At 35.5% G+C, this 72,089-nt stretch overlaps 2 protein-coding genes across 3 annotated transcripts; both read left to right on the top strand.

Annotated features, from left to right (window-relative positions):
* Nucleotides 1–34,595: 34,595 nt before the first annotated feature.
* Nucleotides 34,596–38,541, top strand: LOC145946846 (phenylalanine--tRNA ligase beta subunit-like). 2 transcript variants are annotated; one of them, XM_083056594.1, is made up of 13 exons: nucleotides 34,596–34,734; nucleotides 34,812–35,004; nucleotides 35,370–35,425; nucleotides 35,515–35,669; nucleotides 35,872–35,941; nucleotides 36,011–36,277; nucleotides 36,389–36,568; nucleotides 36,735–36,910; nucleotides 37,057–37,258; nucleotides 37,412–37,492; nucleotides 37,571–37,663; nucleotides 37,948–38,227; nucleotides 38,345–38,541. In XM_083056594.1, exons 2-13 carry the CDS (start codon nucleotides 34,947–34,949, stop codon nucleotides 38,494–38,496), a joined length of 1,770 nt encoding a protein of 589 aa, XP_082912720.1. In that variant the 5' UTR covers nucleotides 34,596–34,734; nucleotides 34,812–34,946; the 3' UTR covers nucleotides 38,497–38,541. The 2 variants fall into 2 exon arrangements, with proteins under 2 accessions (XP_082912720.1, XP_082912721.1); XM_083056595.1 differs by lacking the exon at nucleotides 34,596–34,734 and adding an exon at nucleotides 34,740–34,755.
* A 1,278-nt stretch (nucleotides 38,542–39,819) lies between these two features.
* Nucleotides 39,820–72,078, top strand: LOC145946847 (ankyrin repeat and KH domain-containing protein 1-like). Its single transcript, XM_083056597.1, has 26 exons — nucleotides 39,820–40,317; nucleotides 48,630–49,070; nucleotides 50,339–50,486; nucleotides 51,271–51,551; nucleotides 53,848–54,133; nucleotides 54,785–55,086; nucleotides 55,216–55,431; nucleotides 55,603–56,208; nucleotides 56,301–56,463; nucleotides 56,551–57,155; nucleotides 59,062–59,223; nucleotides 59,311–59,521; nucleotides 59,601–60,029; nucleotides 60,697–61,038; nucleotides 62,063–62,224; nucleotides 62,454–62,819; nucleotides 64,034–64,188; nucleotides 64,267–64,442; nucleotides 64,566–64,698; nucleotides 64,807–65,543; nucleotides 65,626–65,934; nucleotides 66,375–66,569; nucleotides 68,026–68,173; nucleotides 68,292–68,499; nucleotides 68,799–69,673; nucleotides 71,437–72,078. The coding sequence occupies exons 1-26, from the start codon at nucleotides 40,057–40,059 to the stop codon at nucleotides 72,076–72,078; spliced, it is 8,559 nt and encodes a 2,852-aa protein (XP_082912723.1). The 5' UTR covers nucleotides 39,820–40,056.
* Nucleotides 72,079–72,089: the final 11 nt, after the last annotated feature.

The raw sequence follows: 72,089 nt of genomic DNA, 5'->3' as shown, positions 1-72,089 counted from the left end.
GTGGACAATTGTGCTTACGATTTCTTCAAACATTGATATAAAACCTGAAAATCTGCCATCGCGATTCAGTTTGACAGCATGTCGCTAACATTAACGTTGACTGGTAAAAGTAGCGTTCTCGCTGTAAGCTACTTTCCAGCTATAGATTTATCTGATGGTGATTACAAGCTCGGTTTAACAGACTTTGAAACTCATCATACGATACCGAATGTGAATTCTGAGAATAATAAATTTTACTTTGATAATGATGATAAGGAAATTACGATACCAGAGGGATCATATGAATTACAAGCTATAGATGAGTATCTGAGACGTGCAATTTTACAATATCATTCCAATAAAGAAAACTTCATGAAGATTCAATAGTGCTTCGCGCCAATCATAATACGTTAAAGAGCGAAATCAAATGCGTTTATAGAATAAACTTTAATAAACCTGGTAGCATAGGATCGCTATTGGGATTCTTGTCGAATCGTATATTGCAGGCTCAAAAATGGCATGATTCGGATTTACCTATAACTATTATTAGTGTGAATATAATCCGTGTAGAATGTAGCGTCACCACTGGTGCATACAGTAACGACAAGCGCGTACACACAATACATGAATTTTCATCGAGCGTGCCGCCAGGATATAAGATATCAAAAACGCCAGCACAGATCATTTATCTCCCGATCATCGTACGGAGCATTACTGATTTAACGATACGTATTGTTGATCAAGAAGGACGATTGCTGGATTTTCGAGGAGAGGAAATTATCGTCAGATTGGATGTACGACGTCGACAATATTAGCGTGTGATGCTTGTGCTAAATGAAACGGAGCACGTGAGAGACAATATTTTTACGAGGGGCATTAGGAGGGACAATACTTTTGCGAGAGCAGCTGCGGCGGTATCTGGTGACACTAATCAGAGATCTCGTTACACTAAAAAGAAACTCAGCGCGTTGAATCGCGAATTTTTAAAATCATTGGGATTCATCGTACGAAAAGATGATTGATATGTTGAATATTGGCGGTGAGCCAAAATTTGATGATCGTATTGTCAAGATTGAGACACATACAATCCATATGCCAACACATCGGTTGGGCATAGCGACGAGATACGAATACCTATACATCACCAGGATTTATACACGTTACTATGTGAAAGCTTTTTGTATGTTGAGGGAAAGTTGATGATATCTAAAATAGATGCAAATGAAATGCCGATATTAACAAATAATTGTTTTGCGTTCATGTTTGATGAAATTCGATATGAACTCGATGGTGTGAAGATTGATCGCAACAGAAACGTTGGAATAATTTCCACGATGAAAAATTATGTCTCTTTAACAACCGAGAGAAGTAAAATCTTGAAGAATGCTGGATGGGATATGACACATAATGGATCATGTAACGAAAGTTGTATGTTCAACTTTTGCGTGCCGCTCAACATGCTGTTGGGATTTTGCGAAGATTACAAGCGAGTTGTGATTAATGCCCGCCACGAATTAATTTTGATACTTTCGCGTAATGACAACAATTGTCTGTATGGACCTGCGGAAGCTGCTATTGAATTACTCAAGATACAATGGCGTATGCCCCATGTACTATTGAACGAGATTAATAAACTGTCCTTGCTACCATGGTGTAAGAATACCAGGTGTAACATTTCCGAGGATGCGCAGTCGTTCAAAATAATGGCCGCTCTTGAACCAATCAGAAATTTGCCCCAAATTCTAAAAACTAATATGGGCACCGCTATAAGGTTAGTGGAACCCATGATTTATTACATATTTGTTTTTCTTTGCAGACATAATGCCCTCGTGCTGCATACAAAATTGCAAGAGTCGTACATATTTACAGATAAAAAAGGAATAACATTTTTTAGATTCCCAAATGAAGATAATATTCGTCAGGCATGGATAAATGCTTGTCAAAGGAGCGAAGAAAATATAAAAATTGATTCTGGTAAGTCGATATAATAGATATTTTTTTATATTGTAAAATATAGCAAATATGACTCACAATGTTATAATTATATCTATATTATGTTTTCTATTTTATTAATATTGTATTAATGACTCAGCGACTTTCAGTAATTTGACAAAAGTTTTCAAACATTATAAAATTGGAAAGTACTCCATAACTTGCAATATATTATTTATAATATGTATCAATTATAGAAATAATGAGACTATATATAGAATAAAATGAGTATAATATTTTCTAGCAAGGATATACAGTCTTCATTTCGATGATGATTGTTTTATAACAAAATGGACACAGTCAACGAATAAAGCACCAAAACAATTGCGGCGACTAAAAGTAGGTTCCATTCCTACTAAAATGTTAATTTTGGAAAAAACAAGGAAAAGAAAAATGACCGACAGTGATATGACAATTACAAGCAAGAGAATTAAAGTACCGTGAGTTTCTTTTTCTTTTTATAAGTATATAATTATTTTTAAATATACATATATATATATACATATACATATATGAACTTGAAATACACATAAATATACATAAATATACTTAAATTTTATATATACACATGTATTACAGAGAAGACAAAATAGCTTTTGTAAGAAATGAAAACGAAGGAGAAAGAGAAGAAACAGAAGTTTTTGAAAGAAGTTTTGATGAAGAAAAAAGAGAAGTAGAAGGAGAAAGAGAAAATAAAGGGCCTTATCGAATAAATGTAGAAGACGACAATTATACAATAAAACAAAACATGTATGTAAACGTCTAAGGGCCACTTCGACCAACTCCGATTAACTTTAACCTCCGTTATTTATATTTTTGTCTCTTTTTAAGAACGAACGTATCTGAAAAGAGACAGATATAGTTTAATCAGAGGTTAAAGTTAATCGGAGTTGGTCGAAGTGGCCCTAAGTTATGCTTATATTTAGTAATAATACTGTACTGTTATGTAATGAAAATAATATATTATTTCGTTTTTTAGAAATCAAGAAGTTGATGACGAAAGTGTTCTCACAAAAACATTACTGGAACTGCTAATACAATCCGGAAAAAAAATAAGGAATTAGTAAAAGTTAATCAGTAGCTAAATTTAAAAATAAAAGAATTACAAACAAGTGTAACGCAAAATGCTATCACTCAAAAATTGGAAAAAGATACACAAAAGAAAACTGAAGATATTGCCATCAATGCTTTACGAAAAATATTTACTCCAGGACAAATAAAATCTTTAATGTCATCGCATAACATCCGTATTAAGTGGTCCTCGGAAGATATAATATCAGCCATTGCTTTGCGATCAGTGAGTCCGAAAGCTTACACATATCTCAGAAGTGTAAAAAAGATTCCATTACCTTGTCTGCAACATTACACAATTGGGTTGCATCCTTCAACGTACCACCTCTTTTAACAGATGTTATTAAAATAATGTTTTATAAAGGAAATAACCTTTCTACAATAGAAAAATTAACAGTCATAACCTTTGATGAAATATACATATCTAATAAGTTGGACTTAGAAAGAAGAGAACAACAAATTTATGAACCGTGCAAACATGTCAGTTTGTAATGGCTCGAGGATTGTTAAAAAAATGGAAGCAACCTGTGTATTACAATTACGATGAGCCATTACATGTGACATGAGTCCGACTAATATAAAATTATGGAGAGATTTAAACATTGGTAGCAATACTAGTAATTGCAGCGATAATAACATAATGATTACAGAGAAGCAATGTTTTATTACACATCCTCTGGACAAATCGTTGAAAATATATTTCTATGCAGATGTACCGCATCTGTTAAAATTAGCGAGGAACAATTTATTTGATTCAGGATTTTGTCTAAAAGGTAATATTGTGAATAAAAAATGCTTGGAAGAATTAGTAAAACTAAATGCAAATGATTTGAAAATTGCTCATAAATTAAGCAGAACACACCTTGATGCCAAAGGGACGCGACGTCAAAATGTTAAATTAGCAGCTCAAATATTTTCTAATACAAATTCATCAGCTATTCGATGGTGTGGAAGTAATGGTTTTTTACATTCCGACAATTGGGAATATACTGCAGATGTTTTGAAATTGTTTAACGACTGGTTTGATATTTATAATAGCTCAATGAAATATGGTCATCATGGGTCGCACGCTTATGGAATAAATTTAGAGGAGCAAAATAAAACAATTATTAAAATGAATACATTTATTGAGGAAATGCGTGTTGAATAAAAGACAGCTCTGTTGCAATTTCAAAAAGGAATCTTAGTATGCAACAAATCTTTACAAGAAATGTTTACATATATTAAAAATAAGTACTCGTCCGAAGCGTTTGAGATAAAATACATACTTACCAGGCGATTAAATCAAGATATTATTGAAAATTTCTTCTCGTACTTAAGATCCATGGGTGCAGAATACACTCACCCGACACCTATGGAGATACGGAATCGTTTAAAATGGTACATATTAGGTAAACATTCAGGACATGTTTTTTCGCCAGAAGCTCATACCGAAGGAGATTGCAGCTCTTCAATGCTTATTGACATTGAAGACGTACATTCTAATAACACTATTGAAACTTCTTTAAATCTGTGGGAAGATGAAGATATCTTTGAAGAGGAAATATTAATGGATACTTCAGTAAATGAAATGTCTATAACTCAAAGAAAGGAAGAAATAGAAGAATATGGTATACTAGAAGAAAGTGGAGAAGGTATTTTATATTAAATTAGGCAATTTGCGACATGGCCAATTGAGTCACACTCTGAGTGTTCTGTGTTAATACATTTTTTACCAAAGCAGCAACATAATTTCTCATAATAGACTTTTTTTACTGACAATCAATGAACAGTATACTGTTATACAATATATTGTTATATAGTATACAGTATATGGTTAATATTACATAGCGATCATTTGTTAAATCACATCTTTCATCTTTCTAGTGTTAAATTTAAGCACTTATGAGCCTAGCCCACAAGAACTGAAGTTAGTTGATGATTTGGAGCAAATTATAGCTACTGAGAGAGAGAGAAAGAGAGAGAGAGAGAGAGAGAGAGAGAGAGAGAGGTTATAGAAAAAATGCACTATTATACATTGCGGGATATGCTGCTCATAGATTTCGCAATGAGTTTAGTGAATTAGGAATTCCTACTAAAGATCTTCCCAATCCACAACCTAATGATTGGCTTTGCATGCTTTCCCGAGGAAATTGTATATACCCCTCTGCAAGTTTTCAAGAAGCAGCTGCTATAATGGAAAACGAATTTCATAAATTAAGAATTAAGAAGGCTATAGGAGCCGTACGCGGTTTTCATTGGAATCAACGCACCGAAAACCGCGTATGGCTCCTATAGCCTTCTTAATTCTTAATTTATATTTATTATAGAAGGAGCCTTTATATTCTTAATATTTGAATATAATAAATTTCATGGCAATTTTTTTAATAAACAATCAAAAATTTTTGACAAGTTAACAGATATTGTATGCATGAAAACTAATAATAACTTCCCTAAACAAGTCATTGCCTGTCTAGTGCGTACTAGGACATACATTAGATTAAGAAAAATAAACAAAGATATAACACAAAACAATTTAATGAGAAAAAAAACAAAAAGTTATATAAGTTATGTAATAAAGAAAATCAAGCGATTAATAAATATTGATAAAAAATATACATAACATGTTTTAATTTATTTTAGTTTATATACCTACCTTTCCTTTCGTTATATTACAATTATAAAGCAGTAATTTTTATATAACAAATATATATTTTCCTATATCTATATGTATACCCTATATGTATACTTACCTTTGTTACCTTGTAAAAAACATAATGTAGCACTTATTAATTGATATAGTTTATTATTTATTACTTATTATTTTCATTTTTTAATTATATCATAATTTTTTATTAGCTTTCACTTTTTAGTATTATACTTTTTCATATTTTCATTTATTGTATTTGTACTATATTTATTTTTATAATTCTTAATAATATAAAAAAATTAATAAAAATTAATAAAAAATATTAATAAAACATTAATAAAAATTTTAACAGTAATTAAAATTTTTTATTCTTAATATAATATTTTAATATAATATGTAATACAACAGACAGCACGTAAAAATGTCTAAAAAATGTTGTAAAGACGTGTTTAAGATATTTTTAAGACATATGTTGTTTGGGTATATATTTTCATCAATATTATGTTTGAATTCCGCGCCAATTTTTGGGGCAAATTTCTTATTGGCCTTTCCTGTATTCAGCCGCCATTATGCGCAATGTTACACCTGGTATTCTTACACCATGCTTGCTACGAGCATTGGAAAGCGGGCGATTCTTAAACATGAGTTTTCGCTCTTGGGATCTATACGAATTTCCTCTGTTAAATAACACGACCAAGCATTCATGGACTGTGAAAACTGCTTCTCAGCTGGAAAAACCGCGATATGTGATATGTGATTTGCACTGCAGACTGGTAGAAAAAATATTATGACAAAAGATAATACCTTATTCGATCATTGTAAATTAACCAACGTTAAGCTCTATCTAAATTCGGAATCTTATCCCTACGATGATTTAAATTTAAATTTTGAAAAAAATAGATTTGCCCTCTTGTTTGACATGTATTCTCGTTTTCGCAAATCTTATTATGGGTGTGATATTGAGAATGTGTTAACTGTCGCAAAATTTCTACATTGCGGTCCTCTAGCAGTTATTGATTACTTGCGACAAAATGAATCTGTTAAAAATTCTACCGTGGACGTGAGAATAGAGTTTGAATGTAAGGAAGATGTAACGGCAAATATTACAGCCTATTGTCTCATCTTGTACGATCGTGTTGTCGAATATTGTCCGTTGACCAACGTAGTTCGTAAAATTACTTAATCAGCAATTATCCCCTCCTCCGATGTAATATAAATAATTGAGATTTTTAACAATCGACGTCAGTGGTCCAACATTCTTGCAACAAAATGGTTGTACCGACGTTTGTGGATCTGCAAGGATTTATTCTCAATAAACGATTTATCGTGAAGGAAGCGGCGATTCTGACAATGAGAAGAGGATTCATTGTTTCACATTATTTTTTCGCATGCCCCGTACCATGGGGTGTACTCACGCAATCTGAAAGACGTCAAGCCTCATAGCTGATCAGAAATCACCATGGATTGCAATGGGAAGATGGAAACGTTCCATATAGCATGGCTCAGCTTTGATTACATCAGCTATCGCTGGCGCGATACAAGAAGAAGAAGAGTCATCCTCTCTCGTGTACGTAAAAGGACTTGAAAAGCGAGAATGGTTGGCCGATATATTGGACGACGCGAGAAACGGTTTCACTATTGAGACCTTGGATGCAAACGATGAAGATATTCCTGCCTTGAGCGAATTAGATCCTACATATAGCTTACATTGTGAAAAGCATGTAACAAATTGTGCTTTGCAAAATGTATTTAAAACATTTAATTGGTAGTCGAATCATCGCAATGAATCACCACACCCTTTTATTCAATAAATTTTTATTATTAAAATAATATTCTCTTTGTTCTCTCATCTTTTCCTCTACCATATACGCATGCAAGTATTATATTTCCACACGTGCACATATTATTTTCAGTATGTGACAGCATTTTTATAATTTTTGAATGTTGATCGAGGTTCGAACGTGGTTGATTGAGGTTCGAAGGTGATTGATTGTGGTTCGAACATGGTTGATCGAGGTTCGAAGGTGGTTGATTGAGGTTCGAATGTGGTTCGATCGAGGTTCGAAGGTGGTTGATTGATGTTCGATCGAGGTTTGCATATTATAATTCGTTATATAAACAGACGTTGACTTTAATTTTATGCTAACTTTTGTCTTTTTTATCAAAAGTAACTTTATATTTTATCATAAGTAACATTGTATTTTATCCCCTACTTTTCCTGTCGAGAGCGGGTCTGTCTCCGCGATGTTCGTCATAAATTTTTTAGCGTTTGACGTGTCAAAGTGTGGTGATTGAACGAAATTAACTTAATACAAAAGTAAATTTCGAAAACATTGAGCGTCATGATGATCGGCCCAGTTGGGTCGATATGATATTTCGCGATGATCGACCCAAGTATCACGACTTGTGGTATGAGTCGGAGCGAGAAATGAATAATAGGTGGGTGCGGATAGTGCGGTATTATGATCGGAATAATGAGCAGCTGTGGGACGACATGGAGGAAGAGGTCCCTTACGGTGACGATATCTTCTGCCTACGCAGATTATTCGGGGAGGAACCTTATCCTCCCGAACCTGTCCCGGAGCCATTATGGGTCTAGTAAGTATTTCTTTTTAATTTTAAAAATTATTAAAATAATAAAATGATTGATAAAAAATTTCTGTCATGCAGGAGTTCCGCCCTGCCGCCTTGCAGCCATCACCATCACCACCGTCCGATGAACTTTTCGGACTCGTTCCCGAAGATTTTAATGATTGGTAATATTGTAAGTATATTTAATCTATTTTTATAATATATTAAAATTAATAATGAATTTTTACTTTTGTTTCAGTAGACTGGTAGATAGAGACCATCGTATAATGGTTACCGTAACAAGATGGAGCCGCCGCCCTCCCCTAACATATTATATATTTTAATCTTAATCTTATATTTCATTATTAATATATCTCTTTTTATATCTTTTTATATTATATTCTTATATTTCTATATTCTGTATTATATATTCATATATTATATTTTTCTTTTATGTTTTTCTTATATTTTATATTATATAATCTTACACACGCACACACACACACACACACACACACACACGCAAAAATGTATCATACACATTATACTTATTAAAGATTACTGTGTAACAGCCGCTTTTTGCGAGCGTCGGACGGCTCAGTCGGGATCAGGGCTCGAAAAGAGGTCGACACAGAACGCGGTTAATTTTATGTTAATAAAACTATTTAATAAAAGAAATAAACAAACAGAAAAATGATACACATGCAGGTACAGCGATTAAACACCGCACGGAAAATAATATGCAGTATCGTAATAACTCGCGAGATACTCAGAGGACACGCAGTAAACGTACTACGGGTAATAACATTTAAACTATCGTTCGTTAAATAACATATAAAATAACATTCGACATTTACACGTATCGCGGTAGATAATAGGCAACAAAATAATATTCGGTATTTACACGTATCGCGGTAAAGAATATATAAAATAAGATTCGGGATTTAAACGTATCGCGGTGAAGAATATACGAAATAATATTCGGTATCTACACGTATCGCGGTAAAGATTATACAACATAAGACTCGGTATTTAAACGTATCGCGGTGAAGAATATACAAGATAATATTCGGTATCTAAACGCATCGCGGTAAATAATATACATATATCGGTCGCGCACGCCATTAGTGCGCCCGGAGCGTATCGGTAGGTAGGCGCGAGTCGGGATTACGCTAATGATGGCCGCGGGGCCACTTTCGGGGGAAAGCGCGATTTCTTATATTAAAGAAATTCGACGCGCGTGGTCGGGGGCGCGGTGCGTTACGTGTGTGCGTATCCCCACACGGGGGTGAGCGCTGTGTACGGCGCGAGAGAGTGGGCGGCGCGTTAAGAGAGCCGCGAAGGATCCTCTCTCGCAAGAATGCGACCGGGACTGCGTTTATTGTAGCGGGGTGAGGAAGCGGAAACGAGCGGATCGGAAGTCGGTTCTCGCGGATAACTCGAGAGAGGCCAGAGCACACTCTACCCCTTTGACCGACTGTTTCGGGTTACCCGGTCGAATCGGAAGACTCCTTACGGACAGCTGCGAGACCTCTCAGCCGAGACGGAGTACACTCTATCTCAATAGTCCGAGTCGTTGTCTAGTGATCTGACGGGAATCGGATCGGGAGATGGAATGCCAATCCTAGGATCTAGGGCTCCTTTTATACCCGCTCGGAGCTAGATCTGCGGCAGCTTGATAATGGTACTTGCCGCGGCGGTAGGCTTCGGCCGGATTCGGCAGCCATCGGGCGCGCTCGGCGCGGCGGTATACGTGCCGTATATCGCCGTATACGACGGGTATATACCATACGCATATTCGTATGCCGTTCGACGGCATTGTAATTGCGCAAGATTAGGGGGCGCAATGCGCCTGCTGCATTACCCGGCTGGTGTTCGCCGGGCGCAGCCTTCCGACAGAGAGTCGGGAACGATGGGGGGATGCATCGTTACAACTGATAATATTAAATCATGTGTATTTATTTTAGGATAAGTCCCCTCTTTTTTCCTCCTATTATAATATTATTAAAATTATTATTATTTAAAAATATTATTAATAGAAAAAATTCTCTCACGCTATCTCTCTTTCGCGTACTCCTCGCGCTATCTCGCCTCGCGACATCTCTCTCTTTCTCGCGACCGCTATCTCTCTCGCTCTTGCATATACGCCTCTCTTGCGATATCTCGCTCGCGTGTGCCTCGCGCTCTCCTTCGCGTCATCTGCTCGCTGTGCTACCTCTCCATCTCGCACTATCTCGCGACCGCTATCTCTCTCCTTCACGTGCGTCATCTCTCTCTCGCGTTCGCCTCGCGCTCTCCTTCGCGTTCCTCTCTCCTCGTGGACCCCTCACCCATCAAGCTCCACGCGGTCTTTCGCGGTTCCCTCTCCCCGCGGACCCCTCGCTCGCAAAGCTTCACGCGGACCCCTCGCGGACCATAACCTCGCAGACGCCTCCCCCTCCCCGCGAATCCCACGCGGTACCTAGCGAACGCTTCCCCCTCCCCGTCATCTTTGTCGGGAAACACGCTCAAGCAGTACGACTCATCGTTAAAAAAGTGGTGGGAATTCTGCGTAGAGAAAAACAAGTTTCTTAAGATCACGGTAAACAATTTATTAGAATTTTTAACAACCTTATACAAGAAAGGGGCTTCTTATGGAACTCTAAACACACACCGGTGTGCAATCTCATTAATATCACTCAATAAGATCGGGGAAGATCCGATTATCGGTCGTTTTTTAAAAGGTGTAACAAATCTAAGACCAGTAAACACACGTTATGCGGCTACGTGGGACACAAACATAGTATTAGATAAAGTCAAGACATGGTTCCCTTTAGGTAAACTTAATTTACAAGAGTTAACAGAAAAAACAGTTATATTGTTGCGCCCCCTCGGATCTGCATCCTCATCCTCGGGATCACCCCGTATACGTTTCCGGGGGATCGTCGTCAAGGGGGTTGTTGATAAACAACCTCGGACTTTCGTTTGTTTTCCGGCACCATCTTTAGTCTTGGTCTAGCTGTCATACCGTTTTGACGTTACGAGACCTCAGACTACTTTCCCAATATTAATTGTACTTCTTCTATTTGTATCTCAAAGGGTCGTCACTCCATTAAACACCAATCTGTTCACAATCGTGTCTTGATTTATTTCGCGCGCGAGTGAGAGAGTGCTTGTGTGAATAAGATATCTCGAGAGGATTGGAAGAGGCGTCCGGAGGACGCAACATTTTGGGGGCTCGTCCGGGATAAACCGAGAAGACTAACGAGGATATTAACAACAACGAAATGACAGCGCAGCATTCTCCAAGAACGACACGATCTCGAACGACTGTCAACGAGACTTCCGAAACGGATGCGTTGCAGGCCGCATTACGAGAACTACAAAAAATGCGTGCAGAGCGAGAACCACAACAGGCTCGCTTCGAGGCTCTTCTTCGAGAGAAGGACGATCACTGCACCGATTAGAGCAGAGAATTTCAGCGCGACAGAATGAACAGCTAAGTCTTCTAGTAATAGCCTTCTAGTAATAGAGCTTGCGGAGACACGCAAAACAATCCTAGAGCTTGCGCGAGTACCGCGAGTGCCGTGATTATCGCGGGTGATCCGAATTACGATTTCCGCGCAAAAACGGGCTTTAAATTAAAGCCCGATGTATACGACGGAAAAGTTCCGCTGCGGGAGTTCCTCTCTCAATTTATTTTGATAGCGATCGCAAATAACTGGGACGATAAAACGAAAACGATTACTCTCGCCGCGAATTTAAGGGGAAAGGCGCGAACCGTATTAGAAAATGTCGAGAATTTTGAAGAAATAACCTTCGCGGAATTAAGATCAAAATTAGAGTTGCTTTTTGGGGAAGGGAATTTGACACAAAATTATTATTCTCTCTTCACAAGCAGGAAACAAAGATTCAGGGAAGAGTTCGCTTCATATGGGACCGAACTCGAAAGATTATCGCGACTCGCCTATCCTGAATGTCCTTTCGCGGTCCGCGATAAAATTGCTTGCGCTCAATTTGTTTCTGCTTTATTAGACGGTTTTGTAAAAAGAACTCTTCAATTGGAGGGGATAACCTCCTTAAATTTGGCTATTGAAAGAGCAAAGACTATTAAAATTATTCAAGGAGAAAATTACGATCGGAAAAGAGAAAATTTCGGAAATAACGGGAGGTTTAATAAGAATTTTGAACGGCAAAATTATCAAAAGGCGGAGAGGAACAACGCGCGAACTTACGCGGAGAAAAAGGACGAATTCTCGAAAAATTCGAAAGAGAAAGCAAATAATTTTTCCTCTAAACAGAAGGAATGTTGGTCTTGCGGAAAGACCGGACATCTTCGTTTTCAGTGTCCTGACGAAAAGGAAAACTCGAATTAGTCGAACTTTTCGGGGAAAGTTTGACTTTTGCGGATAACACGACTTTTGATTTTGTAGAATGTAGTGTTAAGAGAATCCAACAGAAAAATTATTTCTCGTATTATGGAAAATTAAATGGAAAAAGTTGTTTGTTTAAGATAGATACGGGCTCTGACGTTTCCATATTAAATAGTAAATTGGTAGGAGAAAATCTTAGGAAAATTCGAGTCGAAAATATTAATTTGAAATATCCGACGGAAGAGAAAATTTTAATTGAATTTTCAGTAAAAAAATTTTTCAAAGAAAATCCCGTCTATTTTAAATGAACTTTTTGAAAAGAGCTTTATTCATTTACAAGAAATTCAAAAAGAAACTCTTATTAACTTTTTACACGAGTTTCAAGATTTATTCTCTTGTGATATTATTGCTGGGAATTGTGATGTTATTGAACATGTCATAAATGTCAAAGACTCTCTCCCCATTAAACAGGCACCCCGTAGGATTCCTTTACAGATGAGGGAGGAAGTTGATAAAATTATGGAGATGAAAACCGAAGGAATTATCGAGGAATCACAAAGTCCTTGGGTTTCTCCAGCTGTTATGATTAAAAAGAAAGATGGAACTCTTAGATTTTGCATCGACTATCGGAAACTCAACGCTATCACGGTTTTTCTTCGATACCTCGTTCTGAATTGGCGACCCATGATATTTCCGCTCAAATTTATTGGACTTATTGGGATGCATTAGTTCTTCAGAATGGAATCCTTTACAAAAAGTGGGAAGCCCCAAATTTGAAATCTAGCTTTCTTCAATTAATTGTTCCTCGAAAACGAGTGAAAGAGATCCTTGAAGAAGTACATGATTCTCCTTCGGGAGGTCATTTCGGAATAAATAAAACCTTAGAGAAGGTTCGGAAGCGTTTCTATTGGACGACTTACAAATAAGATGTTGAAGATTGGTGTAAGTCTTGCAAAATTTGTGTTTCTAAGAAGGGCCTCACAGGAAAGGGAAAATCTCCTATGCAAGTTTATGATGTTGGAAATCCTTTCGAGAGAGTTCAAATGGATATTCTAGATCCACTTCCAACAACTTTATCTGGGAATAGATATTTGATTGTCATCGTAGATTGCTTCACCAAATGGGTAGAAGCTTTTCCTCTGAAGAATATTAGGGCAAAAACGGTGGCAGAAATTTTCATCAATCAATTTGTCTCAAGACATGGAGTACCTTTGGAGGTACACACCGATCAAGGGAAGAATTTTGAGTCAAAACTCTTCGCAGAATTAATGGAACTTCTGGGAATTAGAAAAACTCGGACTACTGCCTTACATCCTCAGTCTGATGGACAAGTCGAGCGACAACATCAGACTATAATCAATTATTTAGCGAAATATATTTCTGAAAATCAAAAAGATTGGGATCGATGGATTCCCATGTTCCTTCTTGCTTACAGATCTTCAAAACACGAAACCACAGGGATGACTCCTGCAGAGTTATACTTTGGTCGAGATTTAATACTTCCTGTGGATTTATTACGGGGAAACCCTCCTAAACCGGAGGGAGAAGAATCGTCTTCGTTAGGAAATTTCGCTAGAACTTTGAAAGAAAAATTAGATAAAATACATTATGAAGTTAGAGAGAAGATGATTATTAAATCTTCTCGGGTGAAAAATTGGTACGATAAGGGAGTTAGAAAGATTCTTTTTCAGGAGGGAGAGAGAGTTTGGTTTTATAACCCCCGAAGAGTCAAAGGTAAAGCTCCTGAGTTACAGAGTAATTGGGAAGGACCTTTCTCTATAGTGAAAAAGTTCAACGATGTGGTGTATTGTATCCAAAATACGCCCAGACATAGGAAGAAAGTGGTTCACGCGGATAGATTAGCTTCATTTTTAGAAAGAAATATTGTTAATTGTTAGTTAGATTGGAGCCCATAAAGATTATTGGGAAATGGGGGCGTATGGTGTGTGTGCGTGTATGAGCGTATTTCTATTATTGAATTTGTACTGCGTAAGGAATATTTTTCTTTTGCAGTTGAAGTCTTCGAGAGGTTTGTCTGAGTCTTCGGTTAGAGAAGGATCTCCTGAGAAAGTTCCTGTGGCCGAAGCTCAGGAACAGCTGACACCTTCCAGAAGGACCTCTTGGAAGCTGGCAGGACCAAATCGGCAGAATCAAATCGGACCTATTGGAATATTTAGTACTTATTTTGTACTAATTTGTACCAATAAAAATAATTTTGTACTCTGTGCCATTTAAAAAAAAATCGTGGCGCTGCTAGGTCTTGTTAAGCTGGCAGGACCAAATTAAAACAAAAAGAAAAGAGAAAAATAAGGACATAAATCGAAAGGGCTGAATTTGTACTAATTTGTACCGTCAAAAAAAATTTAATATTTTCATCCCTTATGCAATAAAACAACCCCCAAAATCAAAACAAAACAAACAAAAAATAATTTTACCAGAAATCGAAAGAGCTGAATTTGTACTAATTTGTACCGTCAAAAAAATTTTATATTTTCATCCCTTCAGCAATAAAACAACCCCCAATTGAACTCAGCCTTCCTTCGGAAACTACCCCCGAACCCCATTAGGCTCAAGAGTAAAGTACTCTTTCTTATTAGCAGAATCAATCGCTACTTGTACACGCGACGCGGAATAATATGTACCGTCAAAATATAAAGTTTTAGATTTTGAAGCCCCGCCGTTCCTTCGGAAACTACCCCCGAACCCCATTAGGCTCAAGAGTAAAGTACTCTTTCTTATTAGCAGAATCAATCGCTACTTGTATACGTGATGCGGCATAATATGTACCGTCAAAATACAAAGTTTTAGATTTTGAAGCCCCGCCGTTCCTTCGGAAACTACCCCCGAACCCCATTAGACTCAAGAGTAAAGTACTCTTTCTTATTAGCAGAATCAATCGCTACTTGTACACGCGACACGGAATAATATGTACCGTCAAAATATAAAGTTTTAAAAAATTATTATTAATGGTACAAATTAGTACAAAATGGGTACTAAATAATCTGATAGGTCCCGTTTGATTCTGCCGATTTGGTTCTGCTAGCTTAATAGAGGTATCAAATTGCATTATAATCAAATAGCAAAGTTCTCTTTTAATCGTTTTTTGATGGCTAATAAAGAAAATATTATACACAATAAAATAAAAGTAATAAACTAAATAAATAAATAATTAAATAAACTAAAATACATTCTAACAAAAGCACCATTTTTTGCGTATATCCATGAATTGCACGGGAGAGGGGAGAAACATAACAATGCTCTTATTACCACGCTTAGATATCAACTCAAACCAAAACAAGGAAGGGGAAAGAAAAGTAAACAGAAACTAATTTAAAAATTTGTACATTATAAAAAATTATATTTAATAAAAAAATTTCTTAATATATAAAATACCGGAATAAAAAATTATAAAAAAAATTACTCTTGTTCAGTATTCACTTCTTTAATATAAATTAATAAAGCTGGTGTTATTATAGATGTCTCTTTAACATTCCTTTCTTTTTTTTCAAGATCATTATATTCCATCCATGTGTCTCCCGTTCTTAAACAAATGGCTGTGTAGTGTCCCATCGTTTGCAGATTTCTTGTTAACATAGGTTTTTTATATGCAACAATACCAAATAATTTATATAAATTTCTATTTAACGGATTTGTGCATGATTTGCTAATATTTTTTAGCGTGAGCTCGAGCTGAGAGTTAATGTCCATTGAAAATACTTCGAAAACGATAATATTTCCTGGAAAATAAACAAATAAAAGTGTTGTGTATATAAAATAATTCTATAAAAGTCTGCATTATATTATAATGCTGCAAATATAATCTGAAGTAAAATTATTTTTCCAAACTGTATGAAAAAGGAAGATTAGTCTTTTATATTAAAATACTTTTACAATAAAATGCAGTATAAAATATTGGAAGTAAAAAATAAAATTTGTGATGCTTAATAATAAATAATACTATTATAATGACTTGTTATATATTTAAAATAATTAGTTTTAAAATTTTAAATACCTGTTTCGGACAACGATGTTTTTTCGAATCCATTACAATCTTTTTTACAACAAGGATGTTTACCCTCTAAGGAAACGCATTGTCTGACTACTTCATTAAAATTAGCCTCTGCGAGTTTTGATTCTTCTATTTGAATCACGGGTAAGTTTTTACATCGTGGTAAGCAACCAGAGTTACAATAAGATGTCTCTTGAAAATTTGGAATATCTTTAAAAAGAATACTCGCTAAATAGCCTACATTTGTCTCGCAGTTTATATACTTGCAGCCACCAATATTAGAAATTGGAGTTGGAAATATTTCTAATAGTATCTGCGCGCGCAATTTGTATGAGTACGGACTAATTCCATTCGTTACAGTATGGACAATTAATTTAAAAAAAAGATTTGTTTCCGCTATTTCTTTCATATATAATAAAATGTGATTTGAATCATGTGCCGCTGTAAGCAATATTTGGAAAACACTATCGAATGCACAAGTATTCGCAATATAAGTATAATTATCATCTTGAATTTTTAAAGATTTTAATGAAAGATTATTTCCATTTTTTATAATAGGTATTTTTACTGTTTTTTTTACAAATTAAAGCATCTGTAATTTTATGTGGATGATTACCCAGATATAATGCATTGCTTTTAATTGGTTTTGCTTTTTCTAATCCACGCCAATTTTCAGTTTCGCGGCTTGCTAATATATCTTTTATATTTCGTACATTTTTACATATCATACATATACGAGGTTGACCGTAGCCTTCTTTAATATCTCCGAATGGTAAAGAACATTCAGGTAATGTATGTACGTATGTTTTACATAAATAGCAAACATGCGCACCTGATGACTTATCGTTATTTTGACATGCAGGACATAAATTATTATTAATTGAATCGCATGATAAGTTATTGGAATTAGACTCTTTCAAAGATGTTAACGATACATCTTTTGCGTTAACAGATAATACTGTTGTCTCGTTAATACTTTGTGAATCGACAATTTTTATTATTCCATGCAAATAATTTACGTGCTTCTGTATAAATGAATCAATACGCAACAATGGACAGTTTTTTAAGAGCAAAGATTTCAACTTATTGAATTCGCTTTCGACTGATGCACTGGAAGCAGGTACGCGACCATAACCAAATTGATCTCTACTTATGTTAGTCCACAGAGGTAATAATCGAATATCAATTAACAGCCGTTTAATTATTTCCGGAAAATAATACGGATTAACTCACCTTCACTAGAAGTCATAGAAGATTTGACGTCAGCAAGTATCTGTTTGCCCCATATAGTCCACGAATTTTCAAATGGATTAAAATTACCTGCTTCGTTAATTTCTTCAAATTCGGATATGATGTTATTGTCATTATCGGTTTCAAGATTTTCTACTTGTGCATTATTAGTTATTAAATTTATTAGCTTGGTTTGTTCTTCATCACATTGTGTTGGATTACCATTTTGTAAAGTTCCATTTGTTTCTGATAATGCTATTATAAAAATTGATTTTATTATTTCTTTTGCATTTTCGATATTTCTGCAGAGTATTAGTTGGCCGATTGCACCAAGATAGAAAATCTTTACTCTTTTATTTAAACATTTAAAAACTTTGGAATACATTTTCATAAAATGTGCGACATCAATTCTAACGTAGCATTTTGGCAAATTATTGGCAAAAGAATTTCTAAATGCATCTGCATAATCCTCGATATTCAAATATGTAAAAGCACGAATAATCGCAATTAAAAGTGCTCTTGAAGAATCACAAACTACCTCTTTAGGTACCGATGCACCAGAACGTAACCATTCTGCTAACCAGAAATGTATTGAATTAGCATTGTGACTTTCACTAATCATCTGACAAATAGAAAACTGTCCATTTTTGCAATTAATAACACATTGATACAGAAACATATGTTTGGACATTGATCCATCAGTATTAATAAATTTTTTAATTATACTACCAGTCGTGTCAACAAATACACATGCATCATTTTCAATAGTATATTTTTTGTAAACATGCAGCTGGTGGTTAGTCCAATAATGGACAAAAATTGGATGTAATCCAATATTATGGATTATATTGTTCAACGACGAAGATTTTAAAATAACTAATGCTTTAAGAGCGTCTGAATCTACGTAATCTGCTTTTGCAACTTCTAATTTAGCTTTATGTAAAACAGTTGAATTGTATAAATGAGGGGGTTCTGGATCTCCCTCTTCCATTAATAGGTGTGCATTTTCTGTACGATATACATGAACGGATTTTTTTGCAAGTCTTTTCCAACTATTGTTCTCGATGGATTTCTCAGATAACGTTTCCCGCAATTTCCTTTTATATGTGCAGTGTATGTGCAATTTAGTTTTATACAGTTACTAGATGAATCAATATCTTCTATAATACATTTTAATGTGCTGCCACATTTACAAGAACCTAAAAAAAAAAAATTATTTTCGTTTTATCTACAAGAGTTTAAAACTGTAAATATGTAACTATAAAACTGTAAATATATATATAAAACTCAAATATACATATACATATAATTATTGTAAATATACATACATATATGTATATACATACATACATACATGCATGCACGCACGCACGCACACACAGTATCCCAAAATTAAACTGACTTCATGTTATAAAGAATATTAAAATAATCTTACCATTTATGACACCAGATTTACCATCCGCAGAAATATAATGATTTTTAAATTGAAATCCACATTTCATGCGCGTGGTTTCCCAAATCTTATCTGTTATTAACTCCTGCCATTTACCAGGTTGTAAAATTTTGCGCAAACGATAGTACGTTTTTTTCTTAATTTGTCGCTTGTATATTTTTTCAGTTAAAAGATTTGTAAAAGTTTCTCTTAACAAAGAAATAACAAAATATTTTTTGCTAAAACTGCTATCTGGTGAATCACTTATAGATTCATTTGACTTTAAACTGTCACTCAATACACTTTCAGAAACAGAATCATTGCACGAAGTGTTATTAAAAATCATTTTTTTTATATTATAGCGGTCGCACATCGTGAACACATATAAATTATTACTTGTCACTTTATTTTTTAACTCTTGCGCCATAACATTCCAGATATTGTGAGTCTTTGAAACAATAGTATTATTATTATTTATAATATCTTTATACTTTAATATTGTATCTTTTATTTTATCAGGATTAATTGCTCCCGGTCTGCCGCGTTTATTTTACCGTTCCGATAAATATGAATTAATTTTCGTGCTTGGCTCTTAGGCCGAATTTAAGAATCACATTTAGTTATTAAATACTGAGAGCCGATAAAAATAAAAATATTTCTTAATTTAGATTTGCGTCTCGGCCGAATTCATGGCGCTATTTACTAACATCCACTATAAGGCAAATGAAAAATATAAGATCGAAAGGGTCTCAATAGCTTAGTGGTAAGAGCAGTCGCCCGGCAAGCGAAAGACGCGGGTTCAATTCCCGCTTCAGCGACTTTTCGGACCTATATTTTTCTCGCCTATTTTCCCGTTGTAAAAATTCGAGGATTATTAATTTGATGGAACTTAGTAATCTCAAACCAAGAGATACCGTTCCGATAAATATGAATTAATTTTCGTGCTTGGCTCTTAGGCCGAATTTAAGAATCACATTTAGTTATTAAATACTGAGAGCCGATAAAAATAAAAATATTTCTTAATTTAGATTTGCGTCTCGGCCGAATTCATGGCGCTATTTACTAACATCCACTATAAGGCAAATGAAAAATATAGGATCGAAAGGGTCTGAATAGCTTAGTGGTAAGAGCAGTCGCCCGGCAAGCGAAAGACGCGGGTTCAATTCCCGCTTCAGCGACTTTTCGGACTTATATTTTTCTCGCCTATTTTCCCGTTGTAAAAATTCGAGGATTATTAATTTGATGGAACTTAGTAATCTCAAACCAAGAGATACCGTTCCGATAAATATGAATTAATTTTCGTGCTTGGCTCTTAGGCCGAATTTAAGAATCACATTTAGTTATTAAATACTGAGAGCCGATAAAAATAAAAATATTTCTTAACTAAAACTTTATATTTTGACGGTACATATTATTCCGCGTCGCGTGTACAATTAGCGATTGATTCTGCTAATAAGAAAGAGTACTTTACTCTTGAGCCTAATGGGGATCGGGGGTAGTTTCCGAAGGAACGGCGGAGGTACAAAATCTAAAACTTTGTATTTTGACGGTACATATTATGCCGCATCACGTATACAAGTAGCGATTGATTCTGCTAATAAGAAAGAGTACTTTACTCTTGAGCCTAATGGGGTTCGGGGGTAGTTTCCGAAGGAACGGCGGGGGTTCAAAATCTAAAACTTTATATTTTGACGGTACATATTATTCCGCGTCGCGTGTACAAGTAGCGATTGATTCTGCTAATAAGAAAGAGTACTTTACTCTTGAGCCTAATAGGGCTGAGTTCAATTGGGGATTGTTTTATTGCTGAAGGGATGAAAATATAAAATTTTTTTGACGGTACATATTAGTACAAATTCAGCTCTTTCGATTTCTGGTAAAATTATTTTTTGTTTGTTTTGTTTTGATTTTGGGGGTTGTTTTATTGCATAAGGGATGAAAATATTAAATTTTTTTGACGGTACAAATTAGTACAAATTCAGCCCTTTCGATTTATGTCCTTATTTTTCTCTTTTCGTTTTGTTTTGATTTGGTCCTGCCAGGTTAACAAGAACCTAGCAGCGCCACGGTTTTTTTTTAAATGGCACAGAGTACAAAATTATTTTTATTGGTACAAATTAGTACAAAATAAGTACTAAATATTCCAATAGGTCCGATTTGATTCTGCCGATTTGGTCCTGCCAGCTTCCAAGAGGTTCCAGAAGGAGACTTCCCATTTGTTTCGCTTGGATGGTCGTTTGATTCTTCGATTGAGAAGACTGTCTCGCCCACGGTTTTTGATCCGTGGTTTTCCCGTGGGACGAAGGGCAAATGCCGAGGCAGGGACTTGGGGAGTCCACGAGGGACGATGGGTCCACGGATGATACCCCCCCCCCCCTTGTCTAAAGATTCGACGTTTCTTCTTCGATGTTTCTCCGGAAGACAGTTCAGCGGGAGCAGCAGAACAACAACGAGGACGGCAGGGTTTTCTTTTTTACCTCGGCGGGTGTAGGGAAAAGTCTGGCCAACTTTTCTCAAAAGACACCGTTCGAGTACGGAGAAGAAGAGGGCGAAGCCCGGTAACCTGAAGCAGCAGCTCAGGGAGGGCAGGATTCGTCCGGACAAAGAAGACGCAAGGATTGGGACCAGGCGTTTCGCTCGACCACCCATAGCAGCAGCTTGGGAAGAGCAGGAGAATCGTCGGTGCCCTGGAATTAGCGTCAGTGTCCTGGGTCTTCAGCAGTCTCCGTGTTGGATTGTCGGGACGACAATCTTGAAGAAGGGCGGCAGTGTTGCGCCCCCTCGGATCTGCATCCTCATCCTCGGGATCACCCCGTATACGTTTCCGGGGGATCGTCATCAAGGGGGTTGTTGATAAACAACCTCAGACTTTCGTTTGTTTTCCGGCACCATCTTTAGTCTTGGTCTAGCTGTACCGTTTTGACGTTACGAGACCTCAGACTACTTTCCCAATATTAATTGTACTTCTTCTATTTGTATCTCAAAGGGTCGTCACTCCATTAAACACCAATCTGTTCACAATCGTGTCTTGATTTATTTCGCGAGTGAGAGAGTGCTTGTGTGAGTAAGATATCTCGGGAGGATTACAAGAGGCGTCCGGAGGACGCAACAATATTGTTAGCCTTAGGGACTGCGAGTAGGGCACAAACCTTGACAGCAATTGAGTTAAATAATATTAAAGAAACCAAAGAAGGTTTAGAAATAAGAATTATAGAACGTACGAAAACAGATAGCCCAGGAAAATTTAAACCACTGTTATGTTTACCGTTTTTTAAGGAAAAACCAGAGCTCTGTATTGCGAATACTGTGATCCAATATATAAGAGTAACAGCCAAATTAAGAAAAGACACTAAACATTTATTTATTTCACTAAATAAACCACACAAAAAGTAACAACTCAAACAATTAGCAGATGGATAAAAAAGATTTTACAGAAATGTGGTATTGATATTAGTGTATTTTCATCTCATTCAACAAGACATTCGTCTTCGTCAACAGCCTTCTTAAATGGGCTTGACCTTGAAGCAATCAGGAAAGCTGCAGGTTGGTCAGAAGGATCAACATTTTTCGCAAAATTTTATAATCGACCAATATCAAGGAATTTTTCGTTTGCAAGAGCTGTGGTTAAATAGTTTTTATTTCTTTAAAATGTAGCAATTATGAGATTATGTTAAGTATTATGAGTAATGTATTTTTGGTTTATAACATAATAAAAAAAAAAAAAAAAAAAAGTCCGGGACCAGAAAGAACAGAAGGATTACCTGAGTGCTAAACAACTACATGTTGTAATCTTGAGAACGAGGCCTGAAATATAATTGAAGATCAAACGAACTTACCTGTAAGTGAAGTTCGATCGAAATTATATGAAGGGCCTTGTTCGAAAAGATTACAACCCACCCTATAAAAAAAAAAAAAAAAAAACTATCTTTTCTCCCCAACCCTATATGAAACAGGTGATCCTTTCTTTCTGGCCTAGGATTTATTTACTCTAAAAGAAAATGAAGAAAGGGGGCGCCGCTAAATGGAGCGGGCCTTTCAAAAAATCTAAAAACGTGACTTTTAGCACCTCGAAGAGGTACTACATGTGTAATCTTTTCGAACGAGGCCCTTCATATAATTTCGATCGAACTTCACTTACAGGTAAGTTCGTTTGATCTTCAATTATATACTTATGAAAGAAATAATAAGATAGTGCACCAAGAAATTATTATTAAAAAAGAAATAGTAAAATAGTAGGGAGGGTAACAAGAAAGTAATTATAAATATTATTATTTAAATAAGTACTTATAAAAGAAATAAAGGATTTACATTTTGCAATGATATACTACATACATACATGTGATATGCAATACTACGTATATGTGATGTATTATATTTCTCTCGTAATAATAACTACTTTATTCTTGTATCGCTGTCATTCCACTACGTCTTTTATAAGTAAATAATTGTTGATATAAAATAAAGAAATCAATAAATGTCATTTTTTCTTTTTATATTATTACATTTTATTTACTTCCTTGTTTTGTGTCAACTAAATACTTATGAAAGAAATAGTAGCATATCATACCTATATGTATGTGTAGTATTGAATATCACATATACCTATGTAATGTAAAATGTATAGATCTTGTTATTTCTTTCATAAATATGTATTAATATAATATAATATTTGTAACTAGTTTCTTGTTATGTTATATTACCATTTTGGTATTTTTTTGATAGTAATAACTACTTTTTTGTTACGTTATTCTACTTATTTTTTCATAAATATATAATTGTTGATATAAAAGTGAAGTAATTAAAAGCTAAAATATAACGGAAAGGGAAGTTAGATAGAATGTACATTTTGATAGTTCATAGCGCTCATAGCAATGTTCATTGTCAGTGTTATGAACTATCAAAAATGTATTTTTTATGACTTCTCTTTATTGTTGTGTGCCTCGAACAAGGCACTGGGGTTGCGCCGAATTAAGGATGAGGATCCTCGGGTCGACCGGGACGTCGTAGGAAGATAGGAAGATTATTCTCTCTTCTTTTGATTAAATATATTTTTATTTCGGATTGAATACGGTTTCGCTTTATTTCTCGTCCTTTCTTTAAATATATATTCGCGTAACATTCGATGAGCGTATATTCGTATTCCTCTCAATAATTCAGGTCTTTGTTAGTGAGTCTCGTTCTGATGTTCAGGTTTCTTATTAGCGACCACGTCTTGATGTTTAGGAATTGTATTCGAGACTCCGTCTTGATGTTTAGGAGTTTTATTCGAGACTCCTTCGCGGGCGGGCTCTCCGTCTTATATCTTCTTTTGTTCTTTGATTTTCAACGGGCGAGGCCCTTGGAAACAAGTCCCCGATTGGTTAATAATATTCACGCGTTTTTGGTCTAAATGCATAAATGCAAGCGAAGCAGGTCGAAGTCCCTGGCCTTCGCTTGCAGCTCGCGATTTCCGGTGCTTCGCGCGTGTCTCGCTGCGTTAGCGTTTTCACGCGACGAGCGTTTGTCGAGAGCGCTCTTTTATAAGCAAAAATGTTTTACAGTATTCTATAAAGATATTCAGTAAATTCTAATTTCTAATAACTACTGGTTATAGTTCGGGCTATAACATTCCTCCCCCGTAAAAAAAAGAAAAACGGAGGTACGAAGTTTTTCGCTTTCTTATCTTATTTTTGTTAAGATTATTTCTAATGCTACGTACAGTTATAATTCCCGTTTACAATGTAGTTTTATAATCGTTTCTTATTATTGTGTCAGGTGTTGTCAGTTTACAATTTCTGTTTAGCGTAATTTCGCCGGTATTTCTTATTATTTTATTTTCGAGCTGACCGTCACATTGTATGGTTATCGGTTGTTCGGCGTCCGTCGAGTATAACCAGGTGTGCTCTTGGTGTAATGCTATCCATAACATGTGGGTTGAGACATAGTGTCTTACATTACATTTGCTCTGATAATGTTGTCGCTGCGTATACATTTGCATTTCGCATGGTGCGTCTAAATCTACGCGGTGTATAGGTGAATTGCGTTTACATACATATTGTGTATTAATTTTATTACAATTTCGCAATTCGCTTTCCGTCATTGTCGCATATGTTAATTTTTCTTTATCTATAACAATTATTTGATTATCTATTTTGATATAATTGTATACATTATTATAGGATGGTGTGGGGAATTTTATTACTTTTACAATATCATAGGTCGGTTGCGCAATTAAAGGGAAACGCAAAATAGTATATATTGTTGTCGGATCACAGTAAGTATATAACAGTAAGTATTAGTTTTCTATAAATAGCTTTAATCTATTCGTATGCATGCGCGCTGCTTTTCTTCCTTTTTTAATTGTGTAGTTTACGTCGGAATTCTTTTCGGTTATTACGTAAGGTCCTGCCCATAGTGCATCTAATTTTTTCGATCGTCCCCGTCGAAGCGTCTCGTCGTACTACTAGTACTTTGTCGCCTATCTTAAATTTTGTTTCTTTCGCGGATTTATCGTAGTACCCTTTGGCTTTTATTTTGTCTTCTTTAATATTCTCTTTCGCGAGTTGATTTGACGCCCGTATTCTTTCTTTTAATTCTTGCGAGTAGTCGTCGTAACTATACGTTATTTTGGGCGTTCTCGCTAGAGCTGTCGGTAGGTCCGCTTGATGCCCGTATACTAATTCGAAAGATGTATGCCCCGTAGCCGTGTGTGGGGTCGTGTTATACGTAAACATTGCGTAGGGAATCCACTCGTCCCAGTCTGTTTGGTCGGCATTTATATAGTGTCTTAAATATTCGGCTAACGTACGGTGTGAACGCTCTAATGCTCCGTTGCTTTCGGGGTGATAAGCTGTTGTCTGAATTTTATCGATTTTAAGTAATTTGCACGTATTCTTAAATATTTCACTTACAAAATTTGTTCCTTGGTCGGTTAGAATTTTTTCGGGAATTCCGTATTCGAAGATTATTTTCGTGGCGAATTCTTTCGCGATCGTGTTAGCTTCTTGGTTTGCGATCGGTATCGCTTTGCTAAATTTTGTTAAATTATCTTGGAAAGTTAGTAAATATTTATTTCCGTTATTAGTAATTGTTAACGGTCCAACTATATCTAGCGCGCATTTCTCGAATGGTTTACTCGGCGTGTCCGTAATAATGAGGGGTGCTTTTATTCGTCGCGATAATTTATTTTTCTGGCAGGATTCGCATTTCGAGATATATTTTTCGACGTCTCTTGTTAATCCTGGCCAGTTATGTTTTAATCGAATTCTTTTTATTGTGCGTTCGATTCCCTGATGTCCTCCTGTGGGTGCATCATGATATTCGTAGAGTATTTGTTGTTTCTCCTCTTCGGTATATACTCTAGCGTTATCGGCGAGTTTTTCTTCTCTCTCTTCTTCCTCTTCTTCTATTTTGAAGATTTCTCTCTTTCTTTTCTCGCTTGCATCTCGAGTTACGTGTCGACTTAGCGCGTCGGCGTTCGCGTTTGCTCGTCCGGCCTTGTGAATTATCTCGTAATCGTATTCTTCTAATTTTAATCTCCAGCGGATGAGTCTTGATCCGGGGTCCGTGACGTTAAATAGCCAAATTAGAGGTTATGGTCGGTTATTATTTTAAATTTTGTTCCATAGACATATGGTCGAAAATGTTTAACTGCCCATACGATTGCTAACAATTCTTTTTCGGTCGTATTATAATTTTGCTCTGCCCGAGATAATACTCGGCTGGCGTAAGCGATAGGTCGGTCATTGCCTACCGGTCCCAGTGACAGCACGGCTCCGATTGCGTAGTCGGAGGCATCGGTGGTCACGTTGAATTCTTCGATGAAGTCCGGATATTTTAACACTGGCGCGGTCATTCATTTTTCTTTTAGGGTGTCGAACGCGATTTGTTGTTCGTTTCCCCATACAAAAACTTCCGTCTTTTTTGTTAGTTTTGTTAACGGTTTCGCGATTCGCGAGAAATCTTCAATGAATTTGCGATAGTAGCCCGCTAGTCCGATAAACGATTGTATGTCTTTTATTTTTTGTGGCGTCGGAAAATTTTTTACCGCGTCTAGTTTCGACGGATCGGGTAATATGCCGTTCTCGGAAATAATATGCCCTAAGTATATTACTTCTTTACGTAAAAATTCGCACTTTTCCGGTTGCAATTTTAAATTATGTTTTCGTAATCTCTGTAGTACTTCCACGAGTCTTTTGTTATGATCCTCTAAACTGGATCCGTATATTACGATGTCGTCGAGATAAACGAGACATCTGAGCCCTTGTATCCCTGTTAGTACCGAATTCATTAATCGTTGGAAGGTCGCAGGCGCGTTTTTTAATCCAAACGGCATTCGGTTGAACTCGTAGTGTCCATAGGGGGTTGAAAAGGCGGTTTTGTTTTTATCGCGCTCAGCCATCGGTATCTGGTGATATCCTGATGCTAGATCAAGCGTCGTAAAATATTTGGCGTTCCCTAACTGGTCCAATATATCGGTAATATTAGGCAGGGGAAATGAGTCGCCTATAGTTAAATCGTTAACTTTTCGGAAGTCTACTACTACCCTGAGTCTTTGTTTTCCTGACGCATCGGCTTTTTTCGGCACTACTAATAATGGAGCATTCCATTGACTCATGCTTGTTCTAATAATTTGGTCTTTTAGCATTCCTTGTACTTGCTTATTTATTTCTGTTTTATGCTTCTCGGGAAGGCGGTATGGTCTCACGTTGACGGGCGAGGTGTCGGCGCGCGTGTTTATCTCGTGCTTTATCGTCGCGGTGCATGTCAGTGGTTCTTCATTTAAATGAAATATATCGCTATATTCTTCGCATATCCGTTGTACTGAGCGTTTTTCTTCGACGTTTAGATGATCCGTGCGTAATAATTGTCAGATTCGTTCGTCGCGCGTTGACGAGTTATGAGTGTCGCCCGTGTGTATCGTGTATACTTTGTGTGCGTTATCTTCACATATGTCTTCTACGGTTACGAGCGGCGTACTAATCTCTACGGTCTCGTCGGTCGTATTAATTATACTGACGGGGCACACAAAATTTTTTGGTTCTACCAGGCATCGTCCGATATATATTCCCGGTGCTGTTTCTTCGGCCTTTATCACACCTATCTTATTACGATTCGTTGCCGCTTGTATTATCGTTTCGCTACGCGGTTTTAATTGAATTTTATTGTACGGTCGTAATTTTAATACGGCGTTTCCTATTTGAATCTCCTGTTTTTTGTAATCGCACGTGACTTGTTGCTTTTGTAGAAAATCGATTCCTACGATCCCTTCGTATTCCATTGGGAAGTCGTCCTTTACGACATAAATCGCGTGTTTGATTTTTCGGCTGCCTAGATCGATAGTCGCGTAGAATTTTCCTATTGTTCGCGCTTTATGCCCGGTTATGCCGATCAAAGTAATTTTGTCGTTGTATATCTCGGTTTCACCTTTCAGGTGTTTAACTTTTATTAAAGAGACAGTAGCTCCAGAATCGTAGAGCATGTTAATCTTGCCGTTCTTTACTTCGCGTATAGGTAGAGTTATTAAATTCAGGCTCGCTGCTCCACGAGGCGTCTGTCGCACGTGAGTCACCTGATATTCTATCGCGCGTGTCTTTTTATTCTTTTCTTCTTGCCGTTCTTCTTCGTCACTGCTATACTCGGATTCGGTATCTCTTTTTCGCGATTGCGGTTTCTTACGGTTTTCAATTTTATTTATGCTTCGCGATTTTTTATTATCGGTTCCCTTATCGTGGTCCGGTGTATTTGTTTTCGGCCTTCCATTTAGAGTCCAACACTCGTCGCGATTATGTCCGCGTTTTTTGCAATAATTGCAGAATTTCTCTACGGTATTTGCGCGAGGGGGCTTGTCCGGTTTTGGGAGCGCGTATTTACTGCTGCGGCAATCGCGTCCGTAATGTCCCGAATTTCCGCATTTATAACATTGCGTGGTTTTATGTTGACCTTGTCGCGGTTGTTGCCCAGTTTTGCTTTGTGATGCATTTGTCATTCGCGATGCGTTAGATCCTATTAACTTTTCTTCTGCGGTTGCGCCCGTTATCGCTTCTTGGAGTGTTGTGTATCGTTGTGATCGCACGAGTATTTTCAATTCGTTACGTAACCCGAATTGGAAATTGAGTAATGCTTGGCTTTGTATGGTTTCTAAAATAGCACGCTTATATGTGCTCGAACGCTTTTCTCCCTCAATCATTGAGCTATATAATTTCCTGGCAAGTTTGTCGACGCGTTGTCCGAAACTCTGTGCCGGTTCGTTAAAGTTTTGCTTGAGCGAATTGAACTCGATTTGTAAATGCGCTGTACTCCGCTTACTTTGATAAGAATTTTCTAGTTGGTCTTTCAATTCTTCGAACGTTTGGATGTCTCGTGTTTCGAAATCTTGCATGGCTTTTCCCCGTAATTTAGTAAATAATATTCCTTGAATTAACGCTTCCTCGTCATCAGGGTGAATATTTTTAATTGCGTACGTACAGGAGTTTAAAAATTCTTGTAATCGGGTTCGCGTTGTGCCGTCGAACTCCGGTATCATTATTCGCGCCTCCTTTAGTGACATGTACCGTTGTGAGGCATTCCGCCGATTTCGGATGTCACGCTCGGTTCGTCCGTAAGCCATACGAGGCTCGTGCTCTTCGTCCGAATCTCGATCATAAGCGCGTTCGCGGGATCTAATCTGCCTATTGTCTAAGCGCCTATCCGCTCCCTGTTCGCGTGTGTGTTCGCGTAGATTCCGTCGATCTCCTGCGTCTCGATTTCGAGGGTAGTCGCGGTGATCACGTTGATTATTTCTGTCTCGCTCGGGAGTGAGTTTGCGTAAATCTTGCCGACTATCGCATCACTCTTCCGCATCTTGATTACGGGTGTGTTCACGGAGATGTCGATTATCGCGGTGCCTATTTGCATCCCGTTTGCGTGCGCGTTCGCGGGAGCTTTGACGACTCTCGTCTGATCTCTCTCCGCGTGACCTCCAATCGTACATTTTATTTATTTCTGTTCGCATTTCGATTTGTAAATCTCGTAGGCCTTGTAATACGTCGCGCATCAAAGGATTTTCCTCGTTCGCGTTGTTTTCGACGGGTGTCCTATGTTCGGCGGGTGTCCTGTGTACGTCGACTTCTACGCGATGTACGTTTCCGCGCTCTATAGTTTCGCGTAGGCGACCAATTTCGCGGTCCACAGCACCCACGGATACGTCCGCTGCACCATTTGGTGGAGTGTGCATTACCGACATGTTATCTTCGTTAGAGTCAAAATCGCTACTATCGTACGTAGTTGACCATCCGCTTTTCTGTGACGCGTTGCTAGGGGTTTTGCTTGCGCGTATTTTAATTTCTTTTATATTTTCGTTATTACCGTCTGTTCCCGTCTTTAGTATGCTTTCGTCAAAACTATCGAAGGGGAACTCGCGTTTAACAATGACATTCGCGGGTAATTCGTCTTCGCTTTCGCTTGAATATTCGTTCTCTAATTTTCTCCGAACTCGCTCGAGTCTTTCTACAGTTAAGGGTAACGCTTGAATCGCTCGTTTGGCTGAGTCGCTATGTAGCCAAGATTTGTTCGTTATCGGTTTCGGGGATGTCTTGTTCCCTTCCGACATTCACGCAGAAATATTATAAGGATCGGACTTACAGTATTACGGTTCGCATCGTTACGCTCTTTATCGCTCGGTACGGCTTGGCTGCTGCTACTGCAACTCGATCGCTCGTGGGCTGATAACGGCTGGCGGCTCGGTGCTCGTGCTTGACACGGCAGGTCGTCGCTCCGTGATGACGCGTTGTCCGTGAGATTGTCGCAGGTCGGCGTTGTCCTTGGGACGTTGGCGATCCTACTCGATTCTCAGCTGCTTGCTTATCGCTCTTCGTACTGCTTGCGTTGTCCGCGTGTTCACTTTCACTGCACTGTGACTTCTGCTTATTTCCGTCAGCTGTTTTTCTAACTGACGTGCCTGCTTCCACACGTTGTGTATGTGTGTATTGCGGGTCTTGATTTATTGTATGCTGCTTTCTGTGTTGTCCGTCGATTATTTCGACGTGCCTGATTTTTCTAATACTTTTGTATTGTTTTCAGGTCTTCAGGTTCCTGCTGGTCCTGGCGGTCCGTCGGCGCGATCCCACCGCTGCCACCAATTTTGTTGTGTGCCTCGAACAAGGCACTGGGGTTGCGCCGAATTAAGGATGAGGATCCTCGGGTCGACCGGGACGTCGTAGGAAGATAGGAAGATTATTCTCTCTTCTTTTGATTAAATATATTTTTATTTCGGATTGAATATGGTTTCGCTTTATTTCTCGTCCTTTCTTTAAATATATATTCGCGTAACATTCGATGAGCGTATATTCGTATTCCTCTCAATAATTCAGGTCTTTGTTAGTGAGTCTCGTTCTGATGTTCAGGTTTCTTATTAGCGACCACGTCTTGATGTTTAGGAATTGTATTCGAGACTCCGTCTTGATGTTTAGGAGTTTTATTCGAGACTCCTTCGCGGGCGGGCTCTCCGTCTTATATCTTCTTTTGTTCTTTGATTTTCAACGGGCGAGGCCCTTGGAAACAAGTCCCCGATTGGTTAATAATATTCACGCGTTTTTGGTCTAAATGCATAAATGCAAGCGAAGCAGGTCGAAGTCCCTGGCCTTCGCTTGCAGCTCGCGATTTCCGGTGCTTCGCGCGTGTCTCGCTGCGTTAGCGTTTTCACGCGACGAGCGTTTGTCGAGAGCGCTCTTTTATAAGCAAAAATGTTTTACAGTATTCTATAAAGATATTCAGTAAATTCTAATTTCTAATAACTACTGGTTATAGTTCGGGCTATAACATTATGTTATTGCTATATTATTAACTTTTATTCGCTTTCTTATTTTATATCAACAATTATATCCTTATAAAAGAAATAGTAGATATTAAAAAAGTAATTTTTACTATGAAAGAAGTATAGTATATCACACTACAAAAAAGAATATTATCTCTAAAAATTGACCTTTTCAAAAAGGCAAAAAAAAGCGCCAAGCCATGAGCGCCAGTGAAGAATTAAATTTGCAAACCACGTAGAATCGTACTAACAAAAATTTATTTCAACCAAAAAATTGTATAAAAGATTTGTTTTAATTTTCTAGATATATCCTGCAAAAATAAAGATATAAAAAATTTGCGCCAAGTGAAAGTAAAAACTTGTGTATTATTTTAATCAAAATAGTTGTTTTAATTTCCTACATATATCCTATAGAAATAATGATATAAAAAATACTGTAAGAAACTATGTACATAATTACAGAACTTGATTTGTTCTAGAAGTTGCAAACCCTTCACGCTGGAAGTTGTAAACCCATGTAGAATTGTAATAATAAGAAAAGAGATAATACAAAACACAAAAAAACAAAATTAAAACTTAATATAATAATTAAAAATTAAAATTTATACAAAAATGAAAAATTAATACAAATAAAAAAAATTTTATTAAAAACTTGGCGCTGCTAAATTTCAAAATTAACATTAGTATATTGTTTAAGAAATTTGACAATTTTAAACAGATTTGTCTAGATGTTTTAACAGTTATCTTTCTGAAACGGAAGATATTTGCATGAATGATGACGTGTTTACGTGTGTTAAGGGGTAAAACCACTCTAGAGGCAGAAAAAAAGACCTAAATTTGACAATTTATTTTGGGAGTATGATAAACGGAATAGAATTTCTTTTCAAAGGGTTTATTTAACACATATTGAAGTACGAAAAACAATTTTTTTTATTGTCATTTTCATACAAAATGGCGGCGACAGAGCCCGTCGTCGAAAACAGCTTTTTTGAAAACACCGTCACGGGAGGACGGATTTCTCGGCATGTATGAGTCCTGGAACAAAAAACAAAAAAAATTTATAATCTATATACAATTGGCTTTGGAAGTACGTAGGGTTTTTTTTTTTAAATCAATTTTTGTGGAAATGGTGCACTTTTTAAGAAATGAATCAATTTTTTGCCCTAAAAATGAGCATTAAATTGTTTATAAAAAAAAAAGTTTACATTCAATCAAAAAACGGCTACGTACTTCCAAAGAGAATATTGTTGTGAAGCTACTGTAAAAATTTCAAATCGATCCATGCAATAGTCTCCGAGAAATCCGTCCTCCCAGTTTGAAAAAAGTGGTTTCGAGAAAAACGCGTTTAAAGTTTTATGAACACTTTAATCCTTGAAATTTTTGTTTACCTCTAATCTGCGATGCCTGCACCATACATTTGGCCAACCAGGTCGATGTTCGCCTCCTCCTCTTCTTTCCTAGATGCTTTTAGTATTTTAATAAGTAACAGGTAAACTTATTATTTCGAAAGGTAAAAGTAGTACAAAAGCGATAAATCACAGCGTGCCGCGTGAGTGCTCAGCGCGCGCTCTGAGGCGCTGCGGCAAAATCGATAATTGAACCTTTTAAAATTTGTTTTCCACTATAAATCAAATGGCATATTGTTTTTATGATCCTAAAGTATCGTTTAAGCCAAGAAAAAAATATCGATTTTTTGAAAATCCTAGAGTGGTTTTACCCCTTAATGCTCAGCAACGATTATTACACATGATTAAAACGCAGGTTATTCAATATTGTGAAGATATTACGGATGAGTATCAGGATGAAGGTCCTGCGATAATGAATCTTGTAGCTGAATTAATAATTTTCTCCATGACATTGAAAGAAATAGCAAAAGACTAATAAATACTGGAGACAGACCAAATCCGTACATACCGTAAATACTACTGCTATGATTTTGGTACAAATTACTTAGAATTTCTAAAGAGTTTCCATTATGGACAGCAGTAATGCATCCTAATGGAATAATAATTGCATCTTTAGCCAGAAGTAAAGAATATTTTAATGAAGTTAAGAACTTGATTTTTGGCGGCAGAAAAAATATACGTATTCTCGTCAATGTAAAACTTGTTGTAACCCTCTAGACAGGAATGACCTTGAATCTTCTCGCAAATTTCCTCGCACAAACCACAAAAGTATACACAATACGAATTTGCTAAATATGTAAAAAAAATGTATCATCAATTATTCTATTTTTTTCTGTAATAAAAAGCATATTTGGAGGTTACATTGATACCAATATAATTTTAATTGATATTTACCTGTTGGGAATCCATCTTGCTCTCTCTCTACTATAATAGATATTCAAAATAATACCGGAATCGATATAATTTTGTGGTAAATTTTTAACAATAATATATTTAAAAATTTAGAGGGACGCGAAATATAGCCTAACCATTGGATTGACAGAAATGAGCGTCGAGCGTCAAAACTAAACACAGTTTAGCTTTTATCACTCGACGCGGAAATTCAAAAATCTATCACATGACCAGATTTGACGCTCGAATCCAGCGTCGAGCGTCAGCATGAAAATGTACCTTAAGCGATGGTCCAATGAGGAAATTTCGTTTTCGAAAAAGAAATTTTCTCATTGGACCATCGCTTAAGTTCCGACATCCGACTGCGACATACGACGTATTGTAGAACGAGCCTGGGCCGGTAGTAAAAAAGCGACAAAAAGTTTGTACCGTGAACTTCATAAGTATCCTTAACCTAAAAATCGATCGTAATTACAGATCGCTAATTAATAGATCATTAATTGGATGAACAGTTGAGAAACTAGAGGAATTAACAAGAAATCTGATAAAAAATCGATAAGGACATTGGGAATTTGCTTCGTTACATCGAGAGATTGCTTCAATATAATAAAAATGCCGACTATTGGAATAAAACGTGATTTATTGTTTCAAACATTGGGCAGGACATATTGTAAGTTTTGTAATTTTTTGTATTATCTAAGCAAAAAAAAAAAAAAAAAAAAAAAATATGAATTTTGTAAAATAAATGTTATATCACGTTTACTTTTGTTTAACTCTTATTAGAATATAATCGCAAATTATATTAAAGTAATATAAATAAAACTTATTTTTATATATATTACTATAGTTAATATATTTAATATACAATATAAATAAAAATAACAGTAATTGTAATCAAGAAATTAATTAATTATTGTTGTTTTTACTTATAATGTAAGATAAATATTAATTTTTTAGAAAATATAAAAAGATTAAAGTTATATTATCATACTGGAAGATATATTTCACTAAAGCAAATGTAAATCTTTGTTTCAGCGGATGATGAATTTCAAGATTTATGTTTCAAATTTGGTTTAGAACTAGATGAGGTGGTAAGTATTGAGCTATATCAGCTATATTTTTTAATTCACCATAATTGAATTATATTTTGTTCTGTAATTATTTGATTATTTATGAACAGACGACAGAGAAACAAATGATAGCAAAAGAACAAGGTATTAATCAAGATATAGATGCATCTGAAGAAGTCATTTACAAAATTGATATACCTGCTAACAGATATGACCTTTTATGCTTGGAGAGTTTAAGTGTTGGGCTACTTATTTTTATGAACAAGTAAATATAGAATTTAAGTTTTTTTATAGTTTTCGTGAAAGAATTAAAAAAAAAGAAAATGTGAGATTCAAATAATATATAAACAAGAAGTTTTCTTAATAAAATTCTATAAAAAGTTGTTTTTATAGAATTTTATTTCTAAGATATTGTATTTAAAACTTAATATATATAAAATCTATTATTTTTTTTCTTTTGTGAATAGAATATCCATTCCACATTATAAAGCAATAACACCAAAGACAGGAATGGAAAGAATTGTGATGAGTCCAGAAGTATGTATGATGTTTGTAGAAAACTTTCAATTTGTTTGATATTAAATAGCTATGATGTCCTTTTTTTAGTGCTTAAAAGTAAGAGGCCATCTAGTTGCAACAATTTTACGCGATGTTACTTTGACACAAGATTCTTACAACAGCTTCATTGATCTTCAAGACAAGTTGCATCAAAATATAGGCAGAAAGCGTACTCTGGTTTCTGTCGGCACTCATGATTTAGATACAATTAAAGGTCCATTTTTATATGATGCCAAACCACCATCAGAGATACGTTTCAAACCGCTTAATCAGAATAAAGAATATACAGGTAAAGGCATCATGCAATTGTACGCAGTAAGTATTTATCTTACTATGTATTTATTAATTTTACATAAATAAAAACTAATAAATGTATATAGTCATATATGTATGATATATGTTATTGTTACTTAACACACATTACAGACACATTCGCAACTCAAGCAATATTTACCTATCATAAAAGACAGTCCTGTTTACCCCGTGATATACGATAGTAATGGAATTGTTTTATCTCTTCCTCCTATTATTAATGGAGACCATTCAAAAATAACACTTAATACAAAAAATATTTTTATTGAATGCACTGCAACTGATCTTACAAAGGTATATATATTTTATTATTATTATTATTTTTAATCTTTATGTATTTTTATTTGTAAACAATATTTTTAAAAAAATTGTGATTTATAAAAATACAAGTAACTAATATTAATATATATATACACGTGTGTGTGTATGTTTATATGTATATAAAACAAAGAATTTTTAGGCGAAAATCGTAGTGGACACTATAGTCTGTGCTTTTAGTCAATATTGCAGCAAAAAATATACTGCTGAAACAGTAGAAGTGGTATATCCTGACAATCAAACTTTTCATTATCCAAGCTTAAAGTACAGAACGGAAGTAATTAACTGTAATAAAGCGACAAGTTATATCGGTATTAAGTAAGTGATAAAATTCTTTTTATTATATATTAATAATAATAAATTAAATATAATATAATAATTAATAATAATAAATTAATAATAAATACCGAAGTTATATAAAACGTGAAATAAAATAAATGTGATTTTATCTTTCTGTTATATAGACAGACACCAGAACAGGTTGCACAGTTATTGTCAAGGATGTCCCTAAAATCTAAAGTAAAGAATGATAAATTAGTGGTAGAAATACCACCAACGAGACACGATGTGATACATTCTTGTGACATTTATGAAGATATTGCCATTGCTTATGGATATAATGAAATTAAAAAAACTATACCTCATATATCGACAATTGCAGCAGAGGTAAATTTAAATTATTCCTTTTAATTAAATATAATTCAAAATTGTATTTAATTAATTTAATATATTTAATATATATGTATAATTATGTAAAATATGTATAATATATGTATAACTTATATTATTTAAATTTAAAATTTTATATTTAATTTTCAGTTTGCACTCAATAAACTCACTGATCAGATACGAATAGAATTAGCACAGGCAGGATTTACCGAGGCGCTAACTTTTTCTCTGGTATATTAAAAAAAAATTCTTACATTGAATAACTCTTTTATCTTTAATTCTATACATTTTAATTATCTTATTTTATAGTGTTCACGTGAAGATGTGGCAGATAAATTGGGTCATAAAATAGAAGATGTACCAGCAGTTCACATATCTAATCCGAAAACTTTGGAGTTCCAGGTAAATTAATTTATAATCTCGAGTTTCCGTATTTTTATTGTATATAAGTCCTCTTTCTTCTCTTATATAATCCTTATTCATTCTATTTATTAATATAACATATACATCTAGCGTAAAATTTTTTTTTAGATGTGCAATTAGTTTAATGAAAAAGTGATAGATTATTAAAGATTTAACTTGTTTGAAAAATAGAGGTTTAAAGATATAAAAATTGACTGTAAAATTTTTCCAGTTTTGTAAAATTAAAAATTATTCAAAATATTTCAATGAAAAAATCGTTGCAGGTTGCACGTACTTCACTCTTACCAGGATTACTTAAAACGATATCTGCGAATAAGAAGGTATCATTGCCTCACAAATTGTTTGAAGTTTCTGATGTTGTATTACGAGACGATAAGACCGAAGTTGGTGCGCGTAATAATCGTCGTTTGTGCGCAGTATACGCTAATAAATCAGCTGGTTTTGAAATAATTCATGGCTTAGTAGATAGAATATTATTACTACTGGAAATACCTTGGAGCGTTAACAAAGACAAAAGTGGATATTATTTGCGTACAGCTGATGGTAAGATGGATAGACATTATCCTTTTTTATAAAATATGCGCTTGGTTAATTTCAAATACAAAAAAATATTTTTACAAACGATAGAAATTTATTTTATTCATTATTTATTTTTTACAGACCCAACATTTTTCCCTCAACGATGCGCTGAAATTGTTTGCTATGGTGAAGTAATAGGAAAAATGGGAGTTTTACATCCGGATGTACTTTCAAAGTTTGAATTAAATGTTCCATGTTCTGCTATGGAAATAAACATTGAATCATTTGTATAATAAAAATAAATATGCGAATAATTTATAATGAAATTTATTGAAATAAAAATTTTTTATCTTATAAGATGTATTTAAATAAAATTTGAGATAAAAATATCTATATATGTAATTTATTTACAATGTCATCTATCTATTTATGTATAATGTTATAATGTTAAAACATTTTAGTATATTTGTAAAAATGTTTCTCGAAAATTTTAGTTAAAACGAAGTATATTTATGTTATGTACATACATATCTTCATGTTTGATATATTTGAGCATATATTTACATAAATACATATATACATTTGCAACTTTTCTAAAGTATAGAATGTGCATATTCATGCATGTATTGCATGTAAGAAGATATAATCGGACAATTATTACAAAATTATAGCCAATATATACTAAGAAGATAAATATACTTATTGTCTGTAGATATCTGTGTATTTTTTTAATTTTCTATATAATAAGTAGGTTTACATAAAAAACTAGTAAGAAGCAAAACAAAATATTTTTTATCTTCACAATGTTGGATTCCACAAAAAAAGAATATAATACTTTTCTATGTAAAGACCTTATTAGGACCTATTTGAATATATCTTAAAATTTATAAAATAAAAAAATCATCCTCTAATAAAATTAGTAATAAAAAAAAATATTAAACTTATAAAATATTTTCTAATAATAATCTAATATTTTTGTAATATATATATATATATATATATATATATATATATATTTAATATATATTATATCCCAGATAGCACACAAGCGTACGTCATTTTGACAGCGTCATTTTGACGGCAATGACGTCATTAGACGTTTAATGACGTCAGTTTGCTATTTGGGATATTTATACATATATTATATATTATTTTATTATATTTTACATTATATTATTATATAATAATAATTATTAATAATAGCTTTGCAGTTGGCAATTCTTAAATTTAATCGGCCGATTGAGTTAATCGGAGATGGTGAAACCGACCCTATGTATTATTATATTTTATATTGTATATTATATTATATATTATATATATTATATTATATTTTATATTATATATATATTATATATTTATATTATATATATTATATATTTATATATTATATTTTATATTTTATATTATATTTTATATTTTATATTATATATATATTATATATTTCTTCCTATTCCTAAAATTTTCTCTATTGTGTGCACTTGACATACTTGAATTGCCGCAGTTTAAATTACGCGCCACGGTGGCGCTGCGGTTTCGCGAGCGAAATATTGGATCGCGAATATTGTTCGAGCGCTGACCGACGACGACGTTCGGGGAAATAAGCGTATTCGGGGGACTCTCTCTCTCGGCTCTCGTCGTCGCCATAGTGGAAATGGCGGGTACTAGCTTACGTGAATGACGACTATCCTCGCTCCTCGCTCACGAAGAGGGCCTCGTATATCGTCGCCACGTTCGTGCGGAGAGAGAGAAAAAAAAAGGGCGAACGAGCGAGTGCGTACGGTGCGTTACGTATCATATCCAGTATAAAGGGGATAGAAACTGTGTGTATCATATGATTTATCTGGGGAGTAAAGATGCAGAATGTAGTACAAGGAACGACCTCGGATAGCCAGAAAAGCAGCAGCCACGAAAAGCAGCAATCCGCGACAGCAGCAGCAGCAGCATTAACACCATCAGCAGCAGCAGTGGTTTATCACGATAATACTGGAAAGACGTCGTCGACTCCCCAATCTTCGAATTCGAGCCCGACGAAATCGGAAACCGAGACCTACTCGGAACTACAGCCACGGTTTATGACTGATTCGTCGGAAAGCGAAGAGGACAGCGTTTCCGAGGTAAACGAGAGAGAAAGAAAGAAAGAGCGAGTGTGAGAGAGAGAAAGAGAGAGATAGGGGCTTATGCTAAGACGTGATAAGACATCCGTACATCCTATGCTAGAAACAGGATGTGAGTGTAAGGGAGAGACGGATAGGAAGAGAGGGAATGGAGAGAGAGAGAGAGACAGAGTGAGACAGACAGACAGACAGACAGAGAGAGAGAGAGAGACAGAGAGAGAAAATGTATATGATTGTCTTGCGCGCTTGTGTTCGTATGTATGTATGTGTGTGTGTGCGTATAATATGTATGTATGCGAATGTAATTTCTGCGAATTTCTAGGCAAATACCATTTCTTCGTGAATTATAACTTCTTGTATGTAGGTTTCATCTCTTTATATATATACATATATATATATATATACATATATATATATACATATATATCATCATTATCGCCATCGTCATCGTCTTCAGGGCAAATGCGCAGGCTAATTCTCGCGAATCTTTTGATTTTGAATTAATATACAGTGGAATTTGCAGGAATTCACGCTGAATTTGTCGGAATTCGCTGGAATTCATACACATACACACAAGTGAAATCCTACTGTGTCTCTTCTCTTTCCGTCCCTTTATGCGCTATTTTTCCTATTTCTAATCAATCTGTACATCTCTCATAGAGTATATCGATGATATCAATATATAATGTTACGAATCTACGTGCTTGTTGTACGTTGAATCGATTGTAACGATCTACGTTACACGATTTACAAGCGTGCGCGTGTGTTACATACATGAGTTTGCACGCACATACGCTCTCTAGGTACGTATCTGTACAAATTCCATGCATATGAGTTGCATTCATGCGCACGGTATACACATATAAAAGAGTGTATCCTTCGAGGTGGGAAAAACTGTACGAGATGACGATCTTGTGTCATTGTTATCTATGCCCGAGAGAGAGAGAGAGAGAGAGAGAGACAGATAGACAGACAATATTCCATTAACATGCAATACTATCGCCGCATTGCTGACAAATACGAAAAATTTTCCCGAACTATATATATATTATATATATACACAGGGTGTCCCAAACTTACTATATCACCCGTTAATGGGAGATTCCTGAGGTTATTTGGAGATGATTTTTTTCTCAGTGAAAATGTCGAGGTACCAATAATTTCCGAGTTATAAGCGATTGAAAATAAAAGCTTTTTCGCAAACTAAGCCTTGTGGAAATAAAATATTAACCAAACTACATTCTTTAGTTAATTTCAGGTAGAGTTTACTTTAATAGAATTTTAATTTAAGGTTAGTTATAAAGATAAATGACACAAAAAGTACATGATGACAGTCTGGGACACCTAGTGTGTGTGTGTATATGTATATAAAACTTCACTACGCTTCGCGAAGAAGCTTTAGAATATTTAACATATATATATATATATATATATATATATATATATATATATGTAACGTGTGTAAAAAGAGAAAGGATTTTTTTTCACGCATTGTAAAACGTATCGCGAAGCAATTTTCGCTTGTTTATAAGGGACAAATCTGATTAATTCACGTAAATTTAAAGCTCCTGGCTTCTACCATATTGGAATTATGACGTCAGAAGCGAGAAAATTATCTGAAGTGCTGTTTCATCGAAATATCTTTTCATTTAAAAATGGCATCTAAGAATTTTCAGTATGTGCTTTCTCTGACGTCACAATCTAACAGCCGCGGCGAGCATCCAGGAGCCTTCGGCCCTGCGCAATAAAGAAAATAGGAATAAATATTAAATATTAGGAATAAGAATTATTTTAAAATAATAAAATCGATAAGACTCTATAATAAAAAAATACAAATTCGGGTATAAAGGATTAGTAAAGGTTAATAAGTTAGCAAGAACTCTTTATATTCGAATTTATATTTCTGTATTAGAGTTTTTTCGACTTTATTATTTTAAAATAATTTCTATTCCTAATATTGTCTCTATTGTGCGCAGGGCCTTTAACATATAAATACGAAAAATTGCCCTGAACCAACTTCTCACTACGCTTCGATTTGGAATATTTAACATACATATATAACGTGTGTAAAAAGAGAAAGAATTTTTTTTTCACGCGCGTGAAACATATCGCGAAGCAATTTTCGTTTGTTCATAAGGTAAACCTTAATTTGAAAATCAGATTTAATTATTTTAAAAGCGTAAGTTAAATCGGCTTAACTCGAAAAATGCAACAAAACGAAGAACGACGATACACGACGACTGATTAGCGCAGTCTTTTCATTAGTTTTATCCAATCTTATCTGATGTGTAATTGAGGATACTTTAGAGTAAATTGGCACTACAAATCGTGAATCGTATCGTGTGTGCATTCAGATTCAAAAAAATTTGTTTTTCTTTATCTCTATTATGCGCGAGAATGTAGATTATAACGTAAAAAGGAAAAGGCAAGAAATTTTATATTAAGTTAGCTAACCTAGAGACTAATTAAGCTTTGCAACTATGGCCGATCGTACATTGTACTTACAACTACATCACTGACTCACATTCTTCCTTCTGCACCGTGAACATAACCTAGAAGAAATCGAATCGCTGATCTAAAATTATTTATTCCAACTGTAACCAAAGCTAGTCTCTCGCCATATTTCAGGCCACTCTCTTGGTTAAAACACTAACCTCAATTAGCTTCCTTCTTTTCCATCTACAATGTAGTTGGGATTGTAACATGAAAAAAAATTGCTATTAAAATTTGAAATTATTTTATTTTATTTTTCTTGTTTATCTACATTTCAGGAAAAAAATTGTAAGAACATAAAGAATATTGCATGTTAATTTAGCGTTATAAATATCTTTAACGCATAAAGCGAACTGCTTTACGACATTTTATAATGACGCTAAGTAAAAAAAAGAAAAACATAATTTCTTTCTTTTTAGTACTAATATCTATCTTTTTAAACACAATATTTCTCCATAGTCTGAAATCTTTTTTTTAAATGATTTAAAACATTTTTTTTTTTGAAATCATAATAATAACAGCACGCTTTATATAAGAAGTCAAAATTTCAATTATAGGTAAATGGAATAGAGAGAAAAGAAATTAAAACCTTCGTCTTATAACTTACGAATTTTTCTGTCGAGCAAAATATTTTCTAAAGATCATACACAGAAAAAGACATGAAATTGCTAAATCAAGATTTAGCTAAAATTTAATTGACTCAATACAGAGCTGGATCTAATTGTAAGACGAATTCTGATCGAGACTTTGATCATATCACATTGAGGCAATTTATTTAATATTATCTAATAATTCTTGTAAAGAGAGAGGTGGGATTATACACACACACACACTTATCGATTTAAATACAAGTTAGGAAAGATAGAATATATAGTTGAGAAACTCCTGTAAATATCCTTCAAATGGTGATTTGTGTCTAAAAATGCAGTTTTATAAAATTAGATTTATGTAAACAGAGAAGAGAACTCAGTAAACTGACGATTATCATCAATCGACACTCGCTTTAAGGATTCGCCATCGCGTTAAGAATATTGGTGCTTTTTCCTCTTCCGTTTCACGACTTTTTGATTGTGTTGAATCAGCTACCAAATGTCTTCGCTTTGCTGGCTAAGGTGTGTAAATGGCTAACTCGCGTATAATGAACGTAAGGAACGAAGGAAAGAAAGGACGAATGTCAGCGGAAAATGCACTCACCGAGAAAGAAGGTTATATAATCAGATAATACATGTATGTGTGTTAATGATTGTCCACCATGGAAAAATAGAATTGTCGATACCGACGTCTAGAATCTATCTCTTTTTTTATCGTTCTTTTTGTTCCTTTGTTCGTCGCTCGTAATTTTTATTGTCTTCTCTCTTTGATTTCAATTTTTTTTTTTTTTTTTTTTTTGCTAAAGTATAAGTTGTTGCATATTTCGCAACAATTTGATCCTGATGTTCACCGAGAGGATCGGGACGCAACCGCCAAAGAGTGCAGTATTCGAATGCCATTCCCATTCTTCTTGGCATCTCTGCGTGTTCCACGAAAGAAAGAGAGAGAGTAAGAGGGGGAGAGGAGGAAGGAGAGAGCGCGAGTAAATGAGAGACAGTACGAAGGAGAAGGGAAGAATGAATGTATGTATGAGTGAGACGTGCGAGTGTGTACGTATGTATGTTGCATAGACTGGTTTAGTACTCTCTTAGGCTAGAGCCTAGTGTGCTCCGCACGCGCGTGCGCACACGTCCATCCGGCGTGTATGAAACGCGCGCGTACAGGAAGCCGTATACAAATATATATTTAAGTATCATGCCACACGTATGGGATACACGCGATGGGATACACGTACACATTGTATGCATATACGATGCGTATACGCTCTCTTACACTCCTGTCCCTATCATGGGTATATATCGTACACCATGTACAGGGTGTTTCTAAATAAGTGGGAAAAATTTTAAGGAGATGATTCTCTGTCGAAAATTAAGGAGGAGGTCTTTCACATAAACATATACGCCTACATTCTTCCCTGAGGAGCTAGACCTGGTCCACAATAGGTGATTTAACCCCTAAGCCTTAAGAAATTGACTAATCACAGTCTAGTATTCTCATCATACTTGATTGCGATTGGTCAATTTCTTAAGGAGCTTAAATTATCTATCGTGGACCAGGGGTTAGGGTGAAAACCCATGGACTGATATTTTCCGCGTAACGCGTACCGCGTAACCAATCAGAGCCGTTCCACGTTTCCTTTACGCGAAATTGAATGTTCTGATTGGTTACGCGATACGCGTTACGCGGAAAATATCAGTCCATGGGTTTTCACCCTTACACTTCTCCAAAGGGGGAGGTAAAAATTTAGGTTTTTATTTTTTTCTCAAGTTTTGGACAAGTTGAGAAAAATAAAATTTGATGAACATTTTCCAACTAGTAAAGGGGATACTTATAAATATTTTTTCATCCTCCCGTGTGTCGTTATAAGGAGATAAAATTACCCCTATTTATTTTTTATTTTAATTAAAATTTAACGAGCGGAATGTGATCCAAAAGTATGCGTTAGAAAGCTTGATTCCTTTAGAAAAACTTTTTTATTTCTTTTATTCTTTTCGTAAAATCAGTTTTCAAGAAAAAAATAAAATACATTATCATGCACAGCAGGATGCTAAATGGCATAGGTCTAGAGTGATGAGAAGTTGAATTTTAGAATTAATAAAAAAAAATTATAGTAAACGTTGGAAAAAATGGAACATTTTTTAATCCAAAATTTGAGGCAAAAGAAATGAAAACTTAATAGTGAATTCGGTTGGATGCACTCACTGGCGGATCCTGGGGGAGGGTTTTGGGGTTAACCCCCCACCCTTGCAAATTAAAAGAAACAGTTTTGCTGAATTCGTTTAAAAAATATAAGTAAAGAAAAACAAACGTTAAAGAGCTATCGACGTGATTGATTCTGGAATAAAAGCTAATCATGAAATATTAAATAAAATAATTTTGCAACCCCCCCCCCACCCCATTATCGACGTCAGAATCCGCTAGTGGATGCACTAGTGTCCATTAAAGGTTATTGCACACAAATTTACAATGTCATAAATAATAATAAAAAAAAAATTAATATTAACAATAAGAGCTAATATTATTATCATTCGTATTGATATACAATAATAATATATAATTATATATATAATAATATATTATTATTATTACATATCACGAATAATGACAGTAATACGTTGTATTATAATTATCTTGATATTTTTATTACTTATTATATTGTAAATTTGTGTACGATAATCTTTAATGTGTATTAATTCGTTATAATTTTCATCCCCCATTAGAGGACTGTAACTTTTTAGAGAGGGACATAAGAGTATATATATTTATATGAAAGACCTCGTTTAATTTTCTACAGAGAATTGTCTCCTAAAATTTTTCGCTGTTATTTAGAATCACTTTGTATACAGGGTGTCCCAGACCTACCGTATAACCTGTTAATGACAGATTCCTGGGGCAGATTTGGAGACGATTTTTCCTCAGCGAAAATGTCGAGAGAGGTCATAATGTATTTTGCATGTTCTCAATTTTTGCCATATTTGTAACTAATTGTAAGCCCTAAATTAAAATTCTATTAAAGTAAACTCTACCTGAAATTAACTAAAAAATGTTGTTTTGTTAATATTTTATTTCCAAAAGGTTCAGTTTGCGAAAAAGCCTTTATTTTCAATCGCTTATAATTCGAAAATCATTGGTGCCTCGACATTTTCGCTGAGGAAAAATCGTCGATAAGTCTGAGACACCCTGTATATATAAAAACCACATATACACATAGGATGCGTGAGTCGCGCGAGCATGCCTGCTGCGTTTGAATCAATCGGCGCGCTATCTAGCGGATTTCTCATAATATGCTGTGTTCTTTCACTCGCGAGTGTCTGTCCGCACGAGTTCGCGATGTCGATTAGTCTATCGTGAGTCTATCGCGAGTCACTTGTCAAGCTTATTAGCTTCACTCGCTCCTCGCTCTTACGTCAATTCGCTCTGCCCTCTTTCTCTTTCTCGTTGTTCGTGAGTTCGCGAACACACATTGGGTAGCCTGCTGCTAGTCGACGTTACATACTTCGGACTCTACAATCTCTACATACTCGTGTAGGACAGAGCCACCATATTATTCCATAGTATATCCTATCAACGGCGTTCCTTGTCCTTCGCGATCTCTGCTACTCGCGTCTTCCCTTACATATGTCTTCCGTCACGTCGGTGACGAGAGGAAGAGGCATCCTTCTTAGATAGCGTCGCTGTCCCTCCTGTCACTTCTCTCTTCTGGAAGCTAACGAACAACGCCGAGTTTTCGACGCGAATGTACGCTCGATCGCGCTCGCGCTGCTTCGGCTGCCGATGATTATATGTCCGCGAGGCGAAGGGGCGGGAGGGGGGGGAGTTGAGGAGAGACGAACAAATGGGTGGACGATGCGCAGGTATGCGGAGCGGAACCGCGGAATCGGTCTCGTGGAGGAAGCGTATATCGGTGTCGTCATCCTCTATGTTCTCTCTCTCTCTCTCTCTCTCTCTCTCTCTCTCTCTCTCTCTCTCTCTCCCCCCCCTCTCCCTCTTTCCCTCCGGAGAAAAAGAAACGGTTCCAAGTGTCAAAAGATTGCTGAAGCGTCACTCTTGTATCGTCGTCGCGTAACAGCAGCAGTTCACACAACCTCCTAGCCTACAACACGCGATTATACACTTTTATACACCCGTATTTCCGATTTTTTTCCTTTTTTACATCAATTGTCTCGTACATCCGGTTCCCTTGTGTATTCGCCCTTGCATGCGTTTATGGATATGAATATCCTGTTATTGCTGAGTATATATATATATATATATAAAATATGTGTGTGTGTGTTGTTTGCGAGTGGGTGGATGACAGAGGCAGAATGTGAGAATGTCATTTATAAGGCATATCTTCTGTTTTGGATTTTAATCTTTGGAATTGCAATGTCAATTTCATGCAATTTTATACGTCTCTCTGTTCATCGATTATGATATCTACATAATATCTTTGTGACGATATGAATAAATAACATACAAGATGTATTATAAATCTCTCGTAGCAAGAGATCAATGTAAATAAATAAAGTCTACAATGATATATATCATATATATATTATTTAGGCTGCGTTCTGATATTTTACATACACAACAGATTTTCAGTACTGGAAGTGAATATTAGAATGCATTTTTTATATATATATATACTCAACGACATGATTATATCCTCAGCAATATATATAATTATCTTTATTCTCTTCTGTTTCTTGCAATGCTGTATACTATCTAGCTTTCTAACGATATAAAGTATAAAATGAGATATATAATTTTATATATATATATACAGGGTGTCCGGTAATAGTCGCATCAACCGTCGTGTGCAGATTCCTGGGATCATTTGGAGACGATTTTTCCTCAGCGAAAATGTCGAGGGAGGTCATTATTTTTTGCATGTTTTCAATTTTTGCCATCATGTATCTTTGTAACTAAGCCTTAAATTAAAATTCTATTAAAGTAAACTCTACCTAAAATTAACTGAAGAATGTGAATTTATTATTCTTTTATTTCCACAAGGCTTAGTTTGCGAAAAACCCTTTATTTTCAATCGCTTATAACTCGAAAATTATTGGTGTCTCGACATTTTTGCTGAGGAAAAATCGTCTCCAAATGATCCCAGGAATCTGCACACGACGGTTGATGCGACTATTACCGGACACCCTGTATATATATATATATAATTAACTTTATTCTATTATATTTCTTGCATTTCTCTGTACTGGCCAGCATGCTAACGATACTTTTGATTGTAGGTGGACTGTTTTGCGATAGATCAGGCTGAATTGGACGAAGATCATCCTGAATCGTCGAAATTTCTATTGACACCTGAAGATCCCGAGCGTTCTGTAGATCCAGAGACCCAAGCGCGTCTCGAGGCGCTCCTGGAAGCGGCCGGTATCGGAAAGCTATCATCGGGTGATGGCAAACACCTGGCCGATCACGAGGTGCTTCGTCGTTTAACATCCAGTGTTTCTTGTGCATTAGACGAGGCTGCGGCCGCATTAACACGTATGCGTAGTGACAATCCACGTACGCCGAACGAAAAGCGCTCTCTTGTCGAGGCTTGCACCGACGGGGACGTTGGTACCGTTCGGAAATTATTGACAGAGGGCCGGAGCGTTCATGAAACTACCGAGGAGGGAGAAAGTTTGCTCTCCTTAGCTTGTTCTGCTGGTTACTACGAGCTCGCTCAGGTTTGGATCGAAGCAAACATATTTTATTTCCTTCTCGAGGATCAATCCCTGTGGTTGTGAATGGTTGTGCGAAATTCCAAGCTCATTTCGAAAGAAATTTTGTTAAAGTATGCATGACGTCATTGTTGTTGACACGTATGGAAATAATTTTTGGTACACATTTAATATATATCTTATGGTGTGTATAATATAAATTTGATTGTCAAATTGTGCAATTTATTTTGCATAAATAATTTTCAAAAAGGAACTTCTTAGTAAAAATTATATGCTGTAGTATTTCTCGTGTGAAATTAAATTAAATTGTCTTATTTTATATAGGTATGCACTATTCACATCAAACAATTGGGCTTTAATGTTGTTACAAAGTTTTTATATTGGCATGTATGTTTAAACTTATTTATTATAAATTAATTCAAGTTTACGGGTACTTTATCATAGTCATTCAGTTATTGCAAGAATATCATTATTTAAAAACGGTACATATATCTGCTGCTTTTTATCTTGAAAGTAAATCTTTTAGCTTTACAAGACTTAAATTAAAAAGCTATATTTTCAATATATGTATTTCTTTTTAATCTGCAATTATACATATGTATATTTGTGTGTACTGTATAAAATTCGTGAATGAATGTTAATTAGCTAAAATTTTTAATTATATTGCAGCTATATTATGATTTTATAAAAATTTTTTTCTCTTGAAATACATCAAAATAAATTTGTTTTTTTATATGCTACTATTTGCATTTTGATAATACAAATTGGTAAAATGTAATAAAAATTTCTTCATTATTATTTTATTAATGAATGCATGTATAACTCAATCTTCATATATATTCTACTGTAAAAATGAATTTTATGTTTAAGATTTACAATTTACGATTTATTAACTAATCTATAAACATCTTATGTCTTTAGTATATTTTATCAATTCATACCATCAAACATGAATCATGATATATGAAAAAACTAATTTGTTTTGACATATTTTATACAAGAAAAAAATTCACACAACTTTTTTGCTTTATAATACAATTGTAAAACGATGAATTGGCAACTAAAACTAAACAGACCTTTACAAATATTCGTCATTTGCATAAAATATTTATATGTTGGATTAAAATTTTTTTTATCCAATTGTTACAATATATCATTGGCATGAAAAGTCAGAGTGTTACAATCGTACAATTATAAAGTACAAATTCATTTGAAATTACTCTTGTAGAGAAAAATTCACCTGTAGCATGTTTTTTCTTGTTTTTACAAAATAGGTTCTTTTGGCGATGAATGCTAATGTAGAAGATCGCGGTATTAAAGGGGATTGTACCCCCCTAATGGAAGCTGCCAGTGCAGGACATGTAGATATTGTGAGTCTGTTGATCGCTCATGGAGCAGATGTCAATGCTCAGTCTACATCAGGTAAAAAAAATTTTGCAGCAGCTATTTACTTCTTATTTGTATGCTTAAGTATCCCGCACTAAGCTTATGTAAAATAGATTTCGGTTAAATCAGCTGTTTTTTTTTTATATGTCATAGCTTATGATCTACTGAATAAAAGATGTAATAGCCAAAGCTAAATAATGGACAGTTACTGAGCTACAGCCAGTCGCAGAATCTGAATTTTTTTGTGTTTGACTTGGCTGTAAATCAGTAACTATCTATTATTTAGCTTTAAGTCTATTACATTTTTTGTTCAGCAGGTCATAAGCTACATATGAGAAAAACAAGCAGATTTTACTAAGATTCAATTTTATATAAGATTAGTGTGGAATTTTTGAATTTACATGAAATCCTAGATGAAATTAAATCCCGATAAAATCAGCTGGTTCTCTTATATGTTGCTTATGATCTACTGAACAAAAAATGTAATAGTTTCAAAGTTAAATAATAGACAGTTACTGATTTACAATCAGTTAAACATGAAAAACTCGGACTTTGCGAGCTGTTTGACTGGCTATGACTCAATAATTGTCCATTATTTAGCTTTGAGACTATTGCATCTTTTGTTCAGCAGGTCATAAGCTACAACATATGAAAAAACCAGCTGATTTAAACGAAATCCATTTCACATAAGATTAGTGCCTTCTATTTGCAAATATAAGGTATATCAGGTTAACGATAACGAATTGGTCGAGGATAATATTGTGTTACAAAGTATTTGTATTTGTATTAATTATATTAATGATATTTGTATTAATTGAAGGTAATACACCTCTTATGTATGGCTGCGCCGGCGGACATGAAGAGGTAGTACGTGTCTTATTAGAAGCGGGGGCCAACGTTGAGGATCACAATGAGAATGGTCATACACCTTTGATGGAAGCGGCGAGTGCTGGTCACGTTCAAGTTGCCAAGATCTTACTTGATCACGGTGCCGGCATTAATACGCATTCCAATGAATTTAAGGAATCGGCATTAACGTTGGCCTGCTACAAGGGACACTTAGAGATGGTTCGCTTCTTATTGGACGCTGGTGCAGATCAGGTATCAATTTTATCATCTCGTTTTCTTCAATTCAATATAATAAACATTTAGGAAACAACAATTGTATGTTAATACAAAGGCCTTTCTTTTCTTTCTTGCATTTTTGTTAATTGTTCATGAAGTACATCGTGTTATGAAAGAAATTGTTAGGGATTTCAGAGAACCCATAAATCAGAATAGTCCTCGCGACCTTCCTACATTTTTCAAAAATAAATACAATGAATATAAAAAGGAAGAAATGTAATTTGAACTTTCTTATCCATGTTTTGATATAACATCAGAATAAAAATTGTTTGTAAAAAAAATTGTAAAAAATAGAATGGGTTTTAAAATATATTACTATATCTTAATCGATCTATCCAGACAAACTTCCATTGATGCATAGAGAGAAATAAAAAATAAAGAACATTACATTCTTTCTAGATGTGTTAATGTTTGTCTGATTTTTTTGGACATTTTTTAGTGCAATTTCACTTGGCGTTACAAATATTTTTGACCAATAGAGATAGAAAAATATTTTTTTTCAATTGGTTGATTCCCGAATGATTCCCGAAACACTTACTTTGTAAAGCCTTGTGTCTACGATGCTAGGACTCGATCCGACTTCTCGGACCGAGACAATTAATTTGCAGTTTTTTACGAAAAAGCAATTTTATTGGCTACACTTCTTTCGAACCGAGAACTCGGACCGAGTCCTAGCATCGTGGACACAAGACTTAAAGCATAGACTCACTAGTTTATGGAAAGTGAAAAGCATTTGGATTTTGTGAGTATTCTGATCAAATCACGTTTCAAATGACATTTGTTGTATCAATTAAAATGTACTTTGGATTAACTTTTTAATTGGTTCTGTTGTTGTTAATGTTTCGATAATGAGGCGCGATTGGTTGATAGCTAGCAACACTACTAGTATAATAGTTCCTCTTGCATTAATTGAAGCCTAGTTACTTCCGTTTTTAGTTATTTTTTATATGTTTTCTATAAAGGCCTGTGTCCACGATCCGAGAATTCGGTCAGAGTTGTCGGACCGAGAAAAAGTTACTAAAACTCGGATGGTGGACACACCGAACTTGGATGCAAAACTCGAATAGAAAGCTCGGATGAAAAAATGCGTCACGTCCCATTTTTCCATACTAGTTGCTAGGTTTATATCAATTTAATTTCTTGTTGTCAACATTATTACTTTATAAATAGCTAATAAATGTTGGTGAACGTGACATTGGATAATAGAAATGTAATTTTCATAACTTTTAATAATTTTTTCTTTATTTTTTTACGTATTTGACTATAAGCCATCTAGAGTCGTCAAAGTACAACTACTTCTATTCGAGAACTTGAATCGAGAACTCGGACCGATTTTTAGTATCGTGGACACAGGCCTTTAGGCGAATTCATGGGACGCTCGTTTCACGAACGACCTAACGTTACACGTGGTCACGTGATTTTGACTTAACACTAGTGTCAGGAAAAAAGAGCTGGATTTTTTCAGCTTTTAGCATTAAATATATCGACATAATACTGCCGCTAAATAAATAATAAATTTGATGCTAAACCCTTTTCAAGTGTTTTTCATAATGTAACGTCAACTTTGATCAGGTGATCTACTTTAACGCTAAAAAGAGCGTCAGCGTGAAAAGGCACCTATAGGTGCGAACATATTTATTCTTGTCTAAAACATTTTCTGATCGGTGCTTTAGCTCGAGTAGTACTATGTTAGAAAAGGACGGGTTGATGGCAATTTCTATCTTTTCCCGTTTCTCCCCATTTCAGTGAGCATTCCAGTATAGTATAGAGTTCAGCAATAAACTGAACAGAAAGGTCCTGTATCATTTTGCTAAATTCGCAGAATATCTGAACTAATAAGCACGTGGAAAGCGATAGGCCGGAATCGACAGGCATCATAGATTTTAGGGTAGATAGCTGTAAGAAATAACGAAACAAAAACATGTGAAATAATAGCGTTCCGAGCGAACTTCTCTCTTCCTTTCTTTCCCTATCTATTCTAGGCGATCAAAAGGTCTATTCTATATGTCTATGATGCCTACCAATTTCGGCCTGCCGCTTTCCATTCATTCGCACTTATTGCCAGATAATTATTTTAATTAATAGCGCAATAATTATTGCGAATTTAGCAAAATACAGGACTTTTGCATTGGCACAATCTTTACCAGACACCAGATGTACATACAGATGTATATCTTCTATAAAAAAAATTACTTAGTAAGAACTATATGGTAAAGTAATGATAAAAATTCATTTATGATTAATTTAAATTAAATTTTGAAAATTTTTACAGGAACATAAGACTGACGAAATGCATACGGCACTTATGGAAGCCTCGATGGACGGTCACGTGGAAGTTGCCCGTTTACTTTTAGATTCAGGCGCTCAAGTAAATATGCCGACCGACAGTTTCGAGTCACCATTAACATTAGCAGCTTGCGGTGGTCACGTAGAATTGGCGATGCTTTTGATCGAGCGTGGAGCAAACATCGAAGAAGTTAATGACGAAGGTTACACACCGTTGATGGAGGCTGCGCGTGAAGGTCACGAAGAGATGGTCGCTTTACTTTTGAGTCAAGGTACGAATTAAGGGTAACTAGTTTACAAAAAAAAATATATTTTTTTTTTTTCCCCCCATTTTAAACCAGACAAGGTGTTTCTTATAGATTTTTGGATGCTGAAAACGATGACGTAAGCCAATTTTTATTAGCACGTCAGGTTTTCGAAATAATTGAAGTTTAATATGCAAAAAATCATCATAGGTGGAATATTTGCTATCTCAGCAAAACTCTGTATTTAAATCCTTCCTAACATGACTAAAAAGTAAGATATCGAAATAAAAAAAATGCATTTTATAGGGGATGAACGATACATTCATGATATTTGATCAAACTTTTCAGATAACGTTAACCTTTTTTACAAAAAAATTTCAAATATCACAAAAAAGTCATTTTTTACACATTAAACCTCCATTATTTTAGAAATCTGACGTGCTAGTGAAATTTGGTTTTCAGCACCCAAAAATCTATAAGAAACACTTTGTTTGGTTTAAAATAATTTTTGACTGTAAACTAGTGTAATTGTTAAATAATCGAATATGCAAGAAGATATAAATAAAAAATATAAATGAATATAAAATTGTAATATATATAATTAGGTATTATAATATAATATATAACATGTAATTATAATAGTTGTAATATATAATTATAAAGGTATATGTAATAAAGGTGCGAACATCAATGCCCAAACCGAGGAGACTCAAGAAACGGCACTTACTCTGGCTTGTTGTGGCGGTTTCCTGGAAGTTGTCGATTTTTTAATTAAGGCGGGGGCGGATATAGAATTAGGTGCGTCTACTCCTTTGATGGAGGCCGCTCAGGAAGGACACTTGGATCTTGTGCGATATTTATTGGAATCTACAGCCGATGTTCACGCTCAGACGCAAACTGGGGATACAGCTTTGACATATGCCTGCGAGAACGGTCATACAGACGTCGCTGATCTTTTACTGCAATTTGCCGCCGACTTAGTATGCATTTTTTAAATAATATAATTATGGAATTGCAATTTTTTCCTATTTTTATGTATTTTTAAGTTATTTTGTAGTTTCTTTGTCTCGAAGTACGAATTATTTATAGTAATTTATTTTGTATTATAGGAGCATGAGTCAGAAGGCGGTAGAACGCCACTGATGAAGGCTTGTAGGGCGGGTCATCTGTGCACAGTTCAATTCCTTATTTCGAAGCGCGCTGATGTCAATCGACAAACTACAAATAATGATCACACTCCTCTTTCATTGGCATGCGCTGGTGGTCACCTCGCAGTAGTTGAACTGCTTCTAGCACAATCTGCAAATCCATTTCATAAATTGAAGGTATGTTGTATTTGAAACATTTAAATTAAAAAGAATAATATTTTTAACCTATTTATATACATATATATAATTATGTAATAAGATTACTAATAATATATTAATCATTCAATCTATTTTGTATAACATTAACAATTTTATCAGTATGTAATATAATAATCTAATGTATTGTAGGATAACTCCACCATGCTAATAGAAGCGGCGAAAGGTGGTCATACTGCTGTTGTTCAACTTTTATTAGACTATCCTCATAGCATTATGATGAGTGCCCCCCATAGTGCTGCCTCTGCATCCATGTTATTACCACAACAACAACAACAACAGCAGCAGCAACAACAACAACAACAGCAGCAGCAGCATATAAGTCATCAGCAACATGTACCACCTCACCCTCAGCAAGCATCTACACAACCGCAGCATCAGCAACAACAGCAACAGACGACTGAACAACAGACGCAAAATCTTCAACTCAAACATAATACACAAAAGTCATTATTGAGAAAGAATCGATCAGTGACTATAATGCCCGACATGAGCCTTACTTCTGCCGAAGCTCAGCAAGTTCGTTCACAGCCTGCAGGGGAACCGGTTGCTATCACCAAGGACGATACCAATATTCTCGATAAAGGCAGTGGAGGGTTCACGAGTTTGTCGGAACCTAATATTAGTCTTAGTCCGACAGCGACAGCGTCGACGCAAGGAGTAAATGTTACCGAGAGTCGAAAGAATATTAGACAAGAACAAATAATTCATAAACAACAAATACTTGAAGAATTACAAGTACGTTTTACATGCGTGTGTACATTACAATTTTATTATATTTTGTCTTATCATTGTTTTTTTGTAATATGTGTCATAATTATATCCTACAGAGGGTAGAGCGAGAATTAAATCTTAAAAGTACGGGACATATACTTTCGGGTCCGCGAAATTCCATCGTAAATCAGTCCCAGCAACAGCAAGATCCTAGCGAGACCGAGACGTTGTTACCAGGCGTGCTGAATATCGACTTGCCAGGTCAATCGACGTCTCATGGTACTTTTTTTTATTTATTATAATTTTTTTATGCAGATGTTTACGCAGACTGTACTTTCAATGTAATTATTTTTTTTCTCCCAAAAGGTTTAGTTTGCAGTACGACCGGGATGACAGGCAATTCGTTGGCGTACCAAGGAACCAGCGATGCGGCATTGGTGTGCAGCGCTTACATCGACAGCAAGCTGATGGGAATGCAAAATGCGCACTATCCGAAGATGATGCCTGTCCCTACCACGATGGAAACCTTCCCCACGGATACCTTTCCTTCCTCGCCTCCTCCCTTGTCACTCGCGTCGTTGCCAGCCACGACCGCGACAACCGCTATGCCGCTGATCACCACTTCCTCGACGGCTGCCACGCCGAGTCCGCCGAGTATCTCTTCTACTTCCCCGACTATCATAGCCGTCTCTCAATCGCCCATCACCGCGAGCAGCGACGTCAGTCAAAACACCGCTATAAGCGATCGTCCGAAAGCCAAGCCCGTGTCCAAGAAGGAAGGGAAGAACATACGAAAGGCCACATCCGGCATGGGAATGGCGAAGCTGCAACAGACACAGGCTACCATCATGGCCGGGCTTCAGCAGCAGTATCAGCAGAAGCAACGACAGCATCCCTCTTACCAGGTGCAACAAGTCCAACAATTGCAGCAACTCAATCAGCAATTGCAGCTCCAGCTGGATCAAGTGCAGGTGGACCTTTTATATATATTCTCATCTTTATATATAGTTTGTTTTTCAGTTCAGTAAAGTACCCTGCATTAATCTTATGTAAAATGGATTTCGGTTACCTTAGGATTTAGGATTTAGGTCAGATTATAAGCTACAACATATAAAAAAAACCAGCTTATTTATCCTCCTCATCGACCATGTTGGAATTGTGACGTCAAAGGCGAGAAATCATACGCTAAAAATTCTTAGATGAATTCTTAGAGTGCTAAAGCCATCTGAACTAATATTTTATAGAAATATCTTTTCATTTAAAAATGGTGTTTAAGAATTTTCAGCGTGTGCTTTCCCGCCTCTGACGTCACAATCTAACATGACCGCGGCGAGGACCCAGGAGCCTTAAATTAGCTGGTTTTTTTTTATATGTTGTAGCTTATGATCTGCCGAACAAAAGATGTAATAGCCTTAATTAAGATTTAAAGCTAAATAATAGACAGTTATTGAGCTAGTCAAACAACTTCCAGAATCTGAATTTTTCGTGTTTGACTGGCTGTAAATCAGTAACTATCTATTATTTAGCTTTAAATCTATTACATTTCAGCAGGTTACAAGCTACAACATGTGAGAAAATCAGCTGATTTTATCAAGATTCAATTTTATATAGACTTAGTGCGGAATTTTTGAATTTATATGAAATCCTAGATGAAATTGAATCCCGATAAAATCAGCTGGGGATTTACTGATTTACAATCAGTCAAACATGAAAAACTCGGACTTTGCGAACTGTTTGACTGACTGTAACTCAATAATTGTCCATTATTTAGCTTTGAAGCTATTGAATCTTTTATTCAGCAGGTCATAAGCTACAACATATGAAAAAACCAGCTGATTTAATCGATATCCATTTCACATAAGATTAGTGCGAGGTACTTTTTAAGCGGTGCAAGATTATAACTTGATTTAAAACTTATATTTCCTCAGTATAATTGAATTACTGATGTTAGACGCGAGAAATCGTATAAATTTTTTTCTCGCGTCGAAATAAATTAGTTTTTTTGTATGATAATATGAATATCAAAATATGCCAAAAACTTTTTTTAAATATTATTTTGCATTAATAAATGTACATGTATGATTTTTTTTTTTTTTTTGCATGTATCTTACGTTTCTGGCAAAAGTAAAGTTTTGTAATAATTAATTAAATATTTAATTTCAGTTATTTATATTAATTTTATTATTCCACGAATTTCGAAAAGCAAATCTTATATTTTATCAATTTATACTATTAAATTAGTAAATTTAAATGTAAATGAGATCATATACAAAAGAAAGCAATTTTAATAATTTATTAATTTTTTAAAATAAGTAATATATATAATTTCTCACTTCTGAAGTCATTCAATATGGTGTCAATGAGAGATTTTTAAGGCTCCTGGGTGCTCACCGCGGCCATATTGGAATCGTGACGTCAAAGGCGAGAAATAACACGTTGAGATTTCTTAGATGCCATTTCTAAATAAAAATATATTTGCATAAAATAACACTTAAGATCTCTTTAATACACTTCTAAAAAACGCCGAAAACTATTCTTTTCCCTTGACAGTCAATCAACAACCGTAAAATGATCGAGATATCAGACTTTGACATGCGGAATGACTGCGCATGTGCAAAGACCAGACGGACTGGGCCTCATAATATTACATTTTACAGCTGTTGATTGATTATAAAGGGAAAAGGATAGTTTTCGGTGTTTTTTAGAAGTGTATTAAAGAGAAAGTGTTATTTTATGCAAATATGTTTTTATTTAGAAATGACATCTAAAAATTTTTAGCGTGTGCTTTCTCGCCTCTGACGTCAAGGTACCAGGAGCCTTAACGCATATTTCTTTTTAAATGGATATATATGTATTTTTTTTTTTTCTTTATATAAGATACAACAACAATCCCAGCCACAATCGCAAGCACAACAATCTCACCAACAATCTCATTCACAACAGCAAACGAATGTAATTGGTAATAGTACTAATAACATAACGATGCCCACTCAACTAATGTCGCACTTGCATCCTACGCATCACCATTTGCATAGCCAGGTATGTGCTATATATATATTAAATTATTGTAATTTTTATTTACGTTAAAAAAAAGACCTAATAATAATATATACATTTTTTACATAGCAATCAGCTCAAGAAATTCTTCCCGAGCCAGCGGATCCTGAAATGTTACGAAAGTACAGAGATACTTGCGCATTTTTTGCTGCTGGGGCTCAAAAGTCGAAAACTTTCTCCGCTAATGAAAGGGTGTTCAAATTAGAGGATGGCACAGATATTCCTATTGACGATGCGTTCGAAATTTTTCGCTCCATCAATTTCGACGATGCAGTTGACAGTAAATATATATTTTTTTTCAACTTGAAAAATATATAAAAATAATTCTGTGTTTAATTTTTTCTTTATTCTCTCTATAGCACTAGAGGAAAATCAAGAAAAGCTTGACTTGATGAAAAGATTGGATATGTCGAGCAACAAAGAACAACAGCAGCAGCAACAACAGCAGCAGCAGCAACATTTGCAAACTCAAATAGTTCAGCAAAGTGGAAGTCCTCACACGTCTCAGGAATATTTCACCGGTCCTGTGCTATCAGTACCGTCGGTCTCTCTACCTACCTTACCATCGTTGCAAGTTGCTGCTAATGCTGGTGTCCAGATAGATGCAGATATATCAGCGGGTTTACAGCTGACGAGCACGCAATCCTTGCAAAGTCCGGCGCTGAAGACACGTCTGAGGGCTTTCGAGGAAGGCTTTCGCCAAGGTAGCATACACTTTCGCGAGTGTATGCAGCATATTAGCAGCGATACCTTTCAGCCTCAACTGTTACTTCAATCCTCTCAGATAAGTAAGTTCGTCAAAGATAAAAAATGTCTCTTAAAGGACCCCGCATCAAACATATAGGATTTTGGCTTTCGGTGGAATTGGCTCTTCTTTTCATATGTTGTAACTTATGACTTGCTGAACAAAAAATGTAATAGCCTCAAAGCTAAATATTCGATAGTTAATGAGTTATAGCCAGTCAAACAACTCGCAAAACCTTAATTTTTCGTGTTTGACTGACTGTAAATCAGTAACTATCTATTATTTAGTCATAATCTACAACAGAAGAGAAAATCAGCTAATTTTACCGGGATTCAAAAATCTTGTACTAATCATACAAAATTGAATTTTAATAAGACCAGCTGGTTTTCTCATATGTTGTAGCTTATGATCTGCTGAACAAAAAATGTAATAGGCTCAAAGCTAAATAATGGACAATTATTGAGTTATAGCCAATCGAATATGAAAAACTTGAGCTCTGTGAGTTATTTTAACTGACTGTAACTCGGTAACTATCCAATATTTAGCTTTGAGGCTACTACATCTTTTGTTCAGCAGAATATAAGCTACAATATATGAAAAAAAAAACCTGCCAATTCCATCGAAAGCAAAAATCCTATGTATTTGGTGCGGGGTCCTTTTTGTTATAGTGATTTTTTAATAATTTCTCAATTTTCTCGTTACTTTTTCAGCGTTTCCTACGCAAACATTACCAGTCGTGAGCGGAGCAACGGGAATAATAGACAGTATACCGCCTCATCAGTCGAGCAGTTATACACAATCTACGACTTGTAGCGCTAATCAAGTTCAAGTCGCTACGCAGACCCAGGCACCTGCTACCACGACCTCCTCGAACATCGGAACTGCGGTCGATAAGAAACAAGTGTACACCGCGCCGATAACGGGAAAGAGTAAGAAGACCAGATATCCCCTCCTCTCTCAGCAGCAATCGTGCCAGCAACAACAAAGCACTGCCAGTGCTCAACAAACTTCGAATTTTCCGGCGCAAAACTATCAACTGGATCCAGTGGCAGGTGAGAAACTACATGAATACTATTGTAACAGGGTGTCTACGCTTTGGAAAACCGTGAAAATCAGGGATTTTTTTTTACCTTGAAAAATCTGGGAATTCTCATGGAATTTTATTGAGACTCAGGGAATTTTTTCAAAAATTATGTCTGATAATTTTACTCTTATTTAGCACTTAAGAAACATATTTAACATATCTTTACAATATTTAAATTTTTATTAAAATCTCGTGATTTTTTTATTGACAATTTATTTTAGTATCAAGGTCTTATGTAAGTTTCGTAGAAAATTGTTCAATTTGTTAATAACATTTAAATAAATTAGTACTTCTTAAGACGTATATAATAAATTATTTTTGTTTTATATTTTTGCATATCTTTTTAGAGTTTAAATATGCAGGGTGTCCCATTGTAAATGAGCTAGGCGTATAGCTCAAAAAATATGAAAGTTATTTAGTTCGAAGGGGGACAGAAGATGGTGCTATTGATTTTTGGATAATTATTTGAAGGTCACATGAAGGTCACTTTCAATTTCTTAAATGGAAACCTCTATTTTTCAATGCATATTCTTGTAGTTTATCTTAAGAGCTTTTCAAAATACTATAATAAAGTTTTTTTGCGTAAAGTATTTTTCGAGTTATAAGGTTTGAAAGATACAGTATTTTGACATAAAATACATTCCATAATTTTTCAGATATTTACTATAATGATATATTGCACTTTATTATTGTCCAAATTAATTTTACAATTAATAAATCGATATTAAATGCAGAAAAACTGCATTCCTGATTTCAAACTTTTTTTGCAATTGTATAAATAGAAAACATTAGAAAACACATATAACAAAGAAACTTATTTTAAAAATATGTACCTATTAAATTTTCTTATTTTATCTGGAATTTTAAATCTGGAAGATCGAGGAATTTGCTTTACAAAATTTGAGTAGACATCCTGTAACGTGTGTAATTTATTGCTATAACCAACCAATGGCGCAAATAATTGTTCAATATACAATATAATACTGTTCCAGCAGTTGGAGGATACACGACCAACCAAGTTCCACCTACTCCATTCTCATGTATGGATGTTGATTCGGAAACTGACAGCAATCACGACACAGCGTTGACTTTAGCTTGTGCAGGAGGACACGAAGATCTCGTCGAACTTCTTCTGAGTCGCGGTGCAGATATAGGTAGGCAAAATATCACAATATATATCGATTCAATAATTATCATAAATACTTGAAGAATTGATACAGGCAAATTTATGATAAGTCATTGTAGGGATATGATTCACTTTGAAGCTTACAATAACATTTTAAAACGAATCTATCATTATTTCCTTTCCCTAAACGATTTTTAATATATAAAAAATATCTAAAATAACTAAGACAAAGAAGCTGACATGGAGTTTTATTGCAGAACATAGAGATAAGAAGGGATTTACTCCACTGATCTTGGCTGCGACAGCCGGTCATCAGAAAGTGGTCGACATTCTGCTCAATCATGGTGCCGACATCGAAGCGCAATCTGAACGTACCAAGGACACACCGTTGTCTCTCGCGTGTAGCGGAGGCAGATACGAAGTGGTCGAGCTTCTGCTTAATCGCGGCGCGAATAAGGAGCATCGCAACGTTTCCGATTACACGCCCTTGAGTCTCGCGGCATCCGGCGGTTATGTGAACATAATAAAGCTTCTACTCAGCCACGGTGCCGAAATTAACTCTCGCACCGGCTCGAAATTGGGCATATCTCCGCTTATGCTTGCCGCCATGAATGGGCATACTGGTAAGAAATTGATAAAGCTATATAGAGAAATTGTCCAATCGATAATTTCAATTTTTGTGTATACAAGAAAAGTAATTCCGTATTATAATTTATATACAAGGTACCCCAAAATCCTGTAACAGTCAAATATCTCGAAAACAAAGGTTTTTTCAAAAGAAAATGTTTCAAATAAAAGTTATAGGGCTTTAACGATCGTATTCTGTGAGAAAATTTTCACTCTATAAATTTTGTAATTCTCTAGCTCTTTAGCTTTTTCTTTTTTGCTCCACAGTGCTACATAGCTTATAGAGATACAGTGTTACAAAGAATTTTTACAGAATAGACCGATAAGTGGTGCATTAAATAGTAATGTTAATATGACTATAAATAGCATTGTTAAGGCTATGTAAAATTTACTTTAAACTTTTTAAATGGAAACCCCTATTTTTGATTGCACATTCTTGCAGCTTATCTCGAGAGCTTTTTAAAACACTATAATAAAATATTTGTTTATTCAGTGCTTTTCAAATTATAATATAATATTAATATGATATAATGTATATTATATTAATATAATATTATATAATTATAATATAATATATAATAATAATTATAATATAATATTATATAAATTATGCTTGAAGTTTACAGTATTTTAACATGAAATACAAAATATCTTGTAAAATATTTAGTTTTCGATAATCTTATCTTAATACTTTTATGCATAAAATAATTAAACAAATCAATTGGTGTAAAGAAAACGCATAGTTATTTTTAAGAAAATATACAATTTGCAACATTTTTTCTTAAAACCAGTTATGCGTTTTCTTTACACCAATTGATTGGTCTCATTATTTTGTGCATAAAAGTATGAAGGTAAGATTATCGAAAACTGAATGTTTTACAAGATATTTTATATCAAAATACCATATCTCTTTCAAGCCTCATAACTCGAAAAATATTTAACGGAAAAAACTTTATTATAGTGTTTTGAAAAGCTTTTGAGATAAGCTACATGAATATGTAATCAAAAATAGGAGTTTCTATTTAAAAATTTCAAAGTGAATTTTACGCTTTAACAATGCTATTTATAATTACACTAATATTATTACTTTTTTACTTGAAACATTTTTCTCGAAAAGCCTTTGTTTTCGAGATATTTAACTGTTGCGGGACTTTTGGGACACCCTGTATAATTTATATGTAATATCTTGAATTGAATTTGTTTACTACAGCGGCGGTTAAACTACTCTTGGATATGGGCAGTGATATCAATGCACAGATCGAGACGAACCGTAATACCGCATTGACCCTCGCATGCTTTCAAGGCAGACACGAAGTGGTTAGTCTTCTTCTTGATCGGAAAGCTAACGTTGAGCATCGTGCCAAGGTAACATATCCAACGTAATACATTGAAACAATATATATGTCATTTTTAAGGTATAATCATTTTTTCCTTTTTACAAAGACTGGTTTAACACCCCTAATGGAGGCTGCTAGCGGTGGATATGTCGAGGTCGGTCGGGTGTTACTTAGCAAAGGTGCGGATGTTAATGCAACACCTGTTCCATCTTCTCGCGATACTGCCCTAACTATCGCCGCTGACAAAGGTCACTGCCGTTTCGTAGAACTCTTATTAACGAGGTAATCTTTCCCATCATACACTTATTCCATGTTATCAAAGTCTCTGCAGGAACTGCGTTCCAAAATGCACTAGAAATCAGTAGAAGACGGTGTGTCATTGATAACGTCAACTTGGTTTTCCAGAGGGACTCAAGTGGAGGTGAAAAATAAAAAGGGAAACAGTCCATTGTGGTTGGCTGCGAACGGTGGGCATCTTAGTGTCGTCGACTTGTTGTACCATGCAGGTGCAGATATCGACTCGCAGGATAACCGCAAGGTATGTTAATTTAATGGATCAGAAACCTTTGGGTAACTCTCCTAAGTACTCTTTTTTTTCTTTCCTAATCTCGGACAAATATTTTATAATCTTATCTGATACGATTAGGTTTCCTGCCTGATGGCCGCTTTTCGGAAAGGTCACATTAAAGTGGTCAAGTGGATGGTGAATCACGTGACGCAGTTTCCTAGCGACCAGGAGATGACAAGGTACATAGCTACCGTCAGCGATAAGGAGCTCTTGGAGAAATGTCAGGAATGCGTGAAGGTAATAAGAGCGGCTAAGGAGACGCAGGCCGCCAAAGCGAACAAGAATGCCACCATACTGCTGGAGGAGCTCGACATGGAGAAGACGAGAGAGGAGTCCAAAAAGGCGGCCGCCGCGCGAAGACGGGAGAGAAAGAAAAAGAAGAAGCTGGAGAAGAAGGAGGAGAAACGTAAGCTTCATGAGGAGTACAAGAAGAACGAGACGGCTTTCGAGGATAAAGAGGAGAACGGGAAGAAATCGGGCGACGAGGAATGCGATCGAGCGGACGATAGCGAACACGAAGGTGGCGACGAGAGGATGGAAAGCGTGCCCTCGCCTATGAACAGAAGTCCCGAGGATCCTGATAGGGAAGAAGGTGACAGCGGAATAGATGCGAATAGTCAGGGCAGTTGTAGCAGCAACGATGTGAAGGCAAGGGAGAAGAAGAAGGATAAGAAGAAGAAGAAGAACAATAGTCCGAATAACAACGACAAGAATACGTCTCCGCAGCGTTCGCCGAAGACGCTTCTCGCGCAGAATAACAATTTATCGCAAAATACAGCGACGTCGACTAAATCCCAAAGTAATACTTCGGAAAAGTAAGTATAAGATCTTTCTCTCTCTCTCTCTCTCTTTTTTTTTTTTTTAAATTGAAGAATCTCTGAGTAATGATTTTTATAGGCGAATTATGACAAATATTGCCAGCGCGGTATCCGCATCCACAACTTCCGTCGCAACCAGGACATCCATTACTTCCATCAACTCTGATCGAAAACTGAAGGGTCAATTAGTTTTCGAATCCTCTAGACATCCTGCTGACAGGGAGGATTTCGAAGCAACCGGTAATGAAACTTACGTTCCTGGCAAAGGGAAAAAATCTTACAACAATCAGTACGATGGCGATACCCTAAACACATTGACCAAGATAAACAACACTAGTCCCAAGCAGAGCGGAAAACGTGAGGAAGGATGGAAGGAGGTTGTACGAAAGTAAGATATATGTTATGCTCTCTGAGAAATAATAAGGTATTTCGATGAAACAGCACTTCAGATGGCTTTAGCACACTCTTAAAATACCTCGAAAACTATCCTTTTCTCTTTATAATCAATCAACAGCTGTAAAATGACTAATATGAGGCTCAGTCCGTCTAATCTTCGCACATGAGCAGTCATTCCGCATGGCAAAGTCTGATATCACGATCATTTTACGGTTGATTGGCTGTTAAGGGAAAAGAATAAAAGTGTGCTAAAGCTGAAGTAGTGTTTCATCGAAATATCTTTTCATTTAAAAATAGCATCTAAGAATTTTCAGCGTGTGCTTTCTCGCCTCTGACAATCTAACATGGCCGCGACGAGAATCCAGGAGCCTTAAAAAAATTAAAATCTTTATTTTTACAAATAAAGACATGCGTACATCGTAAATTTTATAGGGGACAATCGGACGAGTCGGGAAGATTTATGAATTCGCCTTTCCGTTCCAAGAAAGTAATGGTTCCGCCGAACGCTATCAGTCGAGTGATCGGTAGAGGTGGCAGTAATATAAATGCCATTCGTAATGCTACAGGCGCGCATATTGAAGTGGAAAAACAAAGTAAATGTCAAGGGGAAAGAATCATCACGATTAAGTGAGTATTGAACATTACACTAGTTAACATTTTTTTTTTCTTCATTTTAAACCAGACAAGGTGTTTCTTATAGATTTTTGGATTTTTAAGATGCAATATATATCACTATATCTCTAAACATTAAAAAAATATACAATATGAAAAAATATAAAATAAAAAATAATTTATTATAATTGTCTTTTAAGAGGCACTAATTTATTTAAATATTATTAAAAATTAAGCAATTTTTTGTGAAACTTGCACAAGATTGATATACTAAAAGAAGAAATCGTCAATAAAATTATAAGACTTTAATAAAAACTTCAATATTGCAAAGATAGACATGTTTTTTAAGCATTTGAAGATTAAAATTATCAGACTTTTTTTTTAAATTCTGAATTAAATAAAATATGAGAATTCCCGGATTAAAAAAAAACGAAAATTCCTAGTTTTTCCAGTTTTTCCAGGGAGTAGAAACCTTGATAACACTAGTTTACAGCCAAAAATTATTTTAAACCAGACAAAATGTTTCTTATAGATTTTTGGATGCTGAAAACGCGATGCCACAAACCAAATTTCGCTAGCACATCAGATTTCCAAAATAGTTTAAGTTTAATGTGTAAATGTAAAAAATTGCTTTCTTTGCGATATTTGAGATTTTTTTATACAAAAGGTTAACGTTATCTGAAAAGTCTGATCAAATATCATGAATGTATTGTTTATCCCCTATAAAATGCATTTTTTTTTTTTTAATTTTTTTTTTCGATATCTTACTTTTAGTGTCTACTCCCTGAAAAAATTGGGAAAACTAAGGATTTTTGGTTTTTTTTTTATCCGGAAATTTTTTATGGTATTTTATTTGAGATTCAGGAGAATTAAAAAAAATTGTCTTTGATAATTAAAATCTTAAAAAACATATCTATCTTTGCAATTTAAGTTTTCATATTAAAGTCTTATAAGTCTATTGACGATTTCTTCTTTTAGTATTCAATCTTATGCAAGTTTCCTAGAAAATTGTTTAATTTTTTAATAATACTTAAATAAATTAGTGCTCTTTAAGACGTTTATAATAAAGTATTTTTTATTTTATATTTATATTTTTTCATATATTTTTTTAGTGTTTGGAGATTAGTGATATATTGCATTTTATTATTGTCCAAATTTTTCGATTATTAAATTGATATTAAATGCTAGAAAAACTGTATTCTTAGTAACTTACTTTGCAATCGTACGAATAGAAAACATTAAAAAGCGCATATAATAAAGAAACTTATTTAAAAAAGAAAACTACATTTATAAATTTTCTTATTTTTTGGAATTACTTGGAATTTTAAACGAAAATATCTGGAAAATTAGGGAATTCTCAGGGAATTTTTCTACAGGGAATTTTTTAAGATTCGAGTAGACCCCCTAATTATGTTTTACGCGCAAATAAAAAGACAATCTCTAGATTACTATATTTATTTTTTTTTTTTAGGGGTTCGTCTGAAGCGACGAAACAGGCTCACACGTTGATATCGATACTTATTAAAGATCCTGATGTGGATATATTGCAAATGCTTCCAAAATCAAAGCTCAATGTAATCACGACCTCTTCATGGGACAAATCTGTTTCCACAATTGCTGTAAGCGTTAATTAATTAATTAATTAATTAATTAATTAATTAATTAATAAAAACAAAGTTTTCCAATAAGCTTTATATCACAAACGATTAAACAAGTCATTGATTGTCTTCTTTTTAGGCATGCAAAACGAAGGTTGGATCTGTAAATAAACCGTCTAATCTAGCAGCCGGTACAATTAATAATCAAGTTAATAAACCGGGGTATCCTTCTGGCGTATCTACTGTAAGCCAATTAGTTCCTCTTCGCTCGTCATCCTCTATTAAACTTGCTGGTGCTTTCCCTACTTCGTTACCACGTGCGACAGCGCCTAGACTTGTAGCTGCAGGTAAATTAAACACGAACAAAAAATATGACATTAATATCAACTGCAACAAAAATGATTCTTATATTTGCTTATAATATATATATTATTATATTATTTATTATATATATTATATATTTATATTATATATTTATATATTTTTTGTATTTATTATTTATATATTATTTATATTTATCCAGGTAGCAAGCATACGTCATTTTGACATTTAATGACGTCAGTTTGCTACTTGGGATACATATTATTATGTTATATATATTATTGTTATTATATGATAATAATGTTATAAATATATGTGCGTGCAGCAGAGAAACGCGCGCAAGCTGTAGCCGCGCAAATGGCCTCGTCGAACACCAAGACGACGATGTCGTACACAAGTGCAATCATGACTGCCGGTAGAGCGGGGGCGAAGATCCTCGCGACTAGCACGACGCAGACGTTTGCGGCGAAGCTGTCCGAAATCACTGCCTCGACCCACAGCTCCACGACAGTCATGCAGTCCACTCACGTCACGCCCATGAATAAGCAACAGAATAAGCAACCTGGTGCGCAGGTAGTGACAGTTATGTCGGCCGCAGCGACCGTTCATACCAATCAGCAGCAGCAGCAACAGCAGTCCGTAATCAGTACATCGCCGAAACACTGCCGATCACTGCCCATCTTGTCTGCCTCACCGGCAATAGTATCTCATTATCCCGGGAAATCGAGTTACCCGTCTGGAACGAGCGCGATCCCGTCATCGGCCACGAGTACGATGACCATAACAAACTGCTCAGAGAGTTCCATCGTGTCGACGTCGACCAATTCCATTCGAATGACATCGTCCTCACCGCCTGCGTCGTCGCAGACGCAGATACTGCCGCCTCCGTCATCGGCGCAGCAACAACAGCAGCAGCAACAAGCTGTTGTTCGTAGCGCAACGCCTATCGCAATGCAGCAAGAGCAGCAACAACACCACCAGCAGCAGCAACAGCAGCAGCAGCACCTACCTACGAGCACACCCCTGGAATATTCCCTGTTCAACGATACTTTTACCAAAGTCACGCAACAATCGATGTGGGGCGGAAGGGAGAATGAAACTCAGAAAGGCATGAATTTCGCGACTGTTGCGGGCGGTGGTGTATCGTCAAATACGGGCTCCAGCTCAGCTGCGGCTAAGTTTGACAGTTCTCCACCTCAGGTATGGTGTGAGAATTCGTCGTTTCATACTTATTGTTAGTAGACAGTTCATTTAGCAGAAAATTCATGTAGCTACTAGATTCTAGTATACAGTCAGCCGTCTTCATCTAGCAGGCAATTAATTTGGTCGAACGCTTTGTTTAGCAAGCACTTTCATTCTCTTAATAAAAAAGAAAAGAAAGATGAGAAATTTGAAAATTTGTAAAATTTGAAATTGCTCGTTAACAGAAACAAATAAAATTTTCGCACCCATGCAAGTCATTGCATATTTATTTCTTACTGTTTATTTACGCCGGCTGAAAGATGGCGTTTATTTACGGTAGTTATTATTTATAGGCAAGAGAAAAATATTCGCCCGACAAGCGAAAGCCACGGATTAGATTCCCGTTTCAGGGACTTCGAACCGATATTTTTCTCGCCTACATCTCTTTAGGGGAACAGGAATTTAGTAATCTCGAATTGAGATACAATTTTTAATCAATTCCTAAGTCTTGTACCAAGCAAAAACTCGCGCAAATTATTTAGTTGTAGCGAAAAATTAATTTTTGCTATAACCGACAACCGCATTCGGCTCTTATAGCCTGTCTATTTTCAGATTTATATTTGATATCGAAAGCCTTTAAAATTTCTAAATGTTTGCATATTTATGTTGTAATTATTTACTCATACACACATACATGCTTACATATATATCACAGTGTCTACTCTCTGGAAAAAAACTGGAGATTGTAGAGATTTTTTTTTCAAAATTGATAATAAAGGATTATTATTCATAGTTCGATATATTTAAGATCGTCTTAAAGCTCTCGAGTTCTCACCGCGCCCAGATTGTATCGACAGAAACGAGACAGCACACGCTAAAAATCCTTAGATGCCATTTTTAAATGGAAACTATCCCTTTATCCTTTATCAACAGCTGTAAAATAATTGTAAAAAGAGGCCCAGTCCGTCTAAAGTTTGCACATGCGCAGTCATTCCGCATGACAAAGTCTGATATTACAATCATTTTACGGTTGTTGATTGATTGTCAAGGAAAAAAAATAGTTTTCGAGGTATTTTAATAGTGTGCTAAAGCCATCTGAAGTTCTTTTTATTTCGAAATGTCATCTAAGAATTTTTAATGTACCTTTTCACGCTGACGCTCGACACTCATTTTTAGCGTAATATAGATCATCTGATCGAAGATTAGATTAGCGCAAAGTAGATTATCTAATCAAAGTTGACGCTACATTGTGAAAAACGTTTGAAAAGGGTTTAGCATCAAATTTATAACGGCAGTATTATGTCGATAGGCTTGATGTTGAAAGTTGAGAAAATCCAATTTTTTGGTCCTGACGCTAGCGTCAAATCAAATTCGCACATTCTGCAGTCGTTACCCCGCCTCTAACATCATGATTCCAATATGGTCGGTGAGAACATTTGGTTGAGGAGAATCTTCAGACGATCTTAAATATGATTGGTCAAGTTTAGGAATCGTTTTCTTTGCAATCATATGAATGGAAAACATTAGAGGGTATACAATAAAGAAACTTATTTTAAAAAGTGACATCCATACACATTTCCTTATTTTACTTGGAATTTTTGAACGAAAATACCTGGAAGATCAGGGAATATATTTACAAAAAATTTGTGTAGATACCCTACACACACACACACACACACACTTTTTTTTTAATCGAAGTTTTATTAAAAAAGTTTGATTATCTATATATATCTCTGTCTGAAACAAAAATAATAAAATACTTAAAAAATTGTATTCGCTAGGTGGACGCATCGAAAGCTCCTGGATACCGTGGAGCAACCATGTGCTCCCCAGTTTCCAGCAAGCCTGGGATCATCAACAACTCGTCGACCAGCAACATGATCGGTAGCGTGGTGTCGTGTTCCGTGCAGAACAATCCCATGCAATCCGCGCAGTTTTCATCTTCGACGAGCTACAGCGAGCATCCGTTGCCCAACAAACCACCTGGGGGTCTAGCCGTGGCTAGACCGGTGATACCCCAGCAGAATATCGACATGGCAGCGGCGCAGTTCAACCGACCAGCGGTCTTTCAAGGCGACCTGACCTCGCGGAACGCGACGACGCACCAGCCAGCGACGGCCCACGTGATCCCGTCCTCGTCCACGTCGCAGCCTGGACTGGACGTCGGTCTGTTCAAGACGGTCAACAGCGTGGCCGGCGGCTACGAGCACCCGAACTCGAGCCTGCTGAAGATGGTGCCGAACGAGCAGAATCAGGGCGGCGGCGCCGCCGCAGCCGCCGTCGCCGCCGCCGCCGCGGCCGGCCATCCCCTGCTGCCGTTTCACCCGCACATGCAGAGCTTCGCTCAGACCGCCATCGCGCCGCCGTCCACCTCCTCCGTCATCAACACGACCGTCAGCATGTCGAGGAGTACTCTGCGTTGATACCACTGCTT

The sequence above is a fragment of the Prenolepis imparis genome, unplaced genomic scaffold, assembly GCF_030444845.1.
Source record: "Prenolepis imparis isolate NDT839.2.m4 unplaced genomic scaffold, iyPreImpa1.0 SCAF_24, whole genome shotgun sequence".
Classification (NCBI taxonomy): domain Eukaryota; kingdom Metazoa; phylum Arthropoda; class Insecta; order Hymenoptera; family Formicidae; genus Prenolepis; species Prenolepis imparis.
The sequence above is the reverse complement of the archived record's forward strand: the minus strand, read 5'-3'. Positions and strand labels throughout refer to the sequence as shown.

Bases quoted from the DNA above. Each gene is read 5' to 3' on its own strand.
- LOC145946847 (XM_083056597.1), top strand. From the start codon at position 40,057: ATGCAGAATGTAGTACAAGGAACGACCTCGGATAGCCAGAAAAGCAGC. The intron at 49,071-50,338 runs GTTTGGATCGAA...TTTACAAAATAG, and splicing joins GTTACTACGAGCTCGCTCAG to GTTCTTTTGGCGATGAATGC. The intron at 51,552-53,847 runs GTATCAATTTTA...AAATTTTTACAG, and splicing joins TGGACGCTGGTGCAGATCAG to GAACATAAGACTGACGAAAT.
- LOC145946846 (XM_083056594.1), top strand. From the start codon at position 34,947: ATGCCGACTATTGGAATAAAACGTGATTTATTGTTTCAAACATTGGGC. The intron at 35,426-35,514 runs GTAAGTATTGAG...ATTTATGAACAG, and splicing joins GTTTAGAACTAGATGAGGTG to ACGACAGAGAAACAAATGAT. The intron at 36,911-37,056 runs GTAAGTGATAAA...TCTGTTATATAG, and splicing joins ACAAGTTATATCGGTATTAA to ACAGACACCAGAACAGGTTG.